The sequence below is a fragment of the Thunnus maccoyii genome, chromosome 6 (assembly GCF_910596095.1).
Source record: "Thunnus maccoyii chromosome 6, fThuMac1.1, whole genome shotgun sequence".
In the NCBI taxonomy this organism is placed as follows: domain Eukaryota; kingdom Metazoa; phylum Chordata; class Actinopteri; order Scombriformes; family Scombridae; genus Thunnus; species Thunnus maccoyii.
In genome coordinates, this window is record NC_056538.1 from 800,134 (window position 1) to 872,222 (window position 72,089).

At 39.4% G+C, this 72,089-nt stretch overlaps 1 protein-coding gene and 1 long non-coding RNA gene across 7 annotated transcripts; one reads left to right on the forward strand and one right to left on the reverse strand.

Annotated features, from left to right (window-relative positions):
* The first annotated feature begins 26,124 nt into the window (after positions 1 to 26,124).
* LOC121899421 lies at positions 26,125 to 31,710 on the forward strand. Of its 4 annotated transcripts, XM_042415236.1 has the most exons (4): positions 26,125 to 26,180; positions 26,559 to 27,247; positions 30,822 to 30,841; positions 31,238 to 31,710. In XM_042415236.1, exons 2-4 carry the CDS (start codon positions 26,571 to 26,573, stop codon positions 31,420 to 31,422), a joined length of 882 nt encoding a protein of 293 aa, XP_042271170.1. In that variant the 5' UTR covers positions 26,125 to 26,180; positions 26,559 to 26,570; the 3' UTR covers positions 31,423 to 31,710. The 4 variants fall into 4 exon arrangements, 3 of the variants coding, with proteins under 3 accessions (XP_042271170.1, XP_042271169.1, XP_042271171.1); XM_042415235.1 differs by lacking the exon at positions 26,125 to 26,180 and having other exon boundaries at positions 26,451 to 27,247; XR_006096694.1 differs by lacking the exon at positions 26,125 to 26,180 and having other exon boundaries at positions 27,178 to 30,335; positions 31,238 to 31,249.
* A 2,742-nt stretch (positions 31,711 to 34,452) lies between these two features.
* On the reverse strand, positions 34,453 to 39,995 carry LOC121899422. Of its 3 annotated transcripts, XR_006096696.1 has the most exons (6): positions 39,955 to 39,995; positions 39,255 to 39,413; positions 38,406 to 38,596; positions 38,069 to 38,240; positions 36,856 to 37,020; positions 34,453 to 34,794 (listed from the first exon to the last, which is right to left on the reverse strand). It is a non-coding gene; the product is annotated as an uncharacterized LOC121899422 (long non-coding RNA). The 3 variants fall into 3 exon arrangements; XR_006096697.1 differs by lacking the exon at positions 39,955 to 39,995 and having other exon boundaries at positions 38,175 to 38,240; positions 39,255 to 39,538; XR_006096695.1 differs by lacking the exon at positions 39,955 to 39,995 and having other exon boundaries at positions 39,255 to 39,538.
* Between the last annotated feature and the right edge of the window lie 32,094 nt (positions 39,996 to 72,089).

The window sequence follows — 72,089 nt, forward strand, 5'->3', positions numbered from 1 at the left end:
GAACATTATAGGCTTTACAAAGATAATCACTGTAAACCTGTTATATTGGATTGCATTAGACTGCATAGCTGTATCTAACAAACCGATAACTCAGTCTGAAGTACATCTAATGTATGAGGGCACATGATCAGAGGGAGCATCCTACTGACTTTTCATTTAGCTTTATCATCACATCAAAGTCGCCATGTAATTTTGTCCAGACATGTTGCTAACAAGGTGAATAACTTTGGTGGTACATTGAGAACCATCATCACATTGAAATGTCATTTTGTTTGTTATGACTGCAGCTCTATTTTATTACAGATATATGTGTTTCTCTTGATCTTTCATCTCACATTGTAAATAAATTCAACCATCACTATCTTCAATAAATGAAGCATTGCGTTAGTTTATGCAGGACATGGAAGTCATATGCCCCAGCTGTAATCAGCTGACAGCCTGCTGATTGAATAAGTGTTTCCGATCAGTCACACACCAATCATTCTCTCGACAAGGCGGTCCATTTAAACATGACTCCTTCCTACACTGGTCCCTGCTACACCAGTGCTGCCACACCATGCTGCTGCTGGCAACGCTTTACAAGGTATGAAAGCTACAGGCTTGATCTTCTTGTCACTTACCATTGCCACATTCATTGCATGCTTGCATCCTTCCCAAAAGAACAGTACATATAGTGAGGTCTGCAGCAGGCTTGCTGCTACACATAGATATTTCACATAATGGTAGTATGACCTCTTTCAGGATGTCGCCAAGCTTGCTCATGGGGGAATTGTTGGGTCTCTGTAAATTAAAGAGTACGGTCTAGACCTAGTCTATTTGGAAAGTGCCCTGAGATGACTTTTGTTGTGATCTGGCATTACATAAATAAAATTGAATTGAATTCAATTGAATAAGTTAATGAACTTCAGAGGTCTGCAGGAGGCTTTCTGCTACACATATAGATTTCACATAACAGTAGTATGACCTCTTTCAGGATGTATGCTTGTTTTTAAGATAACAAATTTCTGAGGTCTGCAGCAGGCTTGCTGCTACACATAGATTTATCCTCAGACTGGCTGATGCTTAGCATAGGCGTTATACAGGCTTGGCGTTGGGCTCTGTGTTTTGGGGGTTTCTGCATTGTGTTCCCTAGTCTATCTTAGCATACTGCTTGTCTAATCCAGGGAGCATTTTAGAGCAGAGCTGTCAGCGCCAAGCTAAACTGTATTTCCATTTGTTACAATAAATGGTTTAATCTATGACGAGAGTGTTCCTGACTGAATCTGTTTCTGTGGGTGCTTGGACCTTGGGGAAGACAGGGCATAGCATTGTCCATTATGTAGTTTTAACACCACAATTTTGCTGAGTTTCTATGTTCAGTAACATTGAGGAGATCATTTAAGGAAAAATTTGAAATGTGAATACAGAATGGAGAAAAACACCTCTAGCAGCCCCTCACACTTTGCAACTCTATTGCAACGTGCCCAACAAGGTCATGTTTAGTTAGTATTAGCTCCCTAATAATACTTATTACCCAGACAGCAATCACTTTGTTTTGGAAGATTAGCTCTCAGCAGAATCCTTGTTGGTGCTCAGATTCTTTGAGAGCTCCCTCAAACAGCAAAGCCTTTTCCTATAAATCTAACCGAATAACCATTTGCTATGAACGGATAAACAGTCAATTCCTTGTTGTAAGTAAGCAATGTAAGCAAAAACTGAATTGCTTATCTACCTAGCTCTGGGTGTTTTTTTTCCGGAATAAATTTCATTTATGTCTGTCCTGGTTGTTTTCTGACCTGCTCTATTTCATTATGCTTTGTCAGAGGTGATTCAGTCTGTTATGTCCACACCATGTTTCAAACTGTCTTCCTGACAAGAAGTGTCAGGTTTTTTTGATAAAGTTAACAGCAGTGGCAAAGTTACTGAAAGTATTCAGATAAAAGTACTCCAAGTAAAGGTTCTTTATTCAAACTCCTACGTAAGTAACAGTACACATGTATTTTCAGCCAAATGTTCTTGAGGTATCAAAAGTAAAGGTACATGTTCTAATCTCCCCTGTGACTCAAGTACGATAAGACATTTTAAGATTGTTAATACTGATCCTGATCTATGTGTAAGTTACATATTACTATTGTAGCTGGTTGAGGTGGAGATACTGAAGTACTTTATATTTAGTCCAGGAGGAGTCGGGCTCACCCCTAAGGATCACAAAGCATGGCCATTTCTGGCAGTTTTGGTGCCCTAGGCCAGACATCCACTGGCACCCCTGATGGGACTGACTTTTTTTATCATCAAATAATATGTTTTTTTAATGTAATTCAACTTCACTCAATTTCTGGTATGTGTTATGTCATCAACAATACCTATCCATCAGTATCTTTAACATACCCTGTAATGACTAATGCTGGTTGAACTATATTCAGGGTATGATATGGGATATTGGAGTCCTGTATGATTCTAAAATTATCATGTTTCTGTGCACAAGTGTTTGTGACTCTCACCATCTTATACTTCTCAGTCTCATATTCTCGTATTTCTGTACTTAGGTGCAGTATCACTGTGTGCCAATATAGAAATGTAATATATATGTACATATATTGAATTTCCATATATGAAATATATGTAGACTACATATGAAGTAAAAACATATATAAAACCTATTAGAAATTAGAACAATTTCATATATTGACATATATGTCTAGCTTGTGTCTAGCTACAAATATGTATGTTTATATATGTAATGCATAGTTTTACATGACACATATATAATTATTTATACATATAACATATATGTAGTTTTTTATAAATGTATAATATACAAATTACACATACATGCATAGCACATATATATGACATATATATCACTAATATATGTGTTAGATAATCTTAACATTGATGTTATATATAAAAAACTTATTGTGAAATTCAGTAGAGCTGAGTGAAAATTAATGGATTTAATAGGGCCCTATTAAATTAATGGATTTAATGGGGCCAAAAATTACTTTCAAACTTAAACTGTTAAAAGTGTAAATCATTATCAAAAAATCCAAATGGTTGCACCTTATGTCAGAATGTGCTCAACATTTTAAAGCAAAACTTTGGTAGTGTTGTGTTGTACAGTTACTTGGATGTGATCTGAGTCCACATGGTGGTGAAATATCCATAATAAGCTTAAGGCATATAACTCTACCAAAGTGTCAATAGGTTAAATGCTAGTGGTAGAAACTGCTTAAGTGTATTAATCCGTTTAAACAGGATTGCTACACACTTTTTGAAATAAAATTTAATGCCTTTTAAGACCTCAACAGAGGAAATTTAATACCCTTTGCGCAGCAAGATGAATGCACATTAGGACTGAGCTTTATGTTTGAAATCAACTTGACAGTATTAATAGGGATATTTTTCTGGATATTTATGGATCGTCATATAACAATCATATGTAAAATCTCATAAAGTAATCAACTTAATTCCAAATGCAATGAAATGTGTCCTGTTGTTATGCTTTACACGAGATAAAACTCTTTGTCTTAAAATTTTAATTCAAATTTCTTTTTATTTTAATTATTTGCTTGGAATTGTTAATTTTGACAACATTGTGTAAAACAGTAAGGTGGTTCTGGTCGTTCTCGCACTCACAGAGTAAGCTATAGTTAATTCTCCACATTAAGACACATACACGTTACAGTATATCATCCACTTTAACAGTCCATTAAATTTGTAAATGCCAGCCAAATGGCCACCAAATAAAAGTTCGTCCTCTCCTTCATAACAGCATGGTGACTGTTGCAGCCTTGCACTACAAACATTATCCAGATTCTAGACACTATCAGAAATAACAGAGGACTTTATGTCTTCTCTGAACCCCCTGGCTAACTGTCTTTAGCTGAGCATCATCTGTACTGTTTTGTGTACTTCTTTAATCCTGTTACCTTCATGAGAGCAGGCAGCCTTTGGAGAACCAATCGAAACATTACTAGAAAAAGAAAGAGCTGGATTGAGTCGCAACCGAAAACCAAAATATATTTAAATGAGTGAATCCTGTGAGTGGATATTTCTCATGCAACTAGGCATTACCTGAAAATTTCAGACCATAATTAAAATAAGACTTTTTTTAAACATTTTATAACCTTAAATTCTGAAAATCTTATTTAAGACTTTTTAAGGATCCATGGGAACCCTGACCACAGAACCTCAATTTAGTCTGTGTCCTGCCTCTGCGGGTAAAAAAAAAAAAGAAATGGCCACACCTCAGGACAGTATTTTTTTAGAGCTAATTCTCACTTTTGTTATAGTGTTATTACAATGCATGCAGTAGGCTTTTTTGATATAAAACACAATGAATTAACCCAGGAGGTATTGTTTTAGTTAGATAACAAGCAGTTGTGGGTTAATACTGAGGAGGATGATGATAATTTTACTGAAATTTAGGCATTCAGATTGTTGAGAGGGTATGCTCAGATCTACACCATGTCTTACCCAGGTGTGAGTCTGGTTGGCTGTGGCTCAGGAGGTAGAGCGGGTCGTCCACCAATCAGAAGATCGGCGGTTTGATTTCCGGCTCCTCCAGTCCACAATCGGTGTATGAATGTGTGTGCATGGTTAGATTTCCTCTGATGGGCAGGCTGGGACCTTGTATGGTAGCACCTGTACCCATTCAGCGTATGAATGTATATGTGAATGGGTGAATGTGACTTGTAGTGTAAAAGCGCTTTGAGTGGTCGGAAGACTAGAAAGGCGCTATACAAGTACAGCCCGTTACTGATAAATACTGAGGGTATCAGTGAAATGATCTTATGCTTGTTCTACGGTCACGTGATTTAACACAAGTTTAACGAATGAGGCCCATTGAATCATGAAACTTGTGCCATGATACATAATCTACAGCGAGATTCTTGCCAATAAACAGGCACCTTAGCTGTGCTTGGGGACATCAACACAAGAACAAGACATACACTAACATACTTACTCATTATAGCATCAACTTTGGTGCTGTCCAGAGCCTCTTTTGCCTCGCCAGGATCTGCCTTTTTGGACTTTCCACTTAAGAAACAGAAAAATTTTTGATATTAGAACAAAATCAAAATGAACTTCAGCTTGAGTAAAATCCATGTAAATGGTGGTAATGTAAATAATAAATCAACTGAAGTCAGTTTATTTACAGAGCACATTTAAAGCAACAGATGTTGACAAAAGAGAAAAGGGAATTAAAATAAGTAAATCAAATAAATAAATATAAACTTACCTACATGATAGGCAGAATAAAACACTCATACTCATTTAAACATTTGATCAAATTGTAAGCTCAAAGAGGGACTGAGTCAAAAGCTGACGTATATTTACAATTGGCCCATGACATGTGGAGGAGTAATTTATCAGAGGATGAGGGACCTGGAGGTGGAACAGGGGCTGAGGAGATCAGAAATGTAGCCTGGTGCCAATCCATGTGGTGTTTTAAAAACAAATAACAGAACCTTAAAATCAATTCTATATTTGGCTGTTAGCTAATGAAGAGAGGCCAGTACAGGGGACATATGGTCTCTCTTCTTGGTGCCAGTGAGCAGGCTTGCAGCTGCATTTTGGATGAGCTTCAACTGAGACAAAGCTGACTGACACCAACATAAAGGACAAAGTCCAAGCGCAAAGGAATTAAGGCATGCAGAACAAAGAGTTTTATTTTAGCAATAGACCTGAGATGGAAAAAGCTGTTGCTTATGACAGAGTTTATTTGTCTATCAAATTTTAAGGCCGAGTCAAAAACGACACCTAGGTTTCCTGCATTGCACTAACTAAAGCGGCTGATGAGCCACTGGGTCAATTTTAACCACAAGTTTTACTCTAAATGTCTGCTTTTAAATTGAGAATACTGTCATTTTGCTTAGTTGTAATACAGGCAGGAATATCCCCAATACTGATAATGCAATCAGTGTCCAATGGTCAAATTTTATATTTGTTAATCCAGAATGATTCAATAAGGTATATCTACCATTTTTGTGCAAAACTTACAAATGCCTTTTTAGAAAAATGAAGCTATAAAATTATGTATTTTTAAATGTATTCTTCTTATTTCTTGGAAGTGTGCATTGTAAATATGCCAGAATTAACCAAGAGGCTAGTTTTCAAATGTGTTTTATTCCCTTGCCTGATTTTAGCCAAAGAAAAAAAAACAAAAAACAAAGACCAATCTATATAATTAACTAAAAAATAATTCAAAGTAAACCAACGCAGACATATACACACATTTCTATGACCAGTGACATACCTTGGGGATTGCTCTTCAAAAGGGTCTCAATGTTAAACACTACACAGGAGCACCTGTGCCATGGTTGCGGGGCTGTTTGTGTGGCTTGCTTACCACCACCACACATTTTTGGCACATACACCCCTGACCCTGGGTGAATTCTGAGCTACTGGGGGGGAGATTACATACAATTAAACTTGTATGAATAGATGGACAGTTAAATTTACAAGGTTATATTTACTGAAAACAAATTAATATTGATTTTAAAGTTTTCTAAACTAAAATGTGTTATACAAGTAGCATAGCTCCTTTAAGGAATAGCTAAGTGCATAGTGAGTGTGCGGTCAAGAGTGTGTGTGTGTGTATGATGGGGAGGCTGCAGCGCCCACAGATGCAGGGATGAGCCAGAGACCGCCATTTAGAACCAGAACCGGAGCAACCCATGTACCTGCCATCTGGAGAGACACACCGAGAGCAGGCTGAACAAGCAGAGAGCGGGTGAGCTGCTGCCAAAAACAAGCACCGAAGGGAGACATGAGAGCACCTGCGCGACAGGCATCTCACTCCAGTACTCTGTGCTGTGACTGCTGTGACTGTGCTGCAGACGGAGCAAACACTTTCAGTTTATAATAAGCATCTGTTATCCAACTAAGTATCGATAACACTTTTAGTATTTTACAAATTATATTTTTCTTATTTGATGAATGTGGGTGCTGATATGCAAAAATGAACTACATGGGTTTTATTTCTGTTAAAAAAGCAAAAACAAAACTATGGTGGAGGCGGTGGGCATGTAATGTAATTGGTGTATGTGGGTACATACAACTTATGAATAAAAAATATTATGGCCTAATGATCCCTGTTCTATATATGATATTCTATATTATATATATATATATATATATATATATATATATATAGATAGATAGATAGATAGATAGATAGATAGATAGATAGATAGATAGATAGATATAGATATACATACACACACACAGACATACATATATGTCTGTGTGTGTGTATGTATCTGTATATGTGTGTGTGTGTGTATACAATAATAACAATAAGTGTTTTAATATATATATACATACATATATATATATATATATATATATGTCTCTGCGGGAGGACTACTCCAGGTCACCAAAGACTCTACGAGAGAGCAACGCTGGCCTGTCCTCCACTGGTCTGGGGTCCCTTTTCAGATCCTGCGAGCAGATCACCAAACACAATGCAGTTGGCCTGTAATCTTCACAGCCTTGACGATTTAACACAGGACTCAAGTATGAAACCCAGCACGGATGTTGTGGTTCTCAGTTTGCAGTTTGACATTATTACAAGTCAGATTAATTCTGTAATTCATATTTATACATCATATAAATATCATATTTATGAAGAGGTTACAATTTCAGTTTCAGACTGATTCAATTGGTTTGTTGTTTATTTATATTGAAACCTGGTAATAAACTTATATGAAATTTGGGGAAAAAATTAGATCATAAATGATTGAGTGATGGGGTATTTTTGAACAGTTTCACTATTTACTCATGGTTGTTAAATATAAAACACCTGTCTCATGATTGTCTATCTATCTCTGTGTGTATTTTGACGTAGATCCAGATGCAGATTGAAACATTTTGAAATTGCTAATTAAGCATTGTGCAGCTTTGGTAGTATCCACTGTCTGCTTTCTAGTTGGTTTAAAAGTTGGCATTTTTCATTTGACCATATGTTTGCGATACATCCAGATATATCATTTAAACTTACATTCAGCATGTTTGTATGTCTTACCAGATTCTAGTCAAAGATAGATGTAGTATATTTCATACCAGTGTTTTATAGGTTAGTGGTTTCCTGCTGTTACTCTATGTATTAAAACACTTATTGATCAGTTTGATGGTGATAGTTAGTGTTTTGAATTTTGGTGGTGGGATTAAACCTTAGTTTACATTTGTATGACATATGACATACATACATGCTTTATTTTAGTCAATGCAGTTTGAGAATATAAGAATGCACTAAGAGTTTTTATTTATATAGGTTTGTTAGCATTAGCTGCTGGTGCCTCCAGGCCTGACCAGTAATGCGGCATCTGTTTGTTGCACATGAAGCTGCCTTTAACTGCATAAAACGTTTAAATACATCCACTTGGTTGTTCTTGTGATAACTTTTATTGTCACCTAAATGAGGCCATTGAAACCCTTTGTAATGTCTTCTGTTGTTCTATTAAAAACTTAGATTAGAAACATATCTGTCTTTATCTGCCTCTCTCTTTCTTTGTCTCTCTCTCTCCCCGTAGTTCACTCTCCTGTGCAGTAGCACTGTAAACGTGGTGAGGAGTTAAATCAGACACTGCAACATATAACTGACCTAACAAGCTGATCTTTGTGCATTAGTGTCTATTGTGGGAGAGTATCTTGCCAGCAGACAATCACTACTAATTCTGGTACTGCCTGATATGTGATAGCAAACAAAATATTGTGAGGTGAAACACTGTGTTATGTGCTGCTAGCAGCACATCTGCCTGGTTCTCCGCTGCTTCTCACACTGTAAGTTATGGCATAACTGAATTTCTAGCCAATGACCATTATTTCTCTAAATCCTTGTTTGTTTCTCACAAAAACGACTCCAGAAGTCGCTGTAGTGTATATACAAGTACATTTTTATGAAAATGTAGTTCCTACATCATTTTCCTACACATCGATTCACTGGGGACTCCAACCTGCAATTTGCTCTTTAAGTAATGCTTATACAGTATAGCATGCACAATAATTCATAGATTAGACGATAAGTTAATAAATAAGTCATAAGTTGGAGGATGGGCAAGTAAGTGGACAATCATTAACCTTAAATAAACATTTTTAAAAAGTTTTCTCTTAATGAAATGGCTTAGCTGTGAACTTTATGACATACATGTTAATTAACATCTTTATTAACCATTTACTAATATTAGTTAGTACCTTAATTAACTTGTAAACCCTTAATAAATGTTAACAAGAGACATCGAGAGTTTCTTAAGGCTTATTATTGTATTAATTAACTGTTAGTTAATGCTTTTTACTGTTAACTAATGTTAACAGCATCGTTTAACAGCAACTATTAAATAATGTATAAATTAATACCTTAGTTAACATGAACACCATTGGTAAATGATTACTAGACACATAAATTAACTGTTAGTTAACTGTTAGTTAATGCTTATTACAGCATTATGTTAATTAATGTACCCTTATCGTAAGGTGTTACCAAATAAATTATTTATATTTTAAGCATTAATCTGTTGTTGCAGCACATCTGCAGCCAGTATTTAGTTTGATCCTGTTGATAAAATCACCAAAGCATCAGCAGGTTGACGTTGTTGTTTTATTGTTTTATTCATAATGTTATATGACAATTAAACAAATGTGTTTACATAGAGAATCAATTTTTTTTTTTTTTTATGGTATGACCACCCTCTGGCCTGATTTAACATTTTTAGCCTTGAAAGTAAATAGTGTTTGAATCAATCCAACACTTATTTTTATTTTTAATGACCATTAACAAGGGAAAGGTAGCGTGGATACAGAATTCCAACCTTGTTGTTGAACATTTATTCAGATATTTAACAAGTAGAAAACACTATGTATCAATACTTGATTCTCATCTGTGTGTTTTGTTTGCTGTATATGTGCATGCCCCTATATGTGTTGTGAATCTTCCTCTTGGCCTTTATAGTGAAAAACCCAGAAGACGTCCAATACAGGAACATGGCGGTCCTTAAAACTTTCCCAAAAACACGCAGTGTCAACACAGCGTGGAACTAAACACCATCGCTTATACTGCTGTGACTTGGCATCTGACAGTGAGGAGAAAGCTAGGGTTCCACCCTTTACAGGTGAGTCTCTCCTTAAATGTGAAAAAGATATGAAAGTTCTCCCTGACGATGAGTCAGCTTTGAGAACAAGAATAAAAACAGAGGAGAGAGAGTTCTCGACCATCTGTTACAAAGTCAAAGGGAACTAGGTGGTGATGGGATTTTTTTGTTTGTTTGTTTTACCTTTTTGAAAAAATGACTGATTTCACTTTAAATGCTGCACCAAAACTGTTTTTTGAGAAACATATTTTAATTTAGTTTTTTTCAGGTGTGGCTGAGGTTGCAGTGATTTTGCTGTTTTTTGTATCCAAATCATCCAGTCATGTTATATAAGTTATAAACAATTACGTTATTCTAATAAAAATACATATTCAAAAAAAAGGCATTCCTTTGAAGTTTGAAATGTAAAATATGTACAATGTATCAACAGTATCAAATGTGTTTAATTGAAAGTAGTGAGAAATTAAACAGAAACAGGTAGTTTAGCATTTTGCAGCCCTGATTCATCGTTATTACACAGAAAGTACCACAGATTTCCATTTAATCACTATGCCTCTTGATATTTGGTTTAATGGGTCTATTCTTAGTCCACTATTATTTACAATATAACACCATGCTGATGGTGCTCAGTCAAGCCCTATTACCATAATAATAATAATAACTTCATTTGTATAACAAGTTTCATACAAAAAACGCAGCTCAAAGTGTTTTACAACAAAAGAAATTACATGCACTAAGTGCTTCACCTGAAAAAAAGACATAAAATGAACATAAAAACATGTAAATGTACATAAGATGGAAAATTAAACCCACTTGATAATACAGCGGAAACCGCTTATAGTTTTCACATCTGTCCAGGTCAAACTGATTACTATAAGCAAATGATTATTATAACAATTTTTTTTTCTTTTTCTAAATTTCTCATGCAGATTACTATCTAATTGACATGAAGCAGATGGTTTGTGCATTTAGGCTGCGAGGCTTGGGGGCAGCAGGGGCACTGCAGTGACAAAATTGAACCAGAATCAGCTTTTGGGGAAGTGCAACCTGTAACGTTGTACAACCCTGCCATGAAGGAAGACAGAAACATTACTAGGAAGAGGGGAGGACATTTTTCTTCATTTGATAACATTAAAAGTAACGTTAGGCTTTGCTGACACCATTGGTGTGTGAGTGTGTGAGTGCATGGGTGAATGTGGCTTATAGTGTAAAAGCACTTTGAGTGGTCGGAAGACTAGAAAGGTGATAAATAAGCACATTTAACCCTGCACAGGTGTGCCGCAACGCCTGATAATGATGTCGCAGCCGCTAACTGCATATCATATGTATATCACGAGAGTAAGGTAAAAGACAAATGGAATTACCGTAGTTTAAAAAAAAATTCCATATGTTTTCACATATTAAAACACCCAAAATTAACACCGTAATTGGACTACTTGATTACTATAAGTGAGTTATTTAAACAGCATTTATATAGGAATGAGGAATGACTGACCTCAGCACTTATGTAACGGAAAAGATGGAAAATAAACCCACTTGATAATAACAATAAAAATAAGATATGATTAAAGCTACAAACAGCGATGAACAGGCAGAAGGGAGTGGCAGCCGTGGTATCGCCACTGGAGGACTCTTGACATGTCTCTGAATTGTGAGGATTATCAGATTGTGTGAATGGCTAAAATATTATTTCCTGTGTACATAATGTTGCACCAGAGATGATATTTTGTAAATTGCATATACATTTGATGAACTGTGTCATTTAAGCCTCAATTCCTGTTGCTACTACTTACTACATAAGTGAAATATTAATGCAGCAATACATCTACCAAAGGGGAACTGACATTTTCATGAATATTGAACATTGCATGTAGGAGATAACTATCACTTCCTGTGTCCACTTTGTGGTGCAAGAGAACACACGCTAATTATACGTCATGTTGCTGTATATCATGTGTAGACCACAGTCATTTTCATGTAAATCGGATGACGTTTGTCACGTAAGGCCAACTTCCTGTTGACAGTAGGTGGTGCTATGACTATAACTCAATATTGACATGTAGATGTGTTCAGGCCTTGACTCTTATTAAGCATGAGAAATTTGGGGCAGATTGGACAATGTAAAGCCAAGTTACAACAACTTCCTTTTTAATGTCCCAAATGTATTTTCTGCAAAATTCACCGACATGCTACACCAAGGGCATTCCATTACATATAAAAACTTTGCAATTTAGCATAGCAAAGGTCTTTAGATGTAACCTATCAAATTTAATGTCGCTAGGGTTAAATCCCTAGGAGGAGTTCGTTAAAATACAACACCTGTCAATGGCTTCACTTGGCTAAATGAAATTGTAAATTGTAATGATAGATGACACTGTCCAACGTCCTCTGGACATGCGCTGCCAGGGCCGCGGCTTGCAGTATTTGGTGGATTGGGAGGGATACAGTCCTGAGGAACGCTGCTGGGTACCCTGCAAACAGATTCCCTTATCCGTGAGTTCCACACTGCACACCCACACAAGCCTGGTCAGACGCCAGGTGCTGGTGCCTGTGGAGGCGAGGGTACTGTACTCTGCACCTCAGTAACATGCTGTCTCCCAGGCTGGCAGCCTCTTTCCCCCTCCCCTTCCCTCTGTGTGTGTGTGCGTGTGTGCTTGATTGCAGGAGTGCGGAGTCAGGTCACCAGATGCCAGTCATCATCATCATCCTGCTCTGCTTCATATACCTGGTTCCTACCTCAACACTCCACCAGGACATAGACTCTGTTCACACAGTCAGTCACACTTCCAGCCTAGCTTGTTACTGTTCTATCAGTATCCAGCATTTACCTAACTTTTGTTTCTCTGTGCCTGTAGAAGACCTCAGCCTGACTCCAGCCTTGTTTCCAGTCCTTCTGGCTTGCCTGCCTTCCTCAGCAGCTCAGCACACTCCGTGCTTCCTGGATACCACTCTGCCTGGCTTCCCATGGCATTCCTCCTGCTTTGCTTGGCCCCAGCTTCTACCTGGGTCCCCTCAGCTACCAATCCATCTAACTTACTCACTGCCTCCTGCCGCGGTGTCTGCACTTAGCCTAGCCTTAACACAGTCTATGGGGGGGCAGGGATTGCTGAGTTCATTATCAGCAGCTTAACACTGAACATAATGCAAAGTAGAACAAGCACTTCATTATGTAAATTTTACATGTAGGTCTCATGGTTGAATACGCCTCTGAGTCATTTTTCTATAAAACTTATAACAGCAATCTGTCTGGTCGACCTAGACACATAGGAGGGTGCCATGACACTTCCAACACTGTTCTGTCTCAGTTAAATATTCTCTCATTCATTTAAATGCTGTATAAAGGTTCATATACACATATAGACAGTTGATAAACTAAAGGAAAAACCGGTACAGGCCTGAATGCTTGGGGGATCTGGGGGATCTGTTATGCTGTAGGAGGCATTTTGCTGGCATGGTTTGGGTCCACTTGTCCCGTTAGAGGGAAGGGTCACTGATGTGAGTGGTCTCTTCCAGGATGACAATGTCTCCATCCATAGGGCACAAAGGGTCACTGAATGGTGTGATGAGTATGAAAATTATGTGAATCATATGCTATGGCCTTCACAGTCACCAGATCTCAACACAACTGAACACCTGTGGGAGATTTTGCTGATGTGTTGGACAGTGCTCTCCACCACCATCATCGAAACACCAAATGAGGGAATATCTTTTTGAAGAATGGTATTCATCCCTCCAGAAGAGTTCCAGAGACTTGTAGAATCAATGCCAAGGCACATTGAAGCTGTTCTGACAGCACATGGTGGCCCAACACCTTACTAAGACACTTTATTTTGGTTTTTGTCACTTTGTCACACTTTGTGTTGGAAACACAGGGCAATATATGTGTAACACACAAATACAGACAAAAACTCAATTATCACTGTATGAAATTGTGACCAGGGGGTAATGGTAGATGGGGGTCGTTGTCTCAGTTTTGTCTGAGGGGGGCCCACAGTGTCAGGCTTTAAAAACCCCTGGTGTAAGGGACCAGGTGTCTGTTCACTGGTAAACTTGATGTGTGTGTGTGTGTGTGTTGGATTAGCTGTCAATACTGTAGTGCAGTTTGACAGTGTTCAAAGTGTTCCATGATTAAGTTAGCTGCAATGGGGGAGATGAGTCACACCATGGATGTTCTTCTCATTTACTTGTAAAACTTCCCCATGAAATAATTGGTGCCAAGTGCAAGAAGACCATTCACATCTGACACCAAAGACCTTCCTTGATCTGAGTTAGATCTGGTTATAACCCACCCAATCAGGCATTGTTCAGTGCCAATAACTGGCCTGGTGATGGATTATGGTGACAATAAAATGTGACATTAGTTAATATGATAACTCACATATAATACAATTTTGGCCTGATGGTGATACCCTGGGAAAGATGGAGTGATCTTTTAAAACATTAGTATTCATCTTCTGGGCCCCATCGACATTCTAAAGGCAGCTCTTTTGATGTATCTTGTCATTGAGCAAAGTCTTAGTCTAAGGTAAATTTGGCCCTGACTCTGGGGCTATGATATACCAAAATCTGGAAGGATCATTCTCTGGGGACCATAAATATCAATAAAAATGTCATAGCACTGTGTCCAATAGTTCTTGAGATCTTCCTAGATGAACACCACCCTGTTAGCAGGACAACTGTAGTCACATGAAACGAGTCTCTTCACATGCTCACTCAGGGCAGAAAGAGGAAGACTTGCAATAAAAGTGATTGTCACTTTAAAGTTGAAGGAAGGTCTTTCTCTACTGAGCTGACAGTTTCACAGCAGTGCCTTTGTGCAACACTGTCAGGTAGTTTACTTAAACTTCAGGGCTAAATTCAGATACAAATAAAAATCCTAATCCACTGCTGTGAAGTGACTGAATGTTTTTGAAGGTGTGGGGGGAAACAAGGCCGTTGTGAGCAGAGGCAGAGAGCAGCTAGAGGTTAGGGCAAATATGGAGAGGATTCACTCTGTGTTCTAGCATATTGAGTGTCCATCTGAGTGTGAAATAACCAGATTGAAATCAGTGGCCCTGACATCCATCTCGTATGGTTTAAGATAAACCCCCACTCTGTAATCACACATACACACACACACACACACACACACACACACACACACACACACACACACACACACACACAGGCACTCAGACCATGTATGTGTGTGTACATTTTTATACTCCTGCCCTGTTCCTCTATTCAGACTGCAATAACCTTTGTTTTCCAATTTGTCAATTGTAATATAGAAACGGCTTGTCTCAATCTAATAGGCAGCTTGACTGAATGCTGGTTGTGAGTTACAGTTTCTTCGAGGGGAAGAATAACTCCCTATTAAATATTAATCATTTCTCCATTTGGATGTTTTAAAGAAGCATTCAATGATGTAACATGGGAGCTCACCATTATGCAATGTATGAGACACCCCCTGCTGAAGAAAAACAGTTTCTGTGGAGGTCAAAAAGGGGAAGAACTATACAATGTACACACACAGACACACATTCTCTCTACATACAGACATGTTCTACATACTATTAAACAGGGTTGCAGTGTGATCATATTTCAGAGTTCTAAAATCCAGTCTGTGAGTATTACAAACCACTGTGCAGTGTTTTTCTGAAAACCCTTTAAACGCAATAATCTGTTACTCCAATACGCCGACACCAGCACAGCCCCTCGTATTGTTTTACAAAGGGATGTTTTCAGTCTGAATGAAGTTCCTGTATGTTGCTGAACAACAAGAAAAACTTAAAAAAAGAAACGCAACAGCTTCATGAGAATAGGAATACAGTACATACAGTACATACAGTAGATGAGACAGGCATTCCTGTTTGCTTTTCTAGCACATGTGCAGTTGGTGCGCTTGCTTTGGGTTTAGTCCATGCGGTCACCCATTTTGGGTAGGAGTAGTATTAGCAGTAGTTCACTAACCAAGACCATGCCAGCAACAATATGGATTTGAAATAGTTTAATTGAGATAATGAAAGAGAGCTGAGATGTTGAACGATGGATGGGTTGGAGAACCTGAGGAAGAATTAGGGATGGAAGGATGGAGGGAGGAAGGGATGAGATGTGGGGGTTGGGGGATGTGGGATGGAGGGTTGAGGGGATGAGGGTTGAGGGATGAGGGGATGAAGGGAGGGGGGAGGTAGTTGAAGTGGCTCCGATGTGGAATGAGTGGCAGGAGTGTGGTTCTGGGAGTGGTGTCTTTGTCTAAGAAGGATGAGTGAAAATATCAGATGTCATTGCATGTCGAGATGGATGTAGCAGGCCAGGAGGTCTGAAGTGAGGGGCAAACGTTCAGCTTAAGACATGGTTTGGCCTCACTGACCTTTGGATAGCATGCTGAAGTGTGAGGCAGGGCTGGATACAGTGCCCCTGAGGATTTCTTGTTTATTAGGGTCGACGACAATGTAGTTGTATGAATGAGGATGACTGCAAGACCTCTCATGCCCCCAAAGAAGGGCTTCAGTGATGATGTGGTACGGTTTGCCAAGAGCAGAGGGGACAGTTCAGGTGGCTGATTGGAGGTGAACAACCTACCACTGCTCTAACCATGAAATGCGAAGGAGGCGCTGCACCAGAGCTTAGCCGTATGTTTTGAGATCAGGCAATGCGGTTGTCTCAGAAAGCACTTGGGAGCGTCCAAGGGTGAGGGGGTAAGTTGAAAACAGGTAGACTCATGAAGGGCTGGATGAAGGTTGGGTACAGAGGGATGAAGGAGGGTTGAGAGATAGCATGAAGGAGGGTCAAGGACAGGGTGGAAATCATAAGTGAAACCAAGAGCAGTTCCTCAGGGCTAATTTAAGGGTGTTTATAGTTATTGGTGCCTTGGGATATAGTGATGTCATGAACCATGCTTGGTGGTGCTGTGAGGGCGACTGAGCCTGACATGGGTACCACCACGCAGGAATACGGTTACATACTTGGCAGTAGGTATGATGCACTTAGATAAATGGCAAATGGACTGTACTTGTATAGCACCTTTCTAGTCTTCCGACCACTCAAAGCACTTTTACACAACAAGCCACATTCACCAATTCACACACACATTCATATGCTGAATGGGTACAGGGGCTACTAAACAAGGTCCAAACCTGCCCATCAGAGGAAACTAACCATTCACACACATTCACACACTGATGGCACAGCCATCAAGAGCAATTTGGGGTTCAGTATCTTGCCCAAGGACACCTTGACATGCGGACTGGAGGAGCCAAGAATCAAACCGCCAATCTTCCAATTAGTGGATGACCCACTCCACCTCCTCAGCCACATCCACCCCATTGATGGAGTACAATGGCCGTTGGAAGCGAGAAGAGAAGTGTTTAGCCTGTGATAAAGGCTTGAGCCATCAAATACTTTAGAAGCCTGTGTTAAATGCTTGAGACTGTCAAAGGCCTAACAAGCCTGTGGTATGAAGGAGGGTTGAGGAAAGGGAGAAGTAGTCAAGTGTGAGGACAGAATGCAAACCATAGGACAACCATGTACAAGAAAACAGATGGTCTGGATGGTTCTTCGGAGCTAACAGAAATGGAGTGGGTTGGAAGGAGGAAGCTCCATGGTTTGCTGATGGTATGAACTGGTGATGGGGGAAACAAAGCTGACTGAAGACCTAAATCAATAAGGAACGATTGTATTGAAAATGGTTCACTGTGTTAAAGCACTTGATAAGGACGGTTGACAGTGATGAAAATGAGGGCATGCCCTTGATGATACCTCAAGATTTAAATAAAGGTTGAATGAATGAAAAAAAGCAGACAGAGTTGAGTGAGCAATAATCAGCTGTGGCTGGAGGAAGCAAAGAGAAAGGTATGCTGTTTAATGGATAATATGGGAGGATGAGAGATATAGGAGGAAAGGATTGAGGATCTGGAGGGAGGGATGAGGGATGAAGGCATGGGGGGATGAGGGATGAAGGGTTGAGAGATGAAGGGATGACGGGATGAAGGGTGAGGGATGACGGGATGAAGGGTGAGGGATGAAAGGATGGAGTCGAGGGATTAGAGATGAAGGGTGAGGGATGAAAGGATGGGGTCAAGGGATAGGGATGAAGAGTGAGGGATGAAGGGATGCATGTGTAGGGGTCAAATGTATGGCCACGGACATGAGGAAATACAACCTGGCTGAAGCAGTCTGCTGCTCCACTGTAGTAGGCGGCACAATGATATAGGCATGCCGTGTGCAAGAGATGCTGGAAAGGGAACCTGGAAATGGGCAGCTGGTTGGAGCAATGGTGGAGCTGGAAAGCCTGGCTTTGTAGGCTGTGGAGGGCATGTTTTTCTCTGTGAGGACACGATGGAGGGGGGCAACTGTCCAGTGGGAGATTCCCTTGAATCTTAGGGCTTAAGGGACTTTTGAGCCGAGAAGATGACAACTGAGTCAGGTAGAATGCATGTATAGTATGCTGAAGATCATCAGCAGCCCATTTGTTGAAGAGAAGAGGTGAGAGTCCCTGAAAAACAGTGAAAGTAGCAGCACCTATCCTGAAGGAGTGGCCTGAGTACTGCTTAAGCCTTAGATCATGCTTTTTGGGTCTCTGACATGAAGAGTATGGTCTTGACCTGCGTCATGTATCAATTTTAGTTAAGTTTGGCATTATATTAATAACACTGACTTGACCTAAGCACTTAGCGTGCTGTATTGACTGAGAAAGCTGAATTTTTTTTTTCTTTTAACACTACATCCCTGATACAGATAGATAGAAATAAGGTTGAAAATCAGCTAGGTGGACCTTTAAGCACTCACCTTGGTTATGAATAAACCAGAATGCAGACATGGGATAACTATCAGGCATAAAAAGAGATGATGGGCCAGAATTGTCTCTTTGAGCTTTAAAACATTAACATGGAAACATAATGACAGAAAGGTGAGTCAATGTGAGCAATAAAATTAAACGAACACTTAAGAAATAAGCAGGAGAATTGGGATGAAGGGTTAACTCAGAAAATATGTGTGGAGTGCAGCCTGGCCCTCAGCCAGGGCTGAAGAAGTCAGGGCTCCATTGTAGCAGGTGGCGTGGTAACATCATTGGTGTACAGCATGCGTTGGGGTGGCATTAGACAGTGAACCCAGAGGAGTGGGAGGATTTGAGCTGCTGGCCACAGAGGTGATGAAAGTAGAGTCCCTGTAGAGTTGGAAAAGTTTGGCTTTATTATCGTTTTGCTGGAACAAGATGTCCATCTCTCTGAGAGCAATGAGTGAGCTTCCAGTAGTAGACGTTAATTGCTGGAAAACGACACGTGTCAGAGTCAGCTAATGCGTGGGTGTGTATGGAGCGTTTGGATCCCAGCTTATTAGTAGTGCGGCGTCTGGGGGAGTAACCCTCCTTTGAGGAGCAGTGATGAAAATGGCCTCTGTGTGGATGTGGTGGTGAAGGAGGTATCACTTGCAAACAGAGACCTAAATACTTGATTGTGCGGAAGTGGGATGTGCACAAGGTGTGGTCTTTATTCCCGAACTTTGTTTATAAATCCATAAACTTCATGAGTAGTATTAGTAGTAGAAGTAGTATTAGTATTAGGAGTAGAAGTAGTATTAATATTACTATAAGTAGTAGGAGTTGTATTAGTATTAATATCACAGTTTTCTTTTGGGATCTTGAAAGGTTGTCTCGCAAAAAGTTCTGTTCCACACAGTTAATTCAGTCTCAACCCTGTTGCTGCTACCTGTCCTGTGCTGACCATAGCCATTTGTAAGGACTTTTCAAACTTTTTCTCAATGAAAATTGATCACATTCAATCTAATATTACACCGTCTGCCTACGTTTCCTCTCTGGTGTCTGCTTGCTCTGCCATGACTTTCAGCCTGTGTCTCTATCCCACATTTATGATAAAATCTCTCATACAAAGTCAACAACAATTCCACTTATTATAAACAGCAATCTTGCAAATGGAACAGTCCTGTGATGTGTTAAACATGCAATTGTCATGGTTCTGTCACTGAGTCTAAAGATTCTTGAGAGTCTGTCTCTGTCTTCCTTGGTTGCCATTCTCCACCGGTCCTCCGGGGGCCCTCAGGCTTTTCTCTCTCTTTGTTTGGACTTGACTGAGTGGGAGAAGACTGTTTTGAGCTTTGTCTTTAAGGACTTTTGGCTTTGTCATTTAGGTTTGCTCATTCATGTTATTTGAGTTATATCTTTGAAAGACTGTATTAGATTATTGGTTAGCTTGTAGTGCTGTGTTTTGGTTTGCTTTGTTTACCTTGTGTGTTCCTTCATTCCTCCTCTCACCTCTCCTGCATTACCCTCGTTAGCCCTGCCCTGCTCCTAGTGTCTTCCCCAGCCTATCAGGTCACAGCGTGCACTGCTTGTGTTGTGCCACCTGTTCCTTCTTGTCTGATTAGTTCAGTTTGTATTTAAGTTCAGTTTTCAGTTTAGTCTTTGTCGAGTCATCTGTCCTGTCTGCTCAGATTCTGTGCTGCCTGCTCAGTTGTTTTTTTTTTGTATTCAGTTCTCTCAGCTCTTCTTCAAACTAGTAGGGTTTCAGAATAATGGGCCGTCGGACCAATGGCACGGCACCGAACATTCATAGCAACTTTTATCATTATCCAAGAGTTGTAACTGGGGAATTCTGATGGAAGAGCCAGAAAGGACATGATGCAACATGAATAATCTTCTGGACACCATAAATATTAATGTCAATTTTGCCGGTAATCTAGCCAGTAGTAGTGTAAAATATCTTGTTACAGGTGTACCTGGACAGACAGTCAGACATAGGGCCAGGATCATCTCCCTCTGAAGGTCTAACACTTAAACTGGTTATCTTAAAGATAAATATTTAAAAAAAATATATACAAACACACACATTGATATCTTAAAAAGACATGTAACAGTCTTGCTGTCTGACGCCATGCCACTGTTATTGTAGCTTCGGCAAATGAAACCAAACTTCCCCGTCTTGATTTGCAGATCAATACTAAAATTGACCTGTAACCTATTCAAAACTACTGCCCTAGCTCTCTCACCACTGTCCACTGAATGTGCAGCGAGCCCCTCATGTATGGAAGCCTAGGCCACACCCCCTGGATTTGCTTATTTTCTCAGGCTCTCTGGAAGAGGAGGTGGTCTTGCTGTACTTTATATGTCAGGTCTTAAATGCCACCCTGTTCCTTTTGGTAATTTTAATTCCTTTGAAGTTTTAAGTTTCTTAATCACTGGTCCTCCTCCTTTACTCTGCATCTTAATCTGTAGGCCACCTAAATCAGTTAAATTTTATTCCAGAGTTTTCTGAGCTTTTATCCATTGTCTTACCTAGATATGACAGGGTGGTCATTCTTGGTGATTTTAACATTCATGTTGTCCTTCCCAGTCCCTCATTTCTCATTTTCTACAGCTCATTGATCTTTTAACCTCACTCAATCTGTTAAGGAGCCCACACATTCGGTGGGTCATACCTTGGATCTAGTTCTCTCATCTGGTCTCTCTTTTGAGTGTCTTAGTTTGATGAATATGCCTGCCACTGATCATAAAGCTGTCATTTTTTAAGTTCCACTCTAGATCTGTACTCCTAGTCCCAACACTACAATGACCTCTCGCATTCTTAATGCTGGTTCCGCTGCTAAATTCTGTTAAATTATACATGCTTTTATATATTCTTGGCTCGGCTACTGCAACACACTTTATTCAGGTATCAGCCAGGGCTCCCTTCACTGTCTCCAGCTGGTCCAAAATAATGCTGCTCGTCTCATTACTGGGACAAAAAGGTATGAGCACATTACCCCTGTGTTTGCCTCCCTCCACTGTCTCCCAGTTAGCTTTTGCTTTGATTTTATTACTTTTAAGGCTCGTAACGGCCTTGCTCCTACTTACATATATGCATTATTGACCTGGTATGTGCCCCCCCAAACCTTAAGATCCACAGATGGAGCCCTGTTGGTCACTCCCAGGTCACAGCTTGTGACACAGGGTGATTGGGCTTTTGCTGTTAGAGCCCCCACACTCTGGAACTCCTTGCCTGCTGAACGCAGACACACTAAGTCTCTAGCTTCTTTTAAAACTCCTCTTAAAACTTTTTTCCTTGTAAAAGCTTTTGGAAATGTTTGATATGTTTTATTTACTGAATTTACACCTATTAATTGATGTTATTCTTTATATTTACTTTTATTATTATTTTTAATCCTGTGCATTTAATTGTTTTTATTATTACTATTATTGTGTATCTTCTATTGTTACTCTGTACTCTGAAAAGTGCTATATAAATAAAGTTTATTATTATTACAAAATCAACACCGTCATTTGTCACAATCTTTATTTTTCATCTTTTTGTTCCATCTTGGTATATAATTTAAATCCCTGACACTGGAGTTGGACGCTTTTGTCTGTCAAATCATGATTTTTTTCACTGAAGTGCACAACACTCTAAAGATATGTGCACAATCTGTGTATGCCACACCACACACGTTCTCCAACCGCTGCCACGTTGTCTCAAAAAACCCAGAGAAAACCCCTGTTGACAATACATGCATTCGTTTGATGGTGATTTGTCACTATGTCTGTCACCAGGCTGTTCGAGGTACTGGTGATGCAGCTGTGGCAAAAATACTCCTACTCTCTTTGACGTTCATGCTTGAAGTAGCAGGCACAAATGTGTAACTTGTTTAGTTGTTATAGTGGGAAGTTCCTTTAGGTTTCCAAACACAGAGTGAGACATGATTATTGCCTGATTATCCACAGACTGCATCTGATTGTTTAACTTGGCTCGTCTGTTCTCTTTCTTATATTTCACAGGGGTTAACCTTCCATTTCTCTTTCAGTTTATATGGGAGTTTAAACAGAACAACTCCCATGTTGGTTGGTTGATCCATCTCTTCCATGTATTCCACAGTATCCATTGCATTAAGAGAGCCATTGAGAAACATTGCAAATGCTTTTAAAGCTTCTGAGTTTTTAGCTTTAATGGATGACCAGTTGAGAGCTTTGTGAATGTAAACCATGGCAATGCAGTATTCCTCTCCAAAATGATGTTTTGACAATCTTTTTGCTTCTGCATATCTGTCAGATTGCATATATTGACAACTGCATACAAGCTCTCTTGGCTGGCTGGCAGTGCATTGCTCCAAAAAGTAAAGCATGTCCTTACCATTCTGTCCTCTCAACTCCCCTCGTTCAAACGCTCTTATGAAAAACTGATAATCTAAAGGGTAGGAATACTGAGCGGTGGCAATGAAGAGTTTCTGTTGTTTTACAAGTGTTTCTATGGTCACATTCTGTTTTTCCATGATGTTTATTAAGTATGGTGTCCTCTCCAATGTCAGATGTGCTGGATGAAGTAGAATTCCACTGAAGTTGAGGTCTTGTATTTTGTGGTATGGATTGGATTTCATTAGTCACAGTGTTGGTAATACCACTAGCAGTGGGATTAACAGAACAAGACCTGCTACTTTCATTTGAAACACGATCTTTAGCAGTGTCTCTAGCTATGTCTGCAGTAGGCTTATTCACGTTGATGTTTGGTCTTTGTTTATGAATGTCCATATTTGGATGAGTGTATTGAGGTTCCAGGGTTGTGCTCGCAAGCAGTGCCTTTGCTTGGGTATACGCCTCTCTCATTTCATTAAATGGGTCTGCAATTGATCAATTTTCCAAATATTCATTCATCCCATCTCCTGAATGGGGCACAGAATGATACTCTATTTTGCAGTATTTGCTGCTGTTTCTGTTTCCAGTTAACGCTGTTTCTATTTGGCTTTTAGAAAAGCTTTTTCCTTTTCCAGAGCTTGTGTCTGGCAGCTCATGCCAACAATTCAGCCTTTTGACTTTCCAACTTGGGCTCTGCAGAAGCAATAGAAGACCAAGAGAATCGTGAGGACCTCATTGAACCTTGTGAATGAACGCTCTTTATATTTGAAATACTGTCCTGAGGTGTCACATTCTTTGATTTACTACCATTTTTTCAATTACTTGCATGATTTCATTTTTTTTCTGGTTAATGCACCCAATTTTGCACTCCTTGATGCTTTCAGTTGCTTGAGCCTTTTCACAAAAACAGAATCAATATCACTTTCCAAACGTTCCAAGCCCTCTTTTTTTCCTTTGACTCAAGACAACACAAAACTCTCCTTTTTGAATTTTACTTTCATTGACTTGCAGTGATATCCATAGAGCATTTGCATTTGTCTGGAGATGTTTTCCACAAGTATTGAAGTTTCCCACCGCAATATGTCTGTGAATGCACCATTGTGGTGACACAGTTGCCAACCTCCATCCAGACAGAGCACTGAGATTCATTAATATACAAAGGTAGCTACACACAAAAGCAGAAGCTTGTTATAAAATTACTGTTTGGTCCTCAGTAAAAACACACATTTCAGTTGATTGGTGCTCAACAAGCAGCAGGTTTTTGACAAATAAGAGTGCAACTTTAAAACAACACATTTTGTCATTTAGATTGCTCCTGGGTCAATGTCCTTGATGCTCAAACATCACTCAGAGTCCCCTGATGTATTTCTTTTGTCATATTAATTTTCCTTTTTCATTCAGACTCTGTTGTTAAGTTTTTCTTCCTTTCCAAAAAAATGAATTGTTCTTACCAGATGACGTACATAAGGGTTGATTTTAAAGTAGAAAAACAAAACACAAAAAAACAGCTTAAATTCACTGTCACTCCACGGTCAAAAAGACCAGCTGTTGCAATTACTACAATTATTGCCTCAATCAGCTTATTGTCAAAGGGGAGTGTCTACACTCCACGTTCCAACAATAATTCATTAACACAACTCCAATAGTATACAATGAGTCTTTTTCCACTCCCCATATTTCATAATTCATCAAAATAAAACATCAAAATCATAATTTTACCTCCAACAATGGCATTTTATCATTCAGTAGGGGCTGTTCATTGCATGTATATGGTCTTACGCTATAAAAACAGAGCAGACATTCACTTTGTCTCCATTCTCAGCCTGCAGCTGTCAGTAACTGTGTGAAATGAGGATGGAGGAGAAAATTATAGACATCAAAGTGGCACAAAGTACTTCCATCACTCACCATACTTCAGGGATGTAGGAATGGACAGCCGGCAAAGACAACGAGAGAGAGGAACGACGTGTCATCACAACGATCAATTCTAAAATCCAATAAGGAGCAGCCTTCCCTGAATGTCGACTGAGAGGGTCGTGTCACCATAACCGTGAACATTTATTTATATCAAAGCTCTTTATGTCACCAGCTGCCTCTGAGGCCGAGATGAAGCTCTGAAAATGTCAAAACTTATTTTCAACACATCTGTATGTCACTCTGGTCTAACATACACACGTCACTCATAAATTTGACCCTTTTCTAATAGACACATATTAAAGTAATTATTGACATCAGATGTAATGAACACATTTTTAATTATACCAGTTTTTTCTGACCTTGAAGTGTGATTATCTGTCTAGCATTGTAATGAGTTCCAGTGGTTCCTGATCTACACCACAGGGCTTAAAGTATGTGGACACCTGAGCAAGTCACCCATGTGTGACAGTTTAACATATGATCCCTGAAACCCTGAGCATTAATCTGCTGTTATAACACCCTCCACTCTTCTGGTTTCAGACTGTCCACTTGCTGCAGGGATTTACTCTCATTTATTATTAGTGAGGTCCAACAAGGATGTTGAGTTATCAGGCCTGGCTGGTGTTGAATGGTGTTGAGGTCAGGGCTCTGTACAGGTCATTCAAGTTCCTCCACAGCGAAGTGGGAAAAGCTTTTGTTTATGAAGCTGGCCTTGTGCACGGGGGCACTTTTATCTGAAATATTATTGTGTGCTGAAGCATTAAGATTTCACTACAATGAAAACAACAGGCCAAGATCAAGAAAAACAGCTGCAGACTATTATTCCTCCTTCACCAAAATTCAGTTGACTCCATGCAGCCTCGTTTTGTATCCGCCAAACCCAGATTTGTTCAAAACATTGCTAGTTAGTGAGGCATGAGTCATCACTCCAGAGTCTAGTGGCAGTGTGCTTTACACCCCTACAGCTGAGGCTTAGCATTGCACATAATGACCTTATGGTCGTGCGCTGCTGCTTCGTCATGAGAAGCCATGCCATGATGCTCAGTTCTTGTGCTGCCTTTGCTTCCCAAAGCAATTTGGAACTGGAATATAAAGTAAATGTAAACTTAAACTCACTTATTGGAAACTGAAAGTCACTGAGCTCCTCCTTCTACTTCAAATGATTGTCAATAGAAGTTGCATGTACACTTGATTTTGTGCACCTATAAACAATGGGTGCAGCTGAGGCAACAGAACCCACTAAATTAAGCTTAGCGTAAATTCAGACAGGAAGACTCTTATTCATTCATTCATAATTTCACCCTTCATTCTCCCTCTCTCTCTTGGCTCCTCCCGCTTTCACATCAGCTGTTAGTTGTGTCACTTCTAGTTAACAAATCAGATTGCTCCTCAATCCCTAAACAGCCAATTAAAGCCTAGCTGTCAAACTTTAAAACCGTGTCTCTCTCCGTCGCTGTCAACTGTCATTTCAGGCATTATCGTGTATGGCATACAAGTTACTCAACCTTTTGTGCATCCTGTCGTTGACTCAAAAAATCATGTCCGACTCAGAAAATGACCTATTCATGGAAGACCCAGACCCTGGCATCGACATTCTGCCGGAGACCACATCGACTTCGTCAGGCGGCCAGCGCAGAAGCGCCTGCTTGGCACTTCGAGGGGAATCCTCCATGCTCGAGTCTGATCTCCTCTCGCAGCTCCGAGAATGTGGCATATCTCCAGCCCCGGGTCTCCCCCTCTCTCAACTCAATTCACCCACGCCTGGACGAGTCGACTCGGCTAGAGCCGGTCCCACCCCCGCTCCCGCCCCCGGCAGGAAAAGAACAAGGAACAAGGAAATCAGGCCCATCTCAAGCCCCCCAGCCGAAGAGAAAGCAAAATCCCTCCTCTCGCTCTTCTACACAAGCCCCTTCAGCTCCAGGTCTCTCCACCCCTGCGACCCCCTCTTAACCACCCTGCAGTCTCTGGTCAACTCCATTCAATCTATCAACGCCCGTCTTCTCCCTGGAAAACGCCTCAATCGTCGCCCCTCCGTCAGCAACCATCACCACAACTCAAGCCGCCATGCTGCAGCCGGCCTTGCTCAGCCAGCCATCCACATCCTTTCAGCCCGAAGCCGTCCAACACACCCTGGCCTCAGCCATCCCAGCCCCGGCTCTAGGTAGGGAGTCCATCTCTAAAGCAGCTTATATCTCTCTTCAGCTACAGTCAAAAATCATTCAAGGTAAAGATATCAACCTAGTGAGCCTTATCCCGCCTTCACCCGAATGCGACAAAACTATCGCCACGGGTGCTAACATCACCGCCGTGCTTAAGTCCACAGACCCTCAATAGAGATTTATCCATCGGGCAGTTTCTGGTTGCTTTCAGTGTTTACAGGGACATTATCTGCTCTGTCTTCCCAGAGAGAAGACAAGAATTGGACGCTTATCTGTCGCTCATAGGCGATCTCCACCTCAATTACGGAAAAAACATTCTCTATCTCTACCATAAGGCGTTTTCCAGGAAAGCCACACTCCACATCTCCCAATCCAATGTGCGCTTGAACTGGGCCATTCTTGACACTGAATTATTAATTATGGTTGCCGGGGGCTCCCAGATGATTTCCTGCGTCACCTGCGGAGATCCGGGCCACACCGCGTCCCTCTGCCCCTCAGTGCCATTCTAGCCTCCGCCCCGCCTTTTGCCTTCGGCTTGCCAGCCCCCCATTACCTGGCGCTATCCCGACTCCTATGGCCGACAGGAGCATCTTTTCAATATTATTCCCACTTGTAATAACTTCAACGAAAAATGTTTGTTCCTTCCCCAACTGCCACTTTCTCCACGTCTGCAGCAACTGCAGAGACGCTCATCCCCAGTCGGTCTGCCCCCGGCTTGCCAGGCAAGTCATCTCCAGGCAGGAGAACTGACACGGTTCAAAGATATAATGAACAATCATTCCTCCACTCCAGTAAATGCTTTTTCCCTAGCAGCAGAACTGTCTTATCATCCAAATTCCATGTTTGTTGATCATCTTATTAGGGGTCTCTCTCAGGGATTTAGGGTCGGTGTCCTCTCACTCCTGACAGCTAACTACGTAGCAAAAAACCTCCAGTCAGCAATCAAAGAGCCAGAGGTTGTTTCGCAGCTGCTAGATAAAGAAGTAAATAATGGTTACGTTATCGGTTCATTCGACTCACCCCCGTTTTCAGTATTCCGCACCAGTTCCATAGGACTAGCCACAAGGAAGTACTCAGGAAAGAAAAGACTGATATTTGATCTATCCGCTCCTCGCTCCGGCCCCACTGCTAGCATTAACAGCCTCATCCCTCTCAAGTCATTTTCTCTTCATTATGCCTCCATAGATAACGCCATCAAACTAATTAAATTAGCAGGCCAAGGCGCATGGCTCTCCAAAGCTGATATCACCGACACCGGCTTCTGGTCTCATCTTCTGGACAACTGGAACGGCATAACTTTTTTCTATGAAGACATGGTGATCTCCTCTGACTCCCTGCAGCTATACACGGATGCCACCCCATCCATGGGTTTTGGGGGGTTCTTTCAAGGGCAATGGTTCGCCAGCCGCTGGCCGCCCTCCTTTCCCCTCTCTAATCCATCCTCAGCACTACACAAAATTTACCCCATCGCTGTTGCTTGTTACGTGTGGGGAGAGTTTTGGAAGTGTAAACGCATTTCAGTACTCTGTGACAACCAAGCTGTCGTAGACATTATTAACAAAGGCCGCTCCGCTTCTAAAGACATTATGCCCTTCATAAGAAGCATCATGTGGTCCTCCATCACCTACCATTTCATTATTACAGACCGCCACGTGTCCAGTCATTATAATGCTCTAGCTGATTCTCTCTCCTGTTTCAATTTCCAGACCTTCCGGAGCATCTGCCCCAAAGCAAGCGAAGTCTCTGTCCAAGTTCCCCCTCTTCAAATCTAGGCCCCATGCGCACATACTGAGTGTCAGCCAGGGTTCATATGAGGAAAGGTCTAGCTGCATCCACACTTGAAACTTATGATTTTGGCTGGGTCATTTTTTCCATGTTGTGTGCTTCCATGTGTATGCCTCTTAAACCTGTTGAAATCAATACCGTTTGTGCTTTCATCTGTTATTGCAAAGACGTTTGTCATTTCAGACCTCAGTATATCCAGGGCTAGTTTCCGGGATTCAATTTAACATCAGGTTCTCCGATCCCTCTTCTCCCAGTTTGTTTTCTAACCTGGCCATAAAAACACTGTTAAAGGGCATTTCAAAAACTTCCCCTCCTGCTCCAGATCACAGAAAGCCCATCATTCTCTCTCTCCTGCATAGGATGCTTTGTCTTCTCAGAGGATGCTTTGTCTTCTCAGAAACCGTGTTTTTTCTGCATATATTGATACTTTGCTCAAAGCTGTATTTCTCTTAGCCTTCTATGCTTTTCTTAGAAGTGGAGAATTTACCACTCCCTCAAAATTTTTCGATCCAAACAGATCTTTCTTTTTCCAATCTGACCTTCCATCCTAGGCATTTCGCTTTATTCCTTAAGCATTCAAAAAGCGGCGGTGCTTGTTCCGTCCTAGTAGCTCGCACCGATTCCACATTCTGCCCTCACCGATCCATGATCAAATACCTTCATAACAGACCTAATTCTGGCCCTCTCACTCCATTATTTCTTATCCCTGGTAATTTTCCCATGTCTAAATTCTGTTTTAATCACTATTTAAGGCAAGTACTCCTAAAATGCGGTTTATCCCCTCAGCTTTACTCAGGCCACTCTTTTAGGATAGGCGTGGCTACTACAGCTGCTAACCAAGGTATTTCAACCTCCTCCCTTCAACAACTGGGCTGGTGGTCCTCTTCTGCCTACTTGTCCTACATTTGCCCCGATGTCAACACAGTCCTCGCTAATCAAAAACTGCTCAAGTCATACATATAACTGGCGGCGGTTTTATTCTCTGAGCGCGCAGCTCATTTACATCTATCGTTCTTGCTAGTTCTTCTCATTCTTAGCTCATTAATTCATATCATTTACTACTCATCATGCACGGCACTTTCTGAGGGGCAACCCTCTAGTTGCCCGGCCCCTCTCTCTCTCTCCCTCTCCCTCCTATCCGCCCTCTCTTACCAGCTCAAGGTCGCTCGACCTATCATATCGGCCCAAGCATCATTACATGGTCTTCGGACCCTTGCATCAGTCATGCATCAGCCCATGGTCATCGGACCTTGCACATCTGCTCACGCACCGGTCCACAGTCTTCGGACCCTGCCACCAGAACACGTAACAGCACATGGTCGTCGGACCCCACATAAGCTCATGCATTAGCTTATTTCATGCATCAGCATCAGCATTTCAGCACAGGGTGGCCCCACCAACATCCATGCTCCAGCCCATGGGCTCCGGACCTCATGCATCAGCACACAGCACCTCTCACGCATCAGCACATGGTCCCCAGACCTCATGCATCAGCACATGGTCGTCAGACCCCGCCACCAGAACACACTACAGCACACGGTCTCCGGACCTCACACATCAGCACACGGTCGCCGGACCTCCCAAGCATTCAAGGACATCCGACCTCACATAACAGCTCAAGGTCGTCGGACCTAGCACCTCACCTCAGCATCCTATACATCAAGGCACTCTCTACTCCCTCTTCAGCTGTCTACCCACTCTCTCCTATCATCCTTCATTCTTCCATGCTATGTTCACATATCACATTATTTATTTAATCGTGCCTAATTCTCTCTCTTCTCATTCCATTAGAATCCCTCGCCACCGGGATGGTAAGTATTACGCACTTGGTGTCGGGTCATATATCCTCATTTCTCTTTGGGGGGTTATCCTATTCATGCTTTTTTCGATCCCTTCATTTCCGGCCACATCACAATGGAGTCTAATCGCCAAAGACTTTTAAATTTATTATCATACTATTCGATAAACACCAGTCACTACATAAACCGAGTCTCTCCTGATTGAAATGAAGCTTAGCGTAAATTCAGACAGGAAGACTCTTCATCATACATTCATTCATAATTTCACCCGTCATTCTCCTTCTCTCTCTCGGCTCCTCCCACTTTCACATCAGCTGTTAGTTGCGTCACTTCTGGTTAACAAACCAGATTTCTCCACGATCCCTAAACAGCCAATCACAGCCCAGCTGTCAAACTTTGTCATTTCAGGCATTATCACATCCACCTCTACCCAATCCACCTCCTCAGCTGCAACACTGGGCTCGCACTCGCCTCTCCATCCCGTATCATCATTCATCTGCCCAACCTCCCGTTCTGGCAAGACCCCCAGTCTCCAGGAGCCGATACCACACCACCTCGATCCACGCCTCTCCATCACCACCACCAGTGTCTAGACTCCATCGGGGGGTTATCCTATTCATGCTTTTTTCACCGCCTTCATATTCGGCCACATCACCATGGAGTTTAATCGCCAAAGACTTTTAAATTTATTATCATACTTTTCAGTAAACACCATTCACTACATAAACTGAGTCTGATTGAATTAGTATTATAATGTAGCACTCCTAATGTTTCTTTCAATGTTATGTTAAATTGCAGATTGTAAAGAGAAACTCTTAAACACACTAGATACTGTTACAAAGTGCTGTAAAATTATAATTATAGATTATTTATTCATATAATGTGTGGAACTTGTGCTTGCTTCTGATTCCTTGATTTAATCTTCACATCTAACAACAAAAATAGAACTGAGTTTTGTGTTTAAATAAAAAGGCTTGCTTCTAACATACATAATACATAAATAGCTTTTATGTACAGTTTGCTGCCCCCGTACTCTTAAGTTTATGAATAATAAACAATTAAAATAATTTTTCAGAACAAAGAAAAACCTTTCTCGGCCATTCCAGTTGATCAGGCTCATAAACAGAACAACAGGATGGGAAAGCCATTAGTCCGACGGACAGTTCTGAAGCTCTGCACCAGTTGATGGTTTGTGGTCAACAGTTTAGCAGGCTGGTACTTAAGTCTACTAAAATTCAGTGAGATTTTTTCATTTTATGAAATGAAGACTAAGGAGCTGTCATCAATAAATGTGTCTGGCCCAGTTGCTGCTAAAATGGTGTATGATATGCAGGACGTAAAATGCTTCAGGATTTTGCCAAGAGATCTCTGGATCTCCTTGTCTAGATAATTAGATAAACTGTCGCAAAAAACAGTAGACCTTTTCAAAAATTAAAAGAGGAGGACCTTTTATGCTCACTGTCAAACTACCAACAAAAATAATAAAAAGTGACACTCACGTAGTTGTTCCTGCTGCATAATGGATGTCAAAGGAGAAGCAGCCATCAATCACACATGAAAATCCAGCCTGCTCACTGTCACAGGATGCAATGCTAAGATACAACAAGTCTGTTGTCATTAAGTACTTTAAGAAATCATGCATGTTTTGATAGGCCCGCTGTACCGTCAGTAAAATATGATGAAGCTGCATTTGCACAGATACTGCAGGTAAGAACTACAACAACACAGCTGGTCTAGAGTGAGCAGGTTTTAGTTCCATATGTCACAAAGATCACCACTAGAGTGCTTTGTACGATGCTGACGGAGATGCAAAAGAACCCTTTGTTAATCAGAAAACCTACAGAAATCTCTCTGTTGATCATTCCTTCAAATCTCCATTGTTCAAAACACTCATAATAACGATATTCCACAATGTTCTTGAGACAATGATATGTGAGAAGATATGGCAATAGTTGAAGTGATTAGCAGAAATGCATTGCCATGTTAGAGGGGGAAAAATAATTTCATCCCAACCTTGAATCTTCCTGGAGGGAACATAATTGTCCGGTGTTGTTTTTCTGCATTAGGGCCGGAGAGCTTGCAGTCACTGAGGGAACTGAGCTCACTAAAATTCACAGGAGAGTATCATAGTAGCTGTCCTTCACGCTGAAGCTTCATATAAGGTATGAGATAAAACAAGACCTCTTATTGGCATAAGGTAAACACTTAACTTCTGGCACTGGCACAACACTGCATAATTTTTACATTTGCATGAGGTCACAGTTTTTCAAGATTAGATGCCTCTTTTTTCACTTTGTTGGTCGATTCCACATCACCTTTTACTCCACAATGCCTTGAGAGGCATTCACAGACATGACTCACCTTGGCAATTTTTCTAAATCCCATAGAATTGAGAATGATTGAGAATGAACTTAACTAAGCCTTGTACCATGGTCAGTGGGTCTTGATCCTTTGGTTAGAGACTGTGTTGGATATTTGGGTGTATAAGGTTTCTGATGTTGACAGTGGGAGACTGTGGTTTGTATCCTGTCTCCTACCAACAGTCACCATCAGTTTTCTTTAACCAGGACCACAATCTTTTGCTAACCTTAACCAAGTAGTTAGTTGTCTAAACTTAATCAAATCTGAACTGTAAAAGTGGTAGATCAGCACACCCTCACGATTTGTACTGTTTTGGATGATACCAACCAACAATGTCATCCTGTTGATAGGAGCACCATATCAGAAAACTCTTGTGTTGCTCTGGAAGGCGATGATCTATTATATTTTATGGATATGGTGTGAGCAATAATCCCAACTCATGCTATTAGTTTTAAGGGTTGACATACATTTTTAGCTTTATCTGTGAATGTTTTAACATTCTGTAAAGACACAAATCTTGTTATATAAGTATTATAGTGTGTTATTAAAACAGACAGCATGATTCTGATTAATATGAGGACGAGAACACATGCAGAATAAAAAAAATACAGTATTCACTTTTTTTTTTTCTTGCAATGTATGTTAGACAGGAGACACAGTCTTAATATGAATTTTACCAAAAATTAAAATCTCTCTCTAAACAGTGTGATCTCACATTCCAGCTGCCAAGATTCAGGTAAGAAGATCTATACTGATAAAAATGGTGATTTACCCATCTGAGTTAAATAAAATATCCAGTCTCTGTCAAAGAATAGAAGGAGAATAATTATACACACATCACGTATGTATAAGGCTATTATAAAGCAGCATCAATGAAAAAAGTAATGCCTGCACACTTACCCCAAGCCACAAAATTTAATCAGGAAAACCTTTTAATATTTTGACCTGACAAATATCTGAGTAGGATTGAAACGTTGTCCTGATTAAATTTTGTGCTTTGAGTAAGTGTGCAGGCGTTACTTTTTTTCAATGACGCTATTAAAGAATAACCCTTATTTCATGTCAAGTTCCAATTTCATTCTTGACCTTGGAAATACTGTATAAGTCTATTAGCATGTGTTAGCTCTTCTGGACCGTGCAGTGACATTGTTTCATGAAATTATTTTACGAGGGATTAGAAGATAACAAAATAACATTTTATATTTGTTTTATTCATGGTATACTACTACTATTATTAAAAGCACAGGAGCCAATTTCACCATGACTTTTTTTCACCCTTGTCTGTACCATTGACCAACCACAACCCTGACCCAACAGCTACAGTGTGTATTATCACATTTCCTTTACAATGCAACAGCAAAACTCATCAAATATCAGTTCAAAGCAAGAGCTCCTTCTACTACCTTCAACTCAGTGATGTTTATTTTTATGGATGAGATGCAGATCTTTATTCAACACTATGGATTTCCTGGGCAGTCTTTAATATTCTACTAACCAACCTTCAGTCATTGTTGGGGTTCACATATTGAATACGATTTTGCTCCATTAGCTTGTGGATTCTTTTGATTTGCCAAAGTCAGCTGTAGATGTAATGGTACACAGACCTGCAGGAGACATCAAAGAGAATAAATACAAGGTCATCTTCTCTCAAACATAAACACCTAAAGTCAGTCAGGGAAGGACTGGCTCAGCATGACACTGTCAGCAAGGCTGCAGGAGCCCTACTCCTCCACATCAGAGCAAGACACCAAATACATTATAAGCCACATATACTGTATGTATGTGCAGATACACAATCAAATGTTATATTTATATAATATGGAATTCTGTGAAACTTTTAACTTGTTGAAGTAACAAAAATGTAAGTTTATGAAGGAATTATTTTACCTATATTTAGCTTTGTCTGTATTGTAAGTGTAAAACAGATGACAGCAGACAAAAAGGTAAAGGTATTTACTCAGCTTTACAATTGGAGTTTTATGTAGCAAGTAACAGACATGATGCTTGTGAACAAAACAGACTGCACAGTAATCCACAAGCTCTTCATCTGACATGTCTTATTAAGCTATTTCAATGTACATTTCTGTTGGCAAATTAATTAATTCAACTAACTTACTGATGCACTGATAAAAATAAATTCAAGGTTTAAACATAGTTATCAGCTACCTGGACAGAATGTAGGAGCTGTATGTTTATACCTGTAGGCATGAGGCAAGAAGAAGAAGAAGACATTCTTCCTTTGAGAATGAAAATTCATTCTAGACATTAGAAACAACCATTAACAAAACAATCTGATCACACACTCCATTTGTAGCTGTTCTGGAGCTTTAAATCATACCACCTAGTTATCATGGAAATGCAGATGTTCAGATTTCCATTTTTCTATTTAAGGACTTTTCTTTCATGTTGGCCTGGAAATTGAAGTTTGAAACTTAAAAGTGAAATGAAATTCTGATCTATGATTTCTCAACAATCTTTCAAAAGAGTTAATGTATTCAACTGTTCTTCTATTTCTCTCCTACTCTCTGTTGTCCATCTCTCTCTTTGTTTCTTCACTTGGAGCCTCTGAATATTCTTTAAGGAAGTCAGACTCTCATTGTGTTTTTTTCCCTATGTGGATATTCGTATTTACCTGGCTGAATGTAGAGCATATAAAGTCTGTGTTTGTGGTGGTGGGGGACTTTCTGTTATGAGACTAGGACCTTTATGTAGGTGATCCATGTGACTGTTCACTCCTCCTGACATGTAACCTCTCATCAGCTTTATGGGCAGCAGCAACCCAATTGCCAGAATAAAACGTTGGCATTATATGTTTCTGCAAACCACTTATACATTGAATGTCTACATTCAATGTAAATGTCCTGACATCTCGCTAAAAACACCCAGTTTTGTCAGTTGAAATGGGAAGCAGACAGTGGTTTTGAGTTGGTCTCGAACAGTGCTCTCTGCTGCTTTAATGCTTTTCCAACTTTCTTCCGTCAAACTTTATAGCCAACCACCTGACCTCTTCTCCTCCTGATAAGAAAGTCAGCTCCTATAGATGTCATTTGAGCTACATCACTTTAGAAATGTTGATGTGATATGTATTGTTGAAATGTTGATATGCTACGTATTTAATGTATTGAAACGTAAACATTCAACGTATCTGTTATTTGCAGAAATGTACAATGCTAACGTTTTATTCTGGCGACCAAGCTGGCTGTGGCTGTGTGTCGTTTCTTTAGATATGTTCTTTACTTTAAAAAACCCAAAAAAACTCCAGCTTGCATCTGTTACCTTTCCATTCGCTTCCAACTGTTTTGAAAATACCATCTCTTTACAGAAAACACCAATTAAATACTTTTTTAAACCATTCATGTCAACCCACCAAACCTCTATTAAACTTGAATTGCCTGTTTTCTGCACAAGGATTGCACAGGGGAAAAAATGGTTACAGTAAAATTGTCTCTAAGTGTAGATGGCCCAAGCCAAAAAGCATGTTCATAACAAAATATTCATTTATACAGTATCAATCAAATATTGCTTTACTGTGGGTCTTTTCCCACGTCATGTTTACTTGGCTTCTTGTAATTTTAGCTATTAAATCCATCTAAATAAGATTAGCATTGGTAAATGGTTGCCACAGCACAGTATTATATGTTTTCTTTTTCCATCTGCTTTCCTACCTCATCCTGTCAGCACCAATGTCACTGAGCTTCATCCATGAAAACAGTGTCCTGGGTGTCTTTGCAGTCATGATGTGAAGAGTTAGAATCAGGGAATACAGGTGCACAGTTCTGAGGAGCTTCTTGTTAAAGGTGTTCATGGTAAGCAGTCACCACATGCTGGTACTGCACAGAATGGAACACAGACAGCTTGAACCCTTGCCCAGGTTTATACCTACTGTGCACACATCTGTCCAATCACTGTGGAGTGTAGCTGTGACTGCCTGATTTGGAAAGTTATAAAAACAGTAGATTCACATCCACCCACCCAGTCAGAGAGAAACTTTCCAACATTTTCAGATTGTTCTGACGAGCAGGTCTTATGGAGTATACTTCCTCCTTAAGTATGTTTTTCTGTAAAATGTGAACTCACCAGCTCAAAAGATGTGATTATTTGTATTTCTGCATCATTTATGCTACTGTTTGTTAAACATGCAGAGGAATACTTGCCATTATTTCAATAACTAAGAATATTAAGACCATTAATGCAAAAATAACAACAACAACAACGATGATAATAATAATAATAATAATAATAATAATAATAATAATAATAATAATAATAATGATGATAATAATAACAATAATTAAAGCATTTGTCAGTTACATATTCCTACCCAAAACCCACAATACTTTTAGTCCTATTATGTACATGTGCAATGCTAAACCTCACCTCATAAATAAATAAAACACTTCTCCTTTTTTAACTCCTTTTGAATTATTGATACAGCATTGATGTGTTTTATATTATTGTATTCTTATTGATGTGAAGTGTGCATAAGCCCTCTTGAAAAGTCCTGTACAATATACTGTACAGCCAGCATTTCTTTAAAGTCCCAATTAGGAAAATGGCGTGAAAGTACTGGGAAGACTGGACATTGGTATTATTCATTCCTCTATTTAGAAGATTTTGAAGAGTAAACATTCAATATTTTCTTTTATTTTAGTTTTATTCACTGCATCTTAACATTGGTTGAGAAAAACAGTAAAGTGGATGGACTGACATTATTTAGTGGGTAAAAATATTTTTATGTGAGGGCAGCAGAGTGTTTATTAGCCTAACAAACACTGAGACGCTGTATGACCGCTGTTTGAACGTCCCATTAAGATGTCTCATAATAGTTCCAAATCAAAAGTTCCAAAATGAAAGTTGTGTAAATGTCCAGGATGTTACCTGGTTACCAGCTGGACATCCTCCCTGGGTGTGACACACATGCATATTTGTATTCCACATATGAAGTTTTGCTTCATGATGTCAACCATCATGAAGAGTGCTATACCTGGGGCAGCTTGCACATTGGTTTGTATACATCTGAAGCTGTGGGATAGCTCAGAATCTGTTCCTGCTAGAGAAGTAGTAACATAGTAGAAAAATGACATAGTTCATGCCTGCAAGTTTCCAAGTTGCAAGGATACAGTGACACTGTGCAGTTTTCATGGACACTAGACAATAGAGACTTGCGTACTGTAATTCCTCACACAATTACGTGTTGTAATCACATTTTTCTTACCGTGTGGAGCTGAATGTTTGGTCCAGCTGGCCTCCCTCTTTTCTTCCAGTTGATTTTGTGGAGGTGAAACAGTTTCCAGGACAACAGTGTTGATAAACACTGTAAATCCATTTGTAGTAGTTACACACCTGGGATTACTCTCTTCCATGGACACTTCTAGATTTTCAAGTCTGGCAGCAACAGGTCCCACTCTGCAGAAGAAGTTTTCCTCTTCACTTGTCAGAAGAGGAGAGCAATTTCTCTGAGCTAACCATTACTGTATACTGTCCTCCCTGACATCCTCATAATAGTTAAAGGGATAATCCACCATTGCACTTAGTTAGTTTTTTTAGTTTCCTTACAATCTAACTGTGGTGAAAGTCAGCCACATACATGTAAACAAACCGGTGTGCACGGATGAATATGTGGGTGGCTTGGTTGGTCAGCAAGCTGTCCCTGATGTAGTACCCTATGCAGTGAGCCATAATGGCTGCTACAGGCAGTGTTTACTTTCGTTCAGACTCAGAAACAAACGTTTGAAGCACTCATGTAAAAATCATGTTTCTTTAAAAAGCTTGCCCTGATGATCGTAATTTTGTGCAAAATACGTGTTTTTGTGAATCACCAGAATCTCAATAATGGAGCTGGAGAGACAAAATTAGCATGACACATAGAGCCACCGTGGCCACATTTATGGGAAATACATAAGGTTCAAATAAAACAGAATTTTCCTTTAACATGTCCTCCATCAGCATTTTATTTTGAAAATGAGTGACAGTGAGAATGACAATATGAAAACCAGATTCTAACTCAAGCATACAGCACAGTAATTATTACTAACCTTGATAATGTTATTGTCATGTCACTTACATTTTTTGATGTGCCATTTCCTTTCTTTGTTCTTGTAAATGCCATTAGAGCACAACATGAGAAGTACATGACATGAAACTTTTTTCCTGTCATGAGTTTGACTTTATTTCTCACATGTTGTATCTGGCTTCCGTAAGTTTGAGGGAGATTCCCTTGACACTAACAAAAAAACAACAGAAGACGAAAAGTTTGGTCATTTGCGCAAACTAATACTTATTGTATTAGGGGTGCAACGGATCACAAAACTCACGGTTTGGATCATATCGGATCATTTTTCGGATCAGAAAAGGGGGGGGGGGGGCGACAAATAAAACTGCTTTCCATATATTCTGTAAAACACAGCAAGGAACTTTTGCCCATGGTCTTAAATGAAAACAACATTCAAGATGTCCAATGTTTAGATAAAATCTTAAACTATATAAAATATTCAATGCTCAATTGTTAAATTAAATTGCAATACGAGGCATAATACCTTCCTCTTTTAAACATGGTAGGGCATGAAACAAAAGCCTGTGTCAACATCATCAAAACTTGATGATAACTTACAAACATGAACACATGTCTTGTCCTGCAGCTCAGCTTGTTGAACAAGCCATCAAACAAACATTCACCAGGGAGAAGTGCACCGCTAACGTCAGTTAGCAGCTAGATAACTAATTAGCTACTCAGCTGCAGCACGTTAAACAGCTTGTAAACATACCTGCAGATGTCACTTCAGACCCATCAGATGCTGGTTTGGTCATTCTTCAAAATCCCTGTTAGGGACATGTTGTCTGCCCATGACTTGTGGCTACAGCAGTTTGTTTACTTTGTCTTAAATGAGACATTAAATTTTGCAATTAATCCACGGTTCACATGCGTGCCAAACCGTGGGGAGCGATCCGTACGGATCACGGATCAACTACATTCCGTTATACCACTATATTGTAGTCATGCACTGCACCTGGGTGGTGAGTCCAAGTGGTTCCCTTAATTAGCACACAGTGGAATGTTCATTAGCATAGCACCCCATCTGTCCATGTGCTTGGGAACTGTATTTTTGTCGCTGTTTGTAGCTGCTTTATTAAGACCTGGATCCAAGTTAGTTTGCATCCAGCCTCTGTGAGCCTGAGCCTGAGCCACTACATGGTAACAAAGGAGGTAATTCAGGCAAAGCAGCCACTCTACAATGTCATTGGTGGCTGGAGGGCAAAATTTAAGAGCAGTGTCCTTTAGCTAATTGGCCTCTTTCATTCAGCTTCCAACACATTTGATCAGCCATGAGGATGGATGGCCTGGCTGCAGAAAATGTGAGAATTAAATGCCAAGTTTCTGAAGGAAATTTTGAAGCCTGGAAAATAAAAGGCCTTTGTTTTTGTCACAAAATGTGAGCAGCATCTGTTTCAGTCCTTTTCTAGTCTTTTAATCAGCCTTAGAAGAAGCCTTGACCCAGATAAGTGACCACAGTGTCCCTTTAGTATAACAGTGGAAAGGATTTTTGAGTTTCTTACAATGTTTTCTAAACTCATTATCAGAGAGGAGAAATTCTAACACCTGACAATCATTGGCATCACTTTCCATTGTCAGTGTTGCCCTTGTGTTTAGAGCTCTTCCTTCCTGTTCCTGTTTCGTAAATCTCAAAAATGTAAGATTGTTGCTGTCTTCCAGGGACAGACAGAATCCAGAGTGTGGATCTAAACCTGCAGAAGGCAGTTTTGCCATAGTTCTTTGAGAGTTTCTGTCTCACTTGTGTGAATCAGAAGAAAGTCTATAAATACTGCTATTTAAAATTGGTCAGACTACCTGGAGGCCAAGTGCAAGGGTGTTATAACAGTATATACTGTAGGTGATCTCTAAACTGATATACTGTGTCGATACTGTATTTCAAAAGACCTGGGAGCAACACATCGTAGCATTTAAGCCTATTTTTAATACATTTATTCAGTCTGCTGGTCCACCACAGTCAAAAGTAAGCCAGTTTAGTGACACTGAGGGCCCTATCTTACGTCCGGTGCAAAGTGGTGCTAAGCACGACGTGTCTTAGTTTAAGACCGATGCAGTTGTTATTTTCCTGTCCAGCACCCACGTTGTTTGAATAGAAAATGTACTTGTGCCCATGGGTGTGTTGGTCTTAAATTGAGTTGTGGTCACGCGCACAGGCACACAAACACGCAAAATAAGATTACAATGTGAAAGATTATTATTGTGCACATCAACATATTTTAAAAAATACATGTCATAACGCTTAGTCATTATATTTATCAGAATTAACTAATCGCAGTAATGACGGATAAAATTGTCTAATTATTTGACCAAATCGTGGCAATACACGTAGGTATTTAAACAGACAGACAACAATGGATCAGACACACATCGACTGTCCTGCTACATCAATAGATGAGGACATAAGGAACACATGAGGAAATAAATAAGGTCAAAACAGTGATTAAACTAAAGAAGGAAAGAACTCTGCACAGCTCCTAGCTGCTGTTAGCAACAGGATCAGCACCTTGGAGAGCTGATCAAGTCCTGATAATTGTATTAATGATTCTTTTTATGATTAAAATTAAAGATTTAATTTTTGAACAATATTTAACAAATATTCTTCAACGTTTCTGAGTACAGTGATCAGGTTTCCATACTTTCAGCAATTAAAACCCTACTGATTTGGCCTGTTACTCCATTACTGAACAAAATGATTTTAAAGAAACCAAAGCTGTAATTGAAAAAATAAACCTTTTCAAAAACCAAACGACAATACGTTTTCAACAAATTAATGAACAGGATCTTAAACTGGTGGTCTGGGGCTGGCCAAGGGAGGGTTCAGGACCAGCAGGGGCCAGTGTGCTCGGTATGGATTGTGCGCTTTCACTTTGCGCAAGAGCAGATCCGTTTCCTCTGCAGAGAAACGTTCTTTCTTACTGCTTGGCTAATGCGCCATTGTAATAGCAATCCGCCAAGGTGCAAGCGCTGGCTTTTAAAGGGAATGGGAGATGACACTCTGGTTGGTTTAGTACATGTTACGTTGAAAACAGACCCATGATTAATTAGGAGACTAAGGACAACCCCTTTGAACCATGCGCCTGACGCATCAACCATTCTTTCCGCCATTAAAAAAGCAAAAGTGGATTTGGACACACCATAAATGCACTTGCACCATGGCTTCAGACGATGCGCTTTAGATCGTTAAAATAGGGCCCTGAAAGTCTGACTTAACTAGACTTAACATTTCTCAAGATCTAAGAATCGCAACTATTATCTCAACAGTAATAGTATAGTATTTTGTTTCCCCAATTTCAAATTATCATTGAACAATATTTGTATTTTCTTTTAAAGGACAGCAAGAAACCTTGAATTTATCTTAAACTTTGTTCATGGCCAACCCTAAATGCCCATGAAAATATATTAAAGCTGCAAGCAGCATTGTATGTCGGAGGGAGCAGCAGCCGTGGTATCACTACTGGAGGTCTGTTGACACAGCTATGAATTGTCAGTGTTATCAGACACTATCTGAATGAGTGAAATATTATTTCCTCTGTCTAGTATGTGGAGCTGGAGATGACTTATTAGAAATTGTATATACATTTGATGAACTATATGTCATTTAGGCTTCACTTCCTGTTGCCCATATGTAATACTACGTAAGTGAAATATTAATGCAGCAATACATTTACCACAGGGTAACTGACATGGATATACATTTTCATGAATATTGGACACTGCATGTAGGAGATAACTATCACTTCCTGTGTCCACTATGTGGCGCTAGAGAACACCCACTAATTATACTTAGCTATGACACTATTACCATGACTCAATATTGACATGTAGATGTGTTCAGGCCTGGACTGTTATCAAACATGAGAAATCTGGGGAAGATTGGACAGTGTAGAATGGAGTTACAACAACCTCCTCTTTAATGCCCCAAACATGTTTTGGGCAAAATTGATTGGCACACCATGCCAAGGGCGTTCTATGAAAACTAAAAATCTTCAAAATTTAGTACACAAAGGTCTTTAAATATCACCTACCAAAATTGAAGTTGCTCAGGTTAAATCTCTAGGAGGAGTTCATTAAAGTACAAGGCTTGTCAATGACTTCACTTTACGAATAAAATGCAAAATAGATTCAAAATAGCTTATTTCCTGTTGGATTTAGGGTATAGCTCCAAGAGGCTTTTTTTATAGTCTTGAGACAGTACATCTGCCAACCAAATTTATACACATACATAAAATTTAAAGGTAGGAGCTTTGACTTTGAAATTTTCAAGTAGGTGCCCTCAAGCCATTTTTGAACACCCAAACCATAGACCCGTATCAAGTTATGTCACTTCTGATGTGCAAAGTTTTGTGAGTTTTCGAGCACTCCTAGCACCTCAAAAATGCTAATAGTATTTAGGGGGTACTAAAGAGCTGAAAAGCAATGCCCAAGCTTAATCGTGGTACTAACTGAAATATTTACTAGTTTGAGCATAGTTGCAAAGTTTCATGAGTTTTTGTCCATCCTAAAGGCCTCAAACATGTGTTTGTAAATTGAAAACTGATGCACGAAATCCAAAATGGCTGACTTCCTGTTGGGTGAAAAAACTTGAAAGAATATGTATTATGTCAACAATGATGAGGGCAATGAACCTGAAGTTCCTGTACATTAAAATGGCCCTGCGTTTGGCGGTGTCATCAAGCCCACTGGCAACATCCGAGCCCAGTCACTACAGAACTTTACAATTTTTACTAGTTCTGACGTATGTGCTAATTTTCGTGAGTTTTTGAGCACCCTAAGCCCTTCAAAAATGCAATAGTACTAGTATAATAATATCGGACATTAGATGTAGGACATAACTATCACTTTCTGTGTCCACTATGTGGCACTAGAGAACACCCACTAATTATGCATCATGTTGCTGTATGTCATGTGTAGACCACACCATGTCATTTTCATGTAAATCGGTGACGTTTGTCACATCAGGCTGACTTTCTGTTGTCAGTAGGTGGCACTATGACTATGACTCAGTATTGACATGTAGATGTGTTCAGACCCGGACTCTTCTCAAGCATGAGAAATTTGGGGCCGATTGGACAATGTAAAGCCAAGTTACAACAACTTCCTGTTTAATGCCCTAAACATGTTTTGGGCAAAATTGTCTGGCACGCCACACCAAGGGCGTTCAATGAAATATAAGAAGCTTCAGAATTTAGCATCACAAAGGTGTTTAGATGTAACTTACCAAATTTGAAGTCACTCAGGTTAAATCTCTAGGAGGACTTTGTTCAACTACAACACCTGTCAATGGCTTCACTTTGAGAAAAAAATGCAAATTAGATTCAAAATGGCTGACCTCCTGAAGGTTTGGAGGAGTTTCATCTGCCCACCAAATTTCTTACAGTGCTGCTTGAAAGTTTGTGAGGCCTTTAGAATTTTCTCCATTTCTGCATAAATATGACCTAAAACATGATCAGATTTTTACATAATTTTTCTAAGGGCGTCCTTGAGCCATTTTGCCACACCCATGTCTAAGACCCACATGCAATATCAAGTAATGCCACTTCTGATGCATGTGCAAAGTTTTGTGAGTTTTCAAGCATCCCTAGCACTCCCTAGCTATAAGTAATTAAAGGGCACTACATAGCCATGCCCAAACCCAATTGCGATATCAAATCATAATAGTTAGTAGTTTGAACATGAGGGGCAAGGTCTTATTAGTTTTTGCGCATCCTAAAGGCCTCAAACGTGTTTGTAAAATGAAAATATACGTATGAAATCCAAAATGACTGACTTCCTGTTGATCGAAAAAATTTGAAATAATATGTTTTATGTCAAGAATGGTGAGAGCAGTGATCCCACTGAATTTCATCAATATCAAAGAAACTTTGTTCCAAAATGGCCTTGCGTTTGGGGGCACTATGGAGCTTGCTGGCCATGCCCAAGCACAATCACTACAGAACTTTGCAATTTTCGCCAGATCTAACGTGTGTGCCAATTTTCATGAGATTTCGAGCATCCCAAGCCCCTCAAAAATGCCATGCACTTTCATGCTTGGGCCCTAATAATAATCACTTCAAAAACAATATGTTCCTTGCACTTTTAGTGCCAGGGACTGTTGGGCCCCTGGCTCTATTGTGCTCGGGCCATAATAATAATAATCACTTCAAAAACAATAGGTTCCTCGTACCTTCAGTGCCAGGGACTGTTGGGCCCATTGTTCTTTCATGCTCAGGCCCTAATTAAAAAATTACCACCAAGTCAAGTTAATTAAATAAATTAGTTCGAAGAATAAAGGAGCAACTTAATTTCAGGTCCACATTTCAGTAGAATATCCTCTCCACAGGTATTGTTCACCAACAATATCCACAGTGGAAGCCTGCTCCCACAGCCTGTTGCTGTAATGGATGCTGCTGTCCGTTTTCCTCACTCACTGCCAATGTTACATCGTTTGGCTGTTTAACAATCACCTTTATCTGTCAGCAATTTACTGTATTAATCTGACAACTCTGTATTAATCTGACTAGTAATATTTGACAGTAACTGTTTTGGGTAAGGTTACACCCATCACTGTCCACACTTACAACCTGTGGTGGAAAACTGCATTCCCATGACAAATGTGCCAGTGAGAGTGCAAAGATAGCATTATGCCAATAAGAGACAGTTCTCAAGGAGTTAGCAAGAAGGCTAATCTGTGATATAGCAATTTGGTTTTCTGTGTGAAATGATTAAAGGCCGCCAGGTCCATTTTTAGTGTGAGAAAAAGGTGGAAGATGCTGAGACAGTAACTTTTAAGATAAGTCACACTTGTATTATCACCAAAGCGTCAAGGCCACTTATGAACCTCAGAAATAATGACCAGATGGTTGAATATAATTAAAAATGAGGTGGAGACTAGAAACTAAGCTCCACGATAGGAGGAGTTATGAAAAGTATATAATATGAGGTTTTATGATTTTGCATCAGGTTTTTTGTTTTGTCCTGGGACAAAAAGGCCTTGGTTTGCTCTGTATCTTTTTATATGCACAGTAAACCTATTCACATTGAATTCTACCGGCTTCCAGTGTATTCTTGAGTCTCTCTTTCTAATGAATTTTTGAGTTTTGTGTTGAGTTGTGAGTAATCTGAAGAGTTATTGGCCCATTTGAGGATTCTCCACGACAAACTACTGCATCTAACTTACTAAGGCCTTGTCAGTCATGTTTCTGAATAGAGCTAGGGACTCTATAGGACTCTATTTTGAATCATGATTGAGGAATTTGCGTGACATTGAATTGTGACCTGCCAAAGAACTGCATGTAAACTGATGTACAGTCAATTAGCTTTGAGATCAACTCAGGCACAGTACAATGTAAAACAAACATTTATGATTAAAATTGCAAAATGGTAATTTTAAAATAAATGAATTCAAATAAAATTGGTCTATAAATCTTTCTATGTATTTTCTTTTAGCAATTAAATATTAGGATTGTAATCCCCATCACATGAAACATCTTCTCATGTCCTTGTATCTCATCTGTGGATATATACAGCATGAGTGATTGCACTAAGCATTGCTGCTTAAAAAACTGCTTTGGACAGGATGGTAAAGGTAGAAACTATGAGGTTATGAAGCTTTAATTTGAGAGCTGTATCAGATTAACACCGGCAGAAACAAAATCCTGCCCAAATACTTAGGGTACTCAGTGTGCTTGGAAGCAGCTCAAACACAGACAGCACTCTATGACATGAAACAGCAGCACAGTTCTCTGGCTTTGCTTTAATGTTGTTTTAATCAGTGCAGAACAAATTATTCTCAGCCAGAATCAGGTCAGCACTGTCTGCAAACCTCTCAGCTACTTTCTGTATTCTCTCACCAAATCTCTGTCAGTTTTCTTAGCATTGAAATGACGCCACATCTGCAGCCATTGGTCTCTCTGTGGCTTTGTGCTGCTCATCTGTCATATTTGAAGTACTGTGGATATACAGAAAACAATTAATGTAATTTATAAAGCTAAAAACGACAATTTCACTTAAAATCCATAGAGAATACTATAAGAAATTGGTTTTTTAGATTGCTTTCTCTCATTCTAGCTTTAACCTTTTTGCTCTGATAGCACCTGGATGTTAGTCAGTTGGTCTGTTCATCAGACACGTTGTCAAGATACCTACTGGTCAGATTTCCATGGTATATGGATCAATGGCCTCCTGCAGCTGCTCTTCAGGTTAGTTGTTCCTCCAGTTCAAGTTAACATAACATCAAGAGTCTGGAGAGGTTGGTGTACCTATCGAGCCCACCTCCTGTGACAGAGCCCCTCACACTTGGGGAATGGACCAGGGCTGGGCCATCAACTTCTCGGTTATCTCTGCATACCACAGTGCCAAAAGGCGGTCCGGGGTTATCAGGATTACTGACAGTTGCTCTTGTCTCACTCTCTCTAGGAGCAGGGGGATTAGACAAAGAGGGGGAAAGGTGTAAAGAAGCCTCCTTGGCCATGGTGCGTGTGCAAACGTGTCCACCCTCAAGGGTTGATCATGTTGCAGCGTCAGGAAGAACCAGAACAGGCAGTGGGTGTTGTTTTGACTGGCAAACAGGTCCACTTCCACTCTCCCGAACCGATTTTAAATCTGCCACACCACCTCAGGGTGCAGCACCCACTTGTCTGGCAGAGGGCTGCCTCTCGACATGAGGTCGGCGCCCTTGTTCTCCAGGGGGCTGTTGGATGTAGCCTATGCCGATGTAATTCTCCCTCCCACTGACAGTCATTTCAGTGCCACTGACTTTCCCCAAGTGTAAGCCAGCTTCAGTGGGGGTCTGTCTGCGCTCCTTGATGAAGCTCCGGCCGCTCCGTTGTCTTGGACAGGTCATTGCTGCAGTGTCTCCATCAAAGTGTTGTGGGAGGTAGCTGAAGCAGTGGGCGCTGATGGTGCTCTGCCCTGCGCTCTCCTCCTCGCCATGGCGTTGCGGCTATGCAATTCGTCTCTTCTCTGATTCGAAGAAGGTGTGGATGCAGCAGATGACGGCTCAGCTGTGCCTTCTCTTCTTGCAGCCTCTTTAAGCTCTGAGTCACAGAGGAGATGGATTCAAAGAGACCGTCTGGATCTATGGGAACTCCCAGAAGGTCCTCTCTGTCCTTCCTCTGTAGAGCAGTGACTCCCAGCCACATGTGACATGAGCCTACTATGGCAAGCAACATCACTCGCCCTGCGGCAGTTGCAACACCCAGAACAAGGTTGTCTGACCGATGGTGTGAACCAGAAATTCAACCTGTTCAACCATGGAAGAGGTATTCAGCAGTGTATTTGTTGCTGCGATGCCCAACACACAAATCAGCTTAGCATGATAAACATAACAAAAAACAAACAGCAAGCAGCAATAATACTTTCACAGTATTAGCAGCAGCAATAATTGGACTCATTGTACGTTAACAACAACAACAATAAAGCTTAAATAACACACAATGTAATTCAGTTCAATTCAATTTTATTTATACAGCACCAAATCACAACAAAAGTCATCTCAGGGCACTTTTCACATGGAGCAGGTCTAGACCATACTCTTTAATTTATAGAGAACCAACAGTCCCCCCGTGAGCAAGCACCCTACTCACGCACCCACACCCACTCCCCTTTAACGGGAAGAAACCTTAAGCCCTGGTGGGCAGCCATCTGCTTGGAGAGAGAAAGAAAGAGGGGTAGGGGTAGGGGTGGGGGCTGGGAGGGGAGACACAGAGAGGCAGAATAACAAGAATAATAACAATAACAATAATAGTAATTTAGTAACCTATCTCTGCCCAGACTTAAGCCTCTTACTTGTATCACTTCAGGAAGTGAGTAAAGTGTGTCTCAGTTCATCCTTGGAGTCCGGCTCAGTTCCTCGGGGCTTGGATGATGTGGCCAACTTCAATGGGGATAAAACAATTAAATTGTGCGGCTCTTCTAGACTTTTGAAATGTGATCAGACCGAATGGATCAAATTCTGATGAGTCATTTCGTGGGTGTTGAGATGCTCAAAAAAATGTATCCGCTGATTTACAGATGTCTCTTTCACAATGTAAGTCTATGGGAACATCTTTTTAGGCCAGTGTGCATCACATGATACAATTACATGGTTGGCTGCTATGTCAAATTGGCTTCAAAGCCCAGTGCTGCTCCTGTATCCAGTTCTCTTTATACATCCATGGCACATGGCTGGCAAACCAAAGGACGGGAGACTACTACCTACTTCCTGTTTACTGTTTCCTGTTTCCTGTGTTTAACGCAGCTACGTAGAGAAGTCCAACAGATGGTGCAATTGCACATGGCTCAAAGCCAAGGACAGAATAATTATGGCAAAGCTTAAATTACAAATTTTCATAACCCACAATTCTACTAAAATAAACCATTTACTTACAGTAGGCATATCGTCATGCTTCCACTGTTGTACAACTAGTCCAGCATAAAATCTGTTTGCACCCATTTATCAACAAACTTAGGTAGATGTGGCAAATGCACAGGATCACGTACAATCAATAGTCTTGGACAGAATGTAATCTGGGACCCCACCATTTTTTCTAGTGTCAGGTATAGAAGACCAGAATTTTTGCATTTTAGGACAGCTCCAAAGTACATGCTCCAGTGTAAGGCAAGGCAAGGCAAGTTCATTTGTATAGCACATTTCAACAACAAGGCAATTCAAAGTGCTTTACATACAGCATAAAAGGCATCAAGACAGAATATAAAAGCAACACAAGACAATATAAAAAGACATTAAAATACAATTAAAAAGTTTTAATCCATCAGAACTACATCTCCAACATATGTAATATGTGCCCTAACAGGATTCCAATATATTCGGTTTTAAACTTAATTAATTAAGTATGCATATTCCTAGATTATACTTTGGAGTTGCCCAGAGCAGCTGACCATTCATTTTCTGTAAAGTGTCTTTTCAAGTCCTTTTCCCACAGTGATTTAAGCACAGTGGTATTATTGGATTCATTCAACAACCAGTCATAATATCTGGACACTGCAGAGGCTAGTATCTTATAACTTTATGTATTTAACTGTATGTCCCAAAATAAAACAGCATGTAAAATGGTTTTTACTTTATTGCAGGTTTCTATATTACAAATTATCAGTTTTGTCACTTATTTCATTCATCCTGCCACATTCATACATTCATACAACTTTTGCTATTGGCATAACAAAGAAAATAAAAGAAAAATATAAAGGGTGTTCTGAAGTACTCTTATTTTACTGTCCCACTCCATCTATTTCCATGACCCATTTACTCCAGTTTCTTTGAAATTCCCCTTCTCTGTTTCCTCTTCTCTGTTTTGTTCTTTCCATTCCTTTAATCTCTTCAACTGTTAATTTCCAGATGCTAATAGATGGTGGTTTAACATCCAGCCAGTTCCACATGATTTGTTTTAATGCAGCTATGAAAATGATTGTATACAGATATTTATCTCCTTCCCTCTCTATTTCTAATGGGATAGTACCTAATACAATATTGGATGGTTGTAAGGGCTTCTTTAAATGGAAAATATTTGTGACTTTTTCCTGAACTGCCTCCCAAAACCCTTTCAACACAAGACAGAAATAAAATGGTTAGCTTTGTGTTCTGCACATTCCCTCCAGCATTCAGCCTGGCTATATTTTGATATAATTTTGGGTGTTACGAAAAGCTTCATGTTAAATTTCTAAGGGAATTCTTTCCAATATTTTGATTGTGTTGTCTTAAAAATTCTTTGACATACTTCTTTTCCAATCTTCTTCCGAAATTGTTGTTGCCAGTTCTGTTTCCCATTTCTCTTTGATGTTGTCCACATTTTATTTCTCATAGGATTTTTACAGTTTTGAGATTTTACTATTTTCACTATTTCTATTTTTGTTTATGAATTCCAGTAACCCATGCATTCTCCGACTCTGTTCTTCTCTCTGCTGTTTCATGAGACAGTTCCTTATTTGTAAATATTTAAAGAAATTATTGTTACCTATATTAAATTTAGTTGCAATTGTTTCAAATGAGTCTATTGTATTATTTGTAATCATCTGTAAATACACTTCCAATCCCTTTCCCGCCCATTCTTTAGTAATTTATCCATTTTATTAGGCAAAAAATCTGGATCATTTGCTCTCTCTCTCAAATATAAGCATTCTTTATCAAATTTATATATTTTACGAATATATCTCCAATGTATTAATGTATTTTCTACACATCTATTATTCCCATTGTATTTTTGCATTTCCTTTAAACTTAAGTAGGGTAGTGTTCCAATTGATATTAGTGTTGATTGTTTTTCTAGTTTCCATTTAGGTCTTCCTCTATTATTCATCCATTTCATTATAATATCTACTTGAGTAGCATGAAAATAGATCCTTAAATCTGGAAAGCTAACCCCAACCTTTTCATTAGGTTGGGTTAGCATACTATGTTTTTTCCTTCTCCTTTCTATAACTCCAGATATAATTTGAAAGCACTGTATTCCGTCTTTTAAAACTACAATATGGAATGGGCATTGGTAAGGTTTGAAATAAAAACAAGAATTGTAGAACAATCATCATTTTCACAATTTCCAATCTACCCAGTATTGACTCTGCTACTGTTTTCCATCAAGTCCTATCTCAATTTATTTTCCAAAACTTGGTAATGATCTATATACAGTGTCTTTATGTCTCTAGTAAGATAGATTCCCAGATATTTAATTTTCTTTAAATACCATTTAAATTTATATCAAAGTTGTAGTAGGAGTAGTGTTGTCAACTGTTTTTTAAAAGTTTTGTAAAAATTTGTTAGTGTATCATCTCCCAGTGTTTTGCCCATTTTTAGTTTCTGTATTTGTTGTGATATCTCCTCTGCTGTAATTTCTTTAATTAACTCATCATTTTTCTTTCCTGATACCTGTTTTAGATTAAGTCTATCAAGGAATGTTTTCATTTGATTCAAATCTATATTACTTGTGTTTTCTTTATAGACCATTTCGTAATATTTTGCAAATTCTTCAACTATTTTCTGTTACTATTTCTGGGCTGCCTCCTGTCGTCAGTTTAGTAATGTAACCTGGCCTGCTCTGCTTCTTAAGTCGATATGTTAAAAGTTTTAACGAATTTGGCCCTCCATCATAATAGTTCTGCTTTGCATAAGTTATCAACTTCTCCATTTTCTCTGTACAGATCCTATCCAACTCTTTGTTTTTCTTTTTTAATTCAATTTTGAACTCTAGTTCATTTGTATTTCTATGTTTTTCTTCTAAATGTTTTATTTGTTTTTCAAGTGTCTTCTGTTTTTGTTGTTTTTATCTTTTCTTAAATGCAGAGTATGCTATTATTTATATTTATAGTCATTGTGGCATGATCTGATAAGTCCCTTGTGCCTGTTATGCATTTTTCAATTAATTCTACATCTTTTTCAAACATAAAAAATAGTCTAATTTGTTGTAAATTGAGAATCTACCTGAATAATATGTATATTCTTTTTTAGTTGGATTTAGCATCCGCCATGTATCTACTAATCCAAGCTCTGGGATTGCTCCCCTTAAAATTGATGATGCTTTGTCAGCTCTGTGTGCTTTATTATTTGAGGAGTACAATCTAGGATTTAATGTAAGAGGGCAGATCTCCTCCCATTACTGTAATTCCTTTGCATTTTGTCATTAGCAGATCAATTATTTCCAACATGAATTCTGGGCCAATTCTGGGTCACCCACCATGAATTTCTGTTGGAGGGTATATGTTTAAAGAACAAACACTAATTGACTCTATTTTACCAACTACTAAAATGAACCTGCCCTCTTTATCCACATTACAATTTTCCTCTTTAAAGGCTTTGTGTGGTTGTATAATTATAGCTACTCCCCTCTTTTTTGATCCATATGAACTGGAGTAAATAAGTCCCCTGATCATAATACCTAACTTGTCATGCTCCTTTTCCTTCAGATGGGTTTCTTGAAAGAAGAGCACATCTCCTTTAGCTTTCTTCATCTGAAGGAGAATCTTCCTCCTCTTGCTTTGCCTATTTAGCCCATTAACATTTAATGAGATTATTTTCAGTTTTGTCATATCCTCTGTTTAGAAATTAGCTGGATCTTATTTTGAATTGCCTTTAGTAGTGAGTACATGCCCAGCATAGGGGTAGAAATAAGAGTAAGAAGAAAAGAGAAAATAGAAATAAGAAAAAGGAAAAGGAGAAAAAAGGCAAAAAGGGGACCACCTTAAAGTCTAATTTAAATTTAACTTAAAATGATGGGGGAAAAAAATAGGCATTGATAGACTGTAATTTGTGTGAAATATGGTATAACAGATTATACTTTTTAACAGCTGACAGAAAATGTATCTTGCTTAGTAATATCAATTATTAATAATTTTATCAAAACAACCAACCAGCACCCAACACACAAACCCAAGTCAACCTCCTAATCCGGTCAACAGAGTTTATGGCAGGAGTGAAATAACTAACGCCTGGTACACACAGCCTGCGTGAGCCGTGTGTCTTACGCGGCATATCATCCAGAGATTTGGGGTTTCGCCTATTTTTTTTACATGACGTACGCAGTGCTCAGCAAAAACAGATAGGGAAAATGATCTGTTGACAATCATACTGACATCATACCAGCAACATAACACCTTTCACTATGGTTTCAATGTCCATATCTGTAGAATATGTCACAGACCTGAAGTGTCACCACTGTCACGCCGGGGCAGGGAGCCTCTAGTGGGGAGCTCCATCATGGAGTGTCGATGACACACAGAGCTTCTTTTCTTGACTCATGTCGCTTTCTGTAATATTAGTTCAAACCGGGGCTCCTGCCTGTTGTTTTACCTGCTTCCAGGCAGAGATTTGGTGTTGTTCCTTTCCTTATTTGTTGTCAGTTTCCTTCCTGACAGTTTGGCGGTTTGTTTATCAGAGTGTGTTTGGCTTGCTTAGAGAACGTGGTGTCATCTGGAGGGATTTTCTTTACTTGTAGCAGTGATAGCGTGGGTTTAACTGTTGGAATAATCAGTATAATCAATAAAAAAAATTCCATCCTGTGTAAGAAGTGTATGTGGCTGACACAGAAGTATCCCCAACCAGACCCCACCATGCCATCAGAAAGAAAGCAGCTTTCACCTCACATTTATTTATTTTTAACAATTGAGCATACGCTTCTTAACCTTTTTCTGTCTAAACTAAATATAAATGAAATTTATAATGAAATCATATGAAACATTCTATTATTGATGGCCATTATCAAAGTCAAACTCTATGTAGAAAGATAGAACTGGCAGTAGCAGCGCCACAGCAGCAATGCTGTCTGTGTGAACACCGCAGACCTGTGAGATGCAGCAGTTCAGTGATGCACATGCACTGCTCAGGTAGAGATAAGCTGTGTGGCCTGGGCATAACAGTCAGTGGAGACAGACATTGATGAGACCAAATCTTACTTTTAAAAAGACCTAGAAATATAAAAAGTAAGGCTGAAATGTTTTCAGAGTTTTCAGTGCCACTGATTGTTTATTGTACATCATAGTAGCTAAGAGATTGTAGAGAGTAAATGTAATCTTGTACAAATTATGTTAATATGCAGTTACTGCATTGGAAATTACCTTTTGGCGACAAATGTAGCCTAGAGTCCTTTTCTATTAAATGAATTAGCAAACAGTGATTAAAAATTCAAAGGGAACATGGGGTGCCAGACAGCTAATAGTGTGGGATTCATGTAGTGCAGCGTAAACAAATAATATGGAGGTTAGTTTAACACTGAGGTTCATGTCATGGCTTATACTAATAGTCAGTGTTTGCATTTTTAGGGTTTGACCATGACTACCATCTTTCTCTAAACTTAACCACTTGGTTCAACACATATAGTGCTGCTTGAAAGTTTGTGAATCCTTTAGAATTTTCTGTATTTCTGCATAAATATGACCTGAAACATGACCAGATATTTACACAAGTCCTAAAACTAGATAAAAAGGACCCAATTAAACAAATGAGACCAAAAAATTAACTTTTTCATTTATTTATTGAGGAAAATTATCCAATCTTACATATTTGTGAGAGGCAAAAGTATGTGAACCCTTGCTTTCAGTAACTTGCTCCCTTTTGCAGCAATAACTTCAACCAAACATTTCCGGTAACTGTTTATCAGCCCTGCACATCAGCTTGGAGGAATTTTAGCCCATTCGTCCTTACAGAACAGTCTCAACTCAGGGATGTTGGTGGGCTTCTTTGTATGAACTGCCTGCTTCAGGTCCTTCCACAGCATTTCTGTAGGATTAAGGTCAGGACTATGACTCGGCCATTCCAAAACATTATCTTTCTTCTTCTTTAACCATTCTTTGGTAGAACAACTTGTGCGTTTAGTGTTCTTGTCTTACTGCATGACCTACTTTCTGTTGAGCTTCAGTTCACAGACGTTTTCCTGTAGAATTTGCTGGTACAACTCAGAACTCATAACTCCTTCAATGATTGCAAGCTGTCCTGGTTCAGCGGCAGCAAAACAGCCCCAACCATGATACTACCACCACCATGTTTCACCAGTGTTTGCTCATTGCCAAACATAACGCTCCTCATCCAAGCCAAAAAGTTCGATTTTGGTCTTGTCCAGCCACAGAACATTGTTCGAATCACCTTCTGGCTTATCCACGTGGTCTTCAGAGAACCTTAGACGGCAGCGGTGTTCTTTTCGGAGAGAAGTGGCTTTTTTCCTTGCAACTCTGCCATACACACCATTGATGTTCATTGTACTCCTGATGGTGGACTCATTGACATTGACATTAGCAACTGCAGACCTTTAAGTTTTTACTATTACACACCTACTCTTGGTATGATTTTTGCTGTTCTACCACTCCTGGGTAGGGCAACAATGGTGTTGGGTGTCTTCAATTTATACATGATCTGCCTGATGATAAAACACTTCAGTTTATTACCTTCATTACTAATATTTTCTCCTAGGGGATCAGTAAAAAGTTCATCTCAATCTTATATTAAATAATAATAATTGAAAATACTATATTAGATTATTTATTGTCATTTTTCTTATTTTGCTTTTAGCTGAAGACTACCTCTAGTTCTGCTGCTATTGTGTGTCTGGGCTTGAACGCAGTCTTTGAATATGTTATGAATATGTATGTTAAATTGCTCAAAAAAATGAGTTGCACTATGAAATGAGGCGAAAACCACAGTTTGGCTGTTACATGCATTGATGTAAGATTTGTTGACAACATATAACAGTTATGCTAGTTATTTGAACTGTCTGATATTTTAGATCGTTGCCAGGAAATATTTCTCATTTCAGTGCACATTAGCTTCCATCCTCAGTGAGGTTAATATGAATTCACAAAGGCTGAAAATGGAATTACTGTCTGTGTGACAATGGAATGTATGAAGAAAGAGCAGGCCTCAGAGGAGCTGGGTGTCTCAACTCTAAAAGTAATTTCTTTCATCACTGGAAGCACTGATGATATCTCCATTTTCCTTCTTCCTCTGAAACTTCAGACTTCATTAAAAGATGACACACCCTGAGTGTTTTGTAAATCACCATCTTTCCTGGGGTCTAATTAGTCTCCAGTGCTAACTATTGTCTTTACCTGACCCACTCCAGTCGGTCCACATTAACATCCTGTTCTTCCACATCCACAATACACAATCCTTGCCATCCAAAGGAAAAACACATACAACCTGCTGGCAAAAATGCAAAAAATAGATGCAGTCATAACAGTGGCATCAAAGGATTGGAAGTGTAGACATGGAGCAAAGATGCTGGGATGGTAATTCCTTTTGACAAAGTGGAAAGAGTTAGGATATAAACACTGTGCTTGTCATCTTGTGTGGATGTTATGTGAGTTACTTTGAAGAACGCTCCAATTAGCCAAAGTGGTGACAACAGAAAACATGAGACCAAAGTCCTTCACAGACCACACTTTTCTTCAGAGTTCCTTCATCATGCCAACACAATGTTGGAAGAGGCACAGTAGAATGACGTCTGAGCCATCACAAAACACTAACAAGCAAACTGGATTCATTCCCACAACTCACACCCCACCTATAGGGTATTTCCCTACATCAGCATTCCTTCATCAAGACCGCTTCTAACTCTTCACTGTGCTGAGTCACATTTTGCTGTGCTTCACTTTTAGCTAAAGCTGAAACATACTGCTTTCACTACTAAGAAAATTTAAGCTGTTCATGTAATTTTAACATGCAAACAAATGCAAATCCTGCTGATGACAGCCATGGACTGTAGAAATATGGTAGTGAGGTCAAGCCTTCAAGCACCCCTTACAACCCTTTGCTCAAAACTTTGTCAGTCTCTGTTAATCAGCTCATTCACATTGTCATTTGTAACTAGTTATACTTTCCCTAAATGTTATGATTAGTTCAAATGATTTGTCTTACATTATTTTATATTTTTCTTATTGCCAACAAATTCCATGTATAAACCACAACCAACAATGTGCCAGTTTGTTTCTCAAACTTTCTGACTTCCCTACCCCCCTTCCTGTGGCTCTCAGTCCCAATTCCATTGGTTCCTACTGAAGATGTCAATCTTTAAGGACATATCTAAAATATAAAGTTGTTTTTAAAATAAAAAATAAAAAAGACTGAACAGTTTCCTAAAACAGCTGGTCACTGTAGATTTTAGCAAATGTTACTCAAACAGTAAATACTGCATTTGTTGGGGACTATGTTCAGTGGCAGATTAATACACATTTGGTGTTCTATTTAGAACCTATGGTAGCAGAAACGTATATGTGGCATTCAGTGAATACAGACCATAATTTTTCACCTGTGTTTAACTGTATGACAGATGGGGTAATTAGTTTTTGTTTAGGGCACATTCATACTTAAAAGAAGATTAATTAAAGCTGCAAGCAGCAATGAATGGGCCCTCACATCTCATGCGCGTTGGAGGTCGTGGTATTGTTACTGGAGGTCGGCTGACATGACTCTAAATTGTCAGGATTATCAGACACTGTGTGAATACATAAAATATTATTTTCTGTGTGCAGTACGTAGTGCCAGAGATGACAATTGGAAATGGTGTACACATTTGATGAACTATGTGTCATTTAGGCTTAAGTTAAGTTGCCTGTAGTAAATACTACATAAGTGAAATATTAATGCAGCAAAACATTTACCAAAGGGCAACTGACATGGATATACATTTTAATGAATATTGGACATTGCACATAGGAGATAACTATCACTTCCCCTGTCCACTATGTGGCACTAGAGAACACCCACTAATTATAAGTCATGTAGCTGTATATCATGTGTAGACCACACCATGTAAATACCTGTTGAATCCTCTAGGAGGAGTTTTGGAAAGTTCCATGTAAAGTGCCTAAAATGGCGTGTTGTCACATGACCTATGACGTCATTGTTTGAGGGATTGACTATTCCTTCACAACTAAGCATCACTTTAGTCTGAGGTTTTCTCTCTATCTGGTCTTTAAGTCGTGACGTAGTACCCTTTCAAAATACTATTTCCGGATCCAAGCCAGTCAGGACTCTGGTCTTTTCAGCAGTGTCCCTTGTTGTTTGAATGGATCTGAGTCAACAAAAGAACTTATTTGTGGTAAGTTCTTCAATACATTAATGTAAGTTCACTAACATAACCCCACAGGTTTGGTATCTTTACTCTTGCCACTAACGTTGCCCTTTTCAAAGCTCATGTTTATTTTATCAACAACTTGTTACTGGGCAATGCTAACTAGCTTAACATTAGATTAATGTACCAACATTTGTGTCTGTGTCATTAGCTTACACGTTTCTCGGACTAAAACGCAAAGTGATTGTTTACTAGAGAAACCAACATAAACTACAGCCTGCATGTTTAACTATATTTTAGTAATCTGAACCAGACTATTTAACTATATAACATTTGCGCCCAACAGGAAGTCAGCCATTTAGGATTTCTTGCATCAATTTTTGAGGCCTTTAGGATGTGCGAAAACTCATGAAGCTTTGCCTGTGTTCGAATTGGTAAGTATTGCGATTAGTATCACAATTGGGCTTGGGCATGGCACATCAGCTCTATACCGCCCCCTAATTACTTTTAGTATTTTTGAGGTGCTAGGGTTGCTCGAAAACTTATGAAAGTTTGCACACCCATCAGAACTCATATGACTTGACAAATGATATGGGTCTTGGGCTGAGATGTGGCAACATGGCTTGCCCCCTACAATATTTCAAAATCAAGGCCGCCACCTTTAAATTTGATGTGGATAAATGAAATTTGATAGGCACATGTATCATGTCCAGATGCACAAAAAAGCCTCCTGGAGCCATACCCTAAGTCCAACAGGAAATCAGCCATTTTAAATTTACTTTTCAATTTTTGCCAACTCATGGTGAGTTTTCACTGAACTCCATTACTGTGGCGATGCAGTGAATTTCAGTGTTTTGACATGAAAATACAAACTGTTGTAACTGGACTCCACATCGTCATCAAAAGCTGTTACCATGGTGATGTGTTATTCGCCATGAAACAGGAAGCTGTTTTTGAGGAGCTAGAGATGCTTGAAAACTCACAAAACTTGGCACATGTGTCAGAAGTAGGGAAACATGATATCTGATACGTGATGATACATGGCAAATTGACATCTAATTAGTGGGTGCTCTCTAGCACCACATAGTGGACACAGGAAGTGGTATTTAATTCCTTTGTGCAACATTAGGTATTCATCACAGTGCATATGCATGTCAGACGACCTTCACTAATTGTATTGCTGAGTGAATGACACACTTGTGTAGCACTGTTTGCTGGCAACAGGAAGCAAGCCCTTATGTGACGAAGTTCCTTTGATTTACATGAAATTTAAAGTGTGTGGTGTACATTTGATATACAACAAAATCTAGGGTTTTCCATAGGCATTTTTGGCTACACGTTGATTTATGTTTTCATTACCAGTTTTACTCCGCGTAGTTGTGCCCAAGATTGGCCATCTCCGGAGTCAGGCCAAAGCATGCCCAACCTGACTCCAGGCAGGTAGCAATAATGACTCGCCGACCGCGGTTCAACCCATGACGACCCCTCTTCTCCCCACTTCTCCCCCTAAAACAAGCTGTGTCTCGAAACTCAAGACGTCTGTGTTGGAGACCAGAGAGAAAGATGTTCTTAAAAGCCTGTGTGGGTTCAGCTCTCATTACTTTTGTAGCTTCCAACTGAATCTCTGTGATTCGTTTTTCTCCCATGTCCCTGCTTGTACTTTCAGAAGTCTCCTTTATCTTACTGTTTCCTGATCACTTTAAATAATAAAATATCGGGGCTCTCTTTTTGTGAAGAATTTATGGGAAATGAAATTTGTCTATCCACCGTTTTACAGCTGAGACTTTGACCATTAGTCACAGCCATGATGTATACAACCCGTTGCTATCTGAGTCAAGACAAGCACCTCATCAGTTAAAAGACACACCTTAAAGAGGGTAGCCCTGTTGTAATGGGCTGAAATCTCTGCTGTAATGCGCTGATATGCCAAGTGAAACAAGCCAAGCCAACACATGTGTGGAAAAGGCCTAAAAAGGTACATTTTGTGTTTTCTAGCACCGCATAGTGGACATAGGTTATCTCCTACATACAATGTATTCAGGAAAATGCATGTCCATGCATGATGCCATTTTAACAAACTCATCCTAGAGATTTAACCCGACCAACTTCAAATTTGGTCTGTGTCATCTAAAGACTTTTGTGATGAAAAGTTATCAAAATCTTGAATTTTCACTGAATGCCATTGCTGTGGTGACATGGCTAATTGTGATGTTTCACCATGAAACAGGCAGTTGTTGTAATTTGAATGTACATTGTCCAGTCTGCACCAAATTTCTCATGCGTCATAAGATTCCCAGCCTGAACACATCTCCATGTGAATATTGAGTCATAGCCATAGTACCACCTACTAAGAACAGGAGGTCAGCCTTATATGACAAACATTATGCTGTCCGCACTAAAAGTTGTTGCAAGCAACGCATTTTTCAGCTATACAGCCAGCTTAACATTATATTCTCCAGCACTGCATCCTCCAAGGATCAGACAGGTTGATTTGTTTGGCAGGATTTAATCGAGGAAAATATGTAATTTGTAAAACTGAAAAAAAAACACAAAATACAATCAAGCACCTTTTTAAGTACTACATAATATCTCTAGTACACCAATAGAGATAAGATTACTGACATAAACCCATGTGAACAAGTGCTTAAAAATATGTCAATATGTCTAATAAAGGATGAAAATACAACAGTAAATGTAATTTACAAAAGCACCAAGTCTTTAAATGCCACACAAACACTCGTCAGTCGTCAGTTGACAATAAAGTAACCATCATCAAAATTACTGCACTTAAACTTAAATAGTAACATAACATGTCAACATAACCATAAATAGTAGATGACTTACAGATGAAGCTGTTTTTGTGGACTTTAAGGCACAGGATTAAGAGGACTCTTACACTTTGATGCTCACTCTGTGAACACAGGGGCAAAAAAAACTTCCTGAACTCTGCTTCTACTTCCTTTTCAGTGCAGCTATTGGGAATCACCACTAGGTGGTACTAAAGAACATACAAAAGAAACCAATACACTGATTCCAATACAAACATAATCCGATTCACTTGAAATTTACAAGGTGTGGGCTACACTTGATTTACAGTAACATGCTGTATTATTAGTGGGTGTTTCCTGGCACATGAATTAAATTTGTGATTTTTGCGTATTTTTTGCCATTTCCAGGTGGTGTATTTTAACAAACTCCTCCTGGAGATTTAACCCGACTGACTTCAAATATGTCATCTTAAGACATTTGTGATGAAAAGTTATCAAAATATTGAGTTTTCATTGAATGCCCTTGACATGGCGATGCAGCGAATTTCGATGTTTCGCCATGAAACAGGAAGTTATTGTGACTAAAATATATGTCATCCAATCTGCCCCAAATTTCTCATGCTTGATGAGTGTCCCGGTCTGAACACATCTTCATATCAATATGGAGTCATAGTCATAGCGCCAACTACTGGTAACAAGCAGTTACAGGCACTGTACTTTTACGACTTATGCCTAGCTGGTTGAACACATCCACTTCAAATTTGGTCAGAAAAGCCTTAACACCTTGATGGTGCTATATTGTGAAGATTGTGAGTTTTCACGGAACACGGTAGCAATGACGATGTGGCAAATTTTGATTTTTTGCGATTGCAAAACAAACTGTTGTAACTCGACTCCACATCATCAAATCTTCCCTAAATTTCATATTTGATAAGAGTCTTGGTCTGAAGACATGTAGAGGACAATATTGTACCGTAATAATAGCACCACCTATCGACAACAAGAAATTATAGGCCCCATACTTTTACTAACTACTCCTACCAGGTTAACCAGATCCACTTAAAATTTGGTCAGCTAAATTGAAAGACGTCGATGATGCTAAATGGTGAAGCTTTTGAGTTTTCATCAAAAGCTGTTGCCATAGCGATAATTTTTGAGGGGCTAGTACGGCGGCCATGAAGTGCAAATCACAACGACAAATAGGAAAACACAACAATAACTCACAAAACACAACAGCAAATAACAAAGCACAACAGCAAATCACAAAACACAACAAACTGCAAATTAAATTAACAAAAGAGAAAACACAACAACAAATTGGAAATCACAACAGCAAAACAGAAACCACAACCGCAAAAGCAGAAAACACGACAACATTAACTTCTACCGGAAAAGGTAGGAACCTGCTATCGACAAGACATGTTGCTGATTGGATGCTCTCCTATTGAAAAGGATTGTCGCTGATTGGACGGACGCACTGTCCGTCTTTTTAACAGGAAGAGAGGCACTGTCCGCCTTCATTTGGGGTTCGTGTACCCAGGGCCGCTGCTAACCATTTGGAGGCCCTAAGCATAATTGGTCATGGGGGCCCTAGGTCGAGTCTGAGTCGAGTCCCAAGATGGACTCCACTGCTCCAATCTGGCAAAGTCAAAGAGCTGACATACAAATAAAAAAAGTCTACATTAAACAAAAATGACAGCTGTGATTTCATATTAATATTAATGATGCACTGATTGCAATTTTATTGGATTTTTGGCGATTCTGATTTTCCTCAGAATTTTTTTTTTTTCTTTTGGACCTTGGAATACTAAGGTATTACAAATTGCGAGGAGTCACGTGGGTGCAGCATCCAAGATGGTCGCAAGTTAGAGGAGCTCTCATCCTGCACGTGTTAGTTTTTTAGTTATTAGTGTCAAAACGCATTTTTAAGTAATCTAACGCTCATTCAGAATACTTTAATTGCTCAAACAGAATATTTTCGGTCAAGAAAAGGCTTAGAAGACATGGCAACATCGAAATACTGCAAAAGCTCTTCCCGCGCATCTACCCAGAAAAGTCTGGCACATGAGGATGAGCACGGTGCAGCTAACGCTCCCCTTTCGCCCACTAACATGCTGAATAGTCTTGAAAAGCTGTTTGCAGAAATTTCAAAGATGAACGACACGCTGCAGAGCGTTGCAACTGACGTTTCGCCCATTAAACAAGCAACGGTGGAGCTGAATAATACGGTGACGGCCATGCAGGAGAGGCTGGGCGAAGCCGAAGGGCGTATCGCACACCTGGAGGAGACGGCGGAGCCGTTGCTGAACGACAAGGGGAGCAAGGATAAACAGACGGAGCAACTGTGGAACCGAGTACAAGCCCTTGAAAACCACAGCCGGCGAAATAATGTGAGGTTGTCCCAAGGGAGACCCTTGGTACTAATGGGACGCTGTTTGAGTGTGTCCGAAAGATTCTTGCAGAGGGTCTTGTTATTGAAACTGACGTGGAGTTGGAGATAGAGAGGGTGCACAGGCAACCAGCACCAATGCCAAACATAGATCAGCCCCCAAGACCGGTGCTGATCCGTTTTCTGAGGCAATCCACAAGGGATAAGGTGATCAGTGCAGCTAAGGAAAAGCGAGGATTTGTCTGGGGAAAATGTCATCTATCTGTGTTTCCGGACATGTCTAGAGAGCTAGCGCAGAAGAGGAAAGCATTCACACCAGTGAAGCGCAAATTACACAAGCTTGACATCAGGCACACGCTGGCTTTCCCGCAACGCTCCACTTCTTATGGAGAGGAAAAAACATGAGTTGCAACACTGTTGAAGCTGCGGAGAAAGTCATTAATGAGCAAGGACCAGGAGGAACTGTGGATTGAAATGTAGGCAATAAGGTGAGCTACTGTTTACACCAAATGTAAGACTATGCGTTTTGTACTGAACTGAATGGACCACTGTGCAGGCCAAGGAAAGGCTTCTCCTGACACGGGATGGGCACCATGGGAGCAGCATTAATCCCGCGGACCTTACGCGTGTTATCCTTTTTTTTTCCCTTTTTCTTTTTCAATTATCTTTTTTCTTTCTTTAACAGCGAGGAGCGTTCAGCACTCGGGACACTGGTTGCGTCACAGCAGCTGGACACCTTTTGTTTCATCTTTATGTGCAAGTTCAGTTTGCATTGTTATATTGTGGTTTTGTCATATGTGTTCAAAAGCAGGCAGGTATAGGGTAACAAGTGATTATTATAAGGAACCAAAATGATAACTCTTCATTACAAATGGTTACAGACAGACATTTAAAGTATTTCATCTTCCTCCTACCTCTTTTTATTTCCTATTGATATTATTTTTATTGTTATCATTTACTTGTAATTTAGAAAAGGAAAAACATGACTAGTAGATCAGTTAAGTTTATTTCTTGGAACATAAATGGATGTATCAGCCCTATTAAAAGGAGGAAGATAATATCATTTTTGAAAAGTAACCAGGTGGACATTGCTATGTTGCAGGAAACTCACATGCAAGGGTTGGAGGCGGAGAAATTTAAAGTGGGATGGGTGGGACACTTATTTCATAGCTCTTTTTCAAACAAGCGCAACGGTGTTCTGATTCTGGTTCATAAGAATGTAAGTTTCATTTTGCTAAAGCAAACTAAAGATGCAGAGGATAGGATTATATGTGTTGAAGCGGTGGTTGAAGGAGTGCCCCTTGTATTATGCAACATATATGCACCTAATAAGGGGGATCCCAATTTTTTAAGGTAAATAAAATATTAGGAGACACTGAGGGCGAAATTGTTCTAGGGGATTTTAACGAAGTTATGGATCCAGTTTTGGACAGGAGTTCATTCAGACCTCCTCTCATAACTAAGGAGAGAGAGGCCTTGCACATGTTGAATAGAGATGTAGGACTAACAGATGTATGGAGGCTGACAAATCCAAAAATGCAGGATTTTACTTTCTTCTCCCACTGCCATAAAACTTACTCCAGAATAGATCTTTTTCTGATAAGTACATCTCTGTCAGACAATGTGGCTGACTGTAACATAATGACAATTTCCCTTACTGATCATGCACCAGTTGAGCTATTTATTAAGGCCAAGATAAAAACTGAAAGGAGAGGTAGATGGAGATTAAACACTGGCTCATTGGCGGACTCAACTTTCAGAAAAACAATAGAAGAGGACTTAAAAACCTTTTTAGAAATTAACATCAGTAGCACTGAAAAAATTACTACTGTGTTGGAAGCCTCAAAGGCATATGTAAGAGGAAAATTCATAGCGAAAGCCGCTAAAGATAAAAGAGAGAATCTTACCAGGATCAAAGATTTAGAAAAAGAGGTAAAAGATAAGGAATTAGATTTGTTGAAACACTTTTCGGATGGGAAATTTCAAGAACTCTGTAAGCTTAAATATTCTTTACATGAAATTTATAATAAAAAATCAGAATATGCACTCTATAGATTGAAAACAAATTTTTATGACGGTGGGGAGAAAATGGGTAAATTATTAGCTAGACAGTTAAAGGAAAAAATCTCTGCTAACATCATACCAGTTATAAAACAGGGGGATGCACAGTTTTTCGCTGCTAAAGACATAAATGGAATATTCCAACAATATTATGAGAAGTTATATACATCCTCCATATCTCCTAATGCCTCACAAGAAGATATAGGTCAGTTTCTCCTAAACATAGATGTGCCCAAGCTCTCACCTCAGGAGGCAGCTGGCCTGGAATTACCCATAACCGAGGCTGAAATAAGGAAGGCAATTTCTTTAATGAAAAATGGGAAGTCACCGGGTTATGATGGACTCCCAACGGAATATTACAAAGCCTTTATTGATATTGTTGCCCCAGTACTACAGAGGGTGTATCAAGAGATGTTTGATAAGGGTCGTGTAGCTCCAACTTTTAATGAAGCGGTAATCTCATTAATTGCCAAAACAGGTAAAGATGCAGCAGATCCCTCCAATTTTAGACCTATAAGTCTCCTTAATTTTGATTGTAAGATTCTTACAAAAATTTTAGCAACATGTTTGTTGCAACTGGTTTTACTGTTTTTTTTGGCTTCAACTCTAACTTCATTAAATGGGTAAAAATGCTGTAAAAGAACCCAAGGCAGCAGTGCTGACAAATGGAATAATCTCCCCATTCTTTAATCTGACCCAAGGAACTCGACAGGGATGCTCACTGAGCCCAATATTGTTCATCATCTTCTTGGAGGTTCTGGCAGTGTCTGTTAGAGCACACCCTGGAATAAGAGGAGTACTGGGAGGAGACAATGAACACAAATTATTATTATATGCTGATGACATTTTAGCAGTAGTATCCGAGCCTCTAACTTCTCTGCCGCATCTGATGAACACTATAAGATCTTTTTCAAAATTATCGGGCTACTCCATCAACTGGAGCAAATCTGAGGCAATGCCTCTTTCCAGGTTGTGTATTTCATCTATGGTGGAGAAGTTTAATTTTAGGTGGGCATGAGAAGGAATGAAGTATCTTGGCATCAAACTTCCCGAGGATATAGACAAAATAATGGCACTAAACTTTAACCCCTTACTTCAAAAGATAAAAACAAACCTTGATAAGTGGGGAAAACTAAAATTAACATTGTGAGGAAAAATTAATCTTATAAAAATAATAGTTGCCCCCAGTTTAGTTATGTGGCAATGATGCTACCAATTAAGATACCATCCACCACTTTCAGACAATTGGATGATGCAATAAAACATTTTTTATGGGGTGGGAAAAGACCACGAATTAAACTGAGAAAGTTATGTGCACATAAAGAGGAGGGAGGGCTGGGCCTCCCGGATCTTAGATTGTATTATTTAGCTTTTGAGATGACCAAAATAGCAAGATACTGGCAAACTGCAGAGAATGAAGCAGCTTGGATGGAGGTAGAAAAGGAGATATACCTGCCTTTCCGACTCTTGGAAGTATTATCACAAAAAAGGTTAAACATTACAAATCCGATACTCATACACTCAAAGGATGTCTGGAACAGAGTGCATAAAATGTTTAAACTTACACATACTCTACAAAGATATTCATCATTGTGGTATAATCCTGATGTCTGTATTGGAAAGAAACCTGCATATTGGAAACAGTGGCACTTTAATGGTTTAAACACCATTAACAATCTATTTGAAGACAGGGTGTTTCTGTCATATGATAAGCTGTTACAGAAATTTAATCTGGTGGGAAGAGATAACTTTTGGAAATTTTTGCAAATAAGGAGTTGTATTACCTCAAAACCATACAATATTACTGATAATATGGTGATAGATTATATGAGATTTCCACTTGGAAAAAGAAAAGCCTCACAATTTTACAAAATTGCTAATTCTTCTCTCAGCAATGACTCTAACCACTTAAAGATGATCTGGCAGAGGGACCTTGGTGGAGAGATTGAAAGTGATAGATGGGCAATAATTGTGGCTAACTGTGGTAAATATGTGAGAGAGGCAAAGGGTAAACTCACACAATATAATGTATTACATAGATATTATTACACACCATCCAGACTGTATAGAATGAAACTACAGGGAGATGACTTATGTTGGAAATGCAAAGAGGAAAATGGAACCCTCCTCCACTGTATGTGGGAATGTGTTTTAAGCAGACCTTTCTCGGCTCAGATTCTAATTATTTTAAGTAACTGGCACGGAGCAGAAGTGTCTTCAAGTCCAGAGCTCTGCTTACTGGGGGATAAATCTCATTTACCCAATATATCCAAATGTAACTTTTCTGTAATCTCAACAACAGCATGTCGAGTCATTTTAAGACATTGGAAGGCATCAGAAATTCCGCAAGTGAAAGAATGGGTCTGTGCAATGACTGAAAGTGCATCATATGAATGTATGCTTAGCAGATTGAGTGATGACAAGAGGGAGGGGGCGACCCCGTGTAACAGGTTTTGGGACTATATAAAGATAAATAATGACCCCCACTAGGATTCTGTTTTTTGTTGTTGTTGTGGTGCCTTCCCCAAGTGGGATCTTGTGATATATACCACAGTAATATACCTATATGAGATATGTGGAAGCATGTTGGGTATGTAATATATGTACGTACAGATGTGAGAATGTGAGTTGCATATTTGGGCGCTTGTGCTCACTTTCTTTCATGTTTGCTGCCTATCTTCATTTCTCACGTTTTCATTTTGTTTATTTATTTATTTTTATTTTTATTTTTTTTTTTAAATTTTATTTATTTTTTTACTTGTCTCACTTGTTTATTTACTCTTTGAGGTGCTAAGTCTGTCGCTAGAATTGATTCCTGATTATACACACAGACACACACACACATATATATATATATATATATATATATATATATATATATGCTGCCTGTTCCTGTATGGAGAAAAACGTTGGTTGTTGCCATGTACCAAGCCTTTGAAAAGCTCAATAAAAACTTGAATTCAAAAAAAAAAAAGGTATTACAAATTGCAAGCTTTGTGTCTTCTTCACTCACGCTAAAGAACTTCCATACCACTGATGATGTGTGTGTGTGTGTGTGTGCGTGTGTGTGGCTGTAGTGTCTTTGCGCTGTGTGTGTGTGTGTGGGGGGGGGGGGGTTCTTGAACTATGACTTGAACCATAGTGTGGCTATGTGAAAATTTGACCGGAAAAAAAATCGGATATATATTACTTCTTTATCAGGTAACAAGTTTGAGTTCGAATGCAGTCAATGCTGGAGTCCAAGTCTGAGTCATCAGTACAAAAGTCCGAGTCGAGTCACAAGTCCTGAAAATCAGGACTCCAATTGGACTCGAGTCCAAGTCCTGGACTCCAATACTACAACATTGGCACGGGCTTCATCTCTCAGTTTTTTTTTTTTTTTTTTCAGCACCAGATTCATGTTGTCTCTTACTTGCCATTATGCCTCATTCAAAAACAGCTTGATAAAGCAGGCTAATATGGAAAACTTCAGGCGAGAGGCAGGTAGTAGGCTACAAGCGAACTGAAGCAAACTCCGAAGCGAACAGACGAGGGCTGTGAAGGTTGTACCATTTCGAGGAGGGGGCGGGGAGGGGCTTCTTTTTATATATTAGGTAAAAAAATCTAATTTGCCTCAACTGAGTGATAGGGTACATACAATGAAAAAAACAACGGTGGGCCTGTCCATAACTAATTTATATATTTTTTCAATTTGTGTTAAAATGTAATAATGTGATAATTGTCATGACATTTTTATCAACCTTAATCTTGGGGGCCCCTGCCCGGTAGTTGAGGCCCCACGCGCCCTGCGTACTCTGCGTATGCGGAGCGGCGGCACTGCGTGTACCCTCCATCCAAAGCTGTGTTCAACTTGTTTCATAACAGGATAAATGAACAATGCATTATTCTGTTTTTCTGTTTTTTGTGTGAATTGAAAAAAATGGAAATTCACATGCTTTTCCCATTTTAGTCTGCAAATTGGCAATTGGAATAGAAATTAAACCCAAACCAGAAAACAACTTGTTTTTCGCTTTTATTGTTATATCTATACTATCGGCCCCTACTGCATCTCTACAAAAAACATTGTCATTGGCTATGCTTGCTATAGCATAGATAGACAGATAGACAGATAGATAGATAGATAGATAGATAGATAGATAGATAACGTTTTTATTCATTCATTCAACTTGTTTCATAACAGGATGAGCAAACAATGCATTATTTTGTTTTTCTGTTTTTCATGTGAATGAAAAAAAATGGAAATCCACATGCTTTTCCCGTTTTAGTAGATATATAGATAGATAGATAGACAGATAGAGAGATACAAGGAGCAATTTGTGAAAAAATCAGAGGGGGATGTTTTTAAAACGTTTTTATTCATTCATTCAAATAAATCACAGTACTGTGGATAGCGTCACTCAGACAGACATGCCAAATACATTTGGGCCCTAATTTAACTGAACAAGTGCAATGACAAGTGCGGTGTAGTAGGTTTTAAGCTCACAGACTTTGTGGACATCTCCGTGTGCACCTGCTATGTATGTGCAGCAATGCAACATGCTAAAGGGATGGATGACGGTAAATATAGATCAGTGGGTGTGATGATTAACGCTTTCTCAGCCAGTCACATAGCTGTGAAACAGTTGCGCAATCATGATAAACGTGATAACAACAGCTAAACAAACAGAAAGCTTTTCTTTAGGAAATGTCTGGATGGTTCAAAGTGTTACAACATGAACACACATCACCACGAATCTGAAGCCAAAGACAGATGGAGTGGTTTTTTTCATTAGTTGGTTGGCCTAGTAAAAAATAAAGACATTCATTTGGTGAAGCCATTTATATATTATATCGAACCAAGGCTATTTCAGCAATAATTTTAATGTATCTCACCTTGTACACTAATGTAAAACTAATTACTAAACTATTGCATATTTTAGTAATTAATGTTATACAACAGTGTTTGCACTTCAATGTGTTTCAAGAACAAAATCAGATGCTACTTTTTGTAAAAAGAAAGTTGGAAAAGAGGCTATGATGAGCCCTGGTAAACCGACGCTCCTTCAGAATATCGAGTTATAACCGACCAGTCTGCTGTGTGTAGAGGTGTGTGTGGTTATTTTGTAGCAGCCTGGTGTCATTTTCAGGCGAATTAATGAAGGTAAACACAGTGAACAGCTGCGTGTAATGGCACTGCGCTCTTGCATGACATTTCTCTAATCAGAGGCTGCAGATTTATCAACATATCATTCCTGCTGCCGTCAGATGCTACAGGGATATAATGAACTGAAGGGGAATCTTTTCATACACTATAAACAGTTGTGGACAACAGATACTGTAAGAATCATCTACATTCATTTATAGATCAATGCAGACTGATTTACTGATGTTCCTTTAACCATATCTTCTGTACCGACTTTGGTTGGAAAGTGTTTAATTGAAATATCTTATGTATATTTCAAACATAAATCTGTTTTTGTAGCACAGTTGCAGCAAGTATTTAGTCTCTTCTTGTAAATACAATCATCAAAAGCAGCAGTGGATGGACATTGTGCCAGAAACAGACGTGGTTCTGAGATATCTGTTTTCAGTGCAATGTCTATAATTCAACTAAAATACAACAACTGTCTTTGCACTGCTTCATTTGAACGAACCTCCTTCCGGTCTGTGCCTCTTCTCCCACCGTTTCAGTGTGGGATCAGTGCTGGTCACCAAAAATATCAGACAGGCTGGTCATTGAGCCTCCACGAAACTAGGGCCCTTAATGTCATTCTCGCAAGTCACTGTGTAATTTAGCTCTATGCGCAGCGCCAGTAAACTTTAATATTAAATAGAAAATAATCACAACATGCTGTCATCATGAAAATAGATAGGCTATATGTGCCTACCTGTCAGAGTAAGTAAACAGTCTGTTTTGATGATGACTTCTGTCTTCTTTTTATGCTTTTCTGTGGAGGGTTCGCCCCTCTTTTACCCACATCTCTGCAAATCTCCGAGCAGGGAAGAAGGCAACCCCTGGTACATTTACTGCGTCAACATGAAGCCTAGACACGGTCATCTCTACTGTCATGGGAGCGTGAGCGCTGACAGTTTAAGTCCATTTCTGATTTTATTGTTGTTTGCACTATAGTGTTCTCACGTTGCAGCGCTTTACTTAGATTTTTAAAAATTTTAGATATTTCATATG

Coding starts and splice junctions, on each gene's coding strand:
- LOC121899421 (XM_042415236.1), top strand. CDS start 26,571: ATGGCATACAAGTTACTCAACCTTTTGTGCATCCTGTCGTTGACTCAA. Junction 27,248..30,821: donor CATCCCAGCCCCGGCTCTAG/GTAGGGAGTCCA, acceptor TCATTCCATTAG/AATCCCTCGCCACCGGGATG. Junction 30,842..31,237: donor AATCCCTCGCCACCGGGATG/GTAAGTATTACG, acceptor TTGTCATTTCAG/GCATTATCACATCCACCTCT.